The following is a 72,089-nucleotide window of genomic DNA, read 5'->3' as shown; positions in this document are numbered from 1 at the left end:
ATGTTTTCCAGAGGTAGGTGTTTTTGAAAGGCGGAAGTTTATTAATGTTTGTCATTTTCTTCCCAAAGCTCAGTAATGGGCTGTAGCTGGCTAATTTAATCCATAAGGCACTTTCATACCCTGTTGCAGGTTTTAAGCAGAAGTCAGATTGCTTTGTTACACTTAGGTATAGAACAAAGGCATTTTGTCATGCTATATGTATACATCCCACTGAGCTCCAATAGTTACCAAGAGAAAACCGCACTTCATTCCTTTCCCTCTCTGGAAAGCCATAGGTGTACGACCTCCAAAGCAAACAAACAAAATTACCATGCCTTAAAGAAAAACAAAAACCCAAAACAAAACCTAAGGCAGTATGAAAGCCTGGAACTGACCCTGTCCAAGCTCTGTGCCTTTTTAATTTTAATCGCCACAACCTGCAACTCCAGTCTCCTCTGATTTCACAGAAGTGAGTTGACTTTTAAAGATCTGTTGTCAATGTGTGGAAATATCTGCACCTCTAACTCTATAGGCAGATATTGGAAAACGACCAGGTTTGTGCTGATTTTTCATAATCCTCAGGAATTGGACTGCGCTGCCATTTGCTAGGGTCAGATGACTGAGGATGGGAGATGGGTGGGTGTCCTCAGGCAGGCCTGGCGGGATGAGCGGAACTTGTCTAGATTCAGAAACTGGATTGTTTTTACTTTCTTATGTGACGACGCTGATATGGCATAATACTGACTGAGCTGCGATGCAGGGCCGTCTGCGTCTGCTGGCTGATTTTCACTGCAGGCCCATTGACAGTCTCATTGTTTCTGCTCGGTGTTAATCTTCTTGATTTCATCACTGATGAATTGGCACAGAGTAGGTGAATTTTGTTCATATTTTAGGGGAATACACCAATTGAATAACTATTTGAGAGGATCTGGACATCTTCTGGAGCTTAACTGTTTGGGAACAGTGTGGTTTCTAAAGAGCCAAAATGTACCATCTAAAAAAAAAATCCTCTTAGGTCTCAAAATCATATTCTAGAATCACTCTTCTGAATTTTTCATTTCTGAATTGTATCACCCTGTCCACGCTTGTACCGAATATGGCATAGGTCTAAATCCTTCTTATTTAGCATCATAATTTTGAGATGTGTGATGGTGATTGGGGTACAGAATTATTCTTGAGATTCTGTTTGTTTTATAAATTAATATACTGAGTGAAGACGTTTTCTTAATTTTATGTGTTGGGACCTCAGGTCACACAATAAAATAATCTCAAGACTATAATCTACAACATAATATTTAACTTTCTCAGGATGCTCAACTTCAGATAATCTTAGTTAAAAAGTCAGGAAGTACTATCAAGAACAAGTCCAGAAAGGCATTTTTTTCACGTCAGCTTAACCAAGACTCTTATCCAAGGCAGCTAACGATCAGCCCAAATGACTAATTTGATTTTCTACTTCTCTTCCTTTCCTTAATCAGAATTCTGATAGAGGGATTAATTAGCAATAAAGCAACATGAGGAAGATGGAAAGAAAATGAGGGCATAGATAATCCACAAACTATATATAATCATCCCTGCGTAATCAGAAGTTAACTATCATTAACATGACATTTGCTTTTAAAGCCAGGAAGAAAATTATGATTTTTGGCACTAACCTAATCTTTAATTATAGCACAGTACCATTCTTTCCTTGTGTTTGTTCAGATAGCTATAAATTATATTAGTCTAGGGCTTTTGTGTCATTTCCTTTCCTTTTCCATGATTTATATAGTCAGAATACTGACCTATAATTAAGTGTACTTGAGAATGGTCTCCAGTTAATTAAATGCTCTGGAGTGTGTAGGGTGTTCTTTGCCAAAATTCCAAGGGAAGAGGCCATCCCTGGGTTAAATATCTACAGAGTCTGGGTAAATCTTCAGTGCTAGTCTTCTATGACTGTTGAAGCTGTCATGAAAAGTAAAAATAAATCTTTCTTGACTATTGTCCATAAAAGAATGTAAGGTTCATCTTTTCGCATAATTTAAGGATATCATTTCGAAAAGTAATTGTCTCATTTGAGGCATGCCTGGTTTTTAATAACTAGTAAAACAGATATATCATTTGGAAATGAAAGATAAACTCCTGTGTTCCTTCCTTTCTTTATTTTTGTCCTTTTATCTTTCTCCATAACAATTCTCCATTCTCTGCCAGAAACAACTAGTGGCCACTCAATTTGATTCAATATATGGATGTGAATTTGCTTCTGTGTGCAGTGCAGTAAGCTGAAGAGGGCCTATTAACACAAATAACTCTTACCCAAAGAACCTAGCCAGATGCCAGAACTTGCCCTCACTCCAAGGGTGAGTGGAGACCCTATCCCTCTTTATCTGGTTTTCCATCCTTACCTCACTTTGCCAGCAACCCCTCGCCACCCAAATGCATGTATGCCCTGAATGATATGGAACTTGTTTCCATTCCAAGATCCCAAGGCAAATCCTAGGACCCGTATCAGCTAAAGGGAATGAAGAAGGGAAGGTGCGGGGAGGGAGGGCAGGGGTAATGTGGAGGATGGGAAAGACTCTCATTCCTCTGTGGTTTCATGTAGAAAGGAAACTCTAAATCTGCTTGGGGGCTGCATCAAAACATTTATTCAGGCAATTGCTCACTGTAGTTGGGTCATCTGTGTACAGCAGAGGGATATATACTGGCAGCTGGGTGGAGGGAGTTGGGTCTACAGATGTTTTATTTGGCATGCACAGTGTTTTAAAAAATTGAGCCAACATTTAAAAAATTAACAGATTTCAATCCCAGTCCAGATTTCTGGCTTCTTTTGGGAAAATCAGAAGAGTGGCAACACTGCATCTGTAATCTCCAAACTAAACCTTGAGGTGACCATAGGTGACAAGGGTGAGCATACTTACTGGTGATCAGCGGGATCTGTTACATTACTGCCTGCCCCTATGTAGACAGAGCTAACCTCCTCCCTCCCACCTTTCCCCTCACACCCACACATGCACACCATTCATTATGTGCAGGTAGAGGTGCTGTTTTGGAGGGAGAGGTAGACGACTTGAGAGGTGATCAGATCAACCTTGTCTGGGCCAATATTAAGGTGAGGGTAGGAAGAGAGGCAAGGCACCCTCTGAGGTTTAATTGGGACCATATGAAATTTACCTTTTTATAGTTCAGAAGCATCACACTGTCACTTTTATGTCTGCAATCCACCTTCCCTCTCCTTTTCACAATTTCTGCTATAGCCCTAGAGTCTTCATTGCCCTATGGAATTTGTTAAAGAATGGTATATTGTCCTTTTATATCCCTAGGACTTCAGTGTTCCATGATTGGATTTTAGGGAACAGCTCGCCTTTTCATTCCTCCATAGATTTATTTTTTATTTTCAGCCCAGTAGATATTCTGTTTCTCTCCAATTAAAAAAAAAGTAATAATTTACAGGCAGAATCACTCACTGTCTTGTGATCCTAAGCTTTAATAACTCTGAACCCAGAAAGACTAATATATATATATATATATATATTATTGTGATAAAATACACTTAACATAAAATTTACTATTTTAACCATTTTTAGATGTACAACTGATAACATAAAGTGAGTTCACAATATTGTGCAACCATCACCCCTGTCCATTTCCAGAACTTTTCTATCATCCCAAACAAATTCTGTGCCAATTATATAATAATTCCCCATTCATCTTTCCCCAGCCCCAGGTAACCTACATTCTACTTTTCTTTCTCTATGAGTTTGCCTGTTCTAGGTACTGCATACAAGTGGAATCACACAATATTTTTCCTTCTATGTCTGCTTATTACACTAAGCATAATGTTTTCAAGGCTCACTCATGTTGTACTATGTATCAGAATTACATTGCTTTTTAAGGCTGCATAATATTCCATTGTGTGTATCTATCACATTTTGTTTATCCATTTATCTGTTGATGGACATTTGGCTACTGTAAATAATGCTGCAGTGACCACCATTGTACAAGTGTCTGAGTCCCTGCTTTCCATCCTTTTGGGTATATACCTCGAAATGGAATTGCTGGATCATATGTTAATTTTATGTTTAACTTGTTGAAAAACTGCCAAACCGTTCTATAGTTTTACAGGGGTGACAAATGCAAACTGCCTTAAATCGTCCTTTTAAATTACGATAAAGCCAAGCTTTTTTTTCTTTTGCCATAGGAAATATTTATCAGGTCAGAGAAAAGGTAAATTCTTCCTAAATATTCTAATCAAAAAGAGTTTCATTAGGGTCCAATTTTGATGAACACTGTTTCTGGTTTTCAAGCCTATATGCAGCACTTTTTGGTTTCAGATTAACTGTTCTGATAATGATTTTTAGAATTTAAATTCTTCCATGGAAACCATCATAGCTGATGAGCCTATTTGCACAACCAACAAAGTTAACTCTGGGTTCCCATTCTTCTAATCCTGGAAGTTAATTTGTTAGCACATTATTATCACACAAATGCCTTTATGTAATCATACATGAACACATGTGGTTTGAGTATGATACTAACATACATGCACACATGTACGGAAGAATGTTAAACACAGTGCAGTCTATACCCACCAGTAACAGTTTGTGCCATGCTTTAACTTATAAGCAAATGGCACTCGTTTTAGATAAATTTTATGATTCTCATCAAAACAGTTTTTCTCACTCATTTAAGCCCACTTTAACTTTATTATGTAAATGAACTTTAGGGATGGCAGTATAAGAGTTAAAGTGAGCTCTGAAACACTCTCTGGCTGACTTCGGGAGAAAAGAAAAGTCATCATTGGCAGTAATGTAGACAGACACGTCTCCTTTTAAATGGTGGCAGTGGTCTGTGTCTACAGTCAAAGCTGTAGTGTGTGAGTTCATGTTTTCATAGTACAAAGGAGTTTCATTTGACAATTTCATACCAAATAGTCCCTTATGTTCAGCCATGGAAATAATGGGAGCAGATCTGTGGGTGGGAATGGCTACATTGGCTCAAAAAAACTCTCAGGACTAAGATCCAGGTCTGTGATGTTGACAGTGTGGAGAGGAGATGCAGTGTGGAAAAGGAGGAGCTGTGTCTTTTGTTTAAAGATCTCAATTAATCCCATTTTCTGTTATATTTTACAATGGGATAAGAGGATCAGAAGGATTTTATATCATTTTAGTTTTCAAAATAATCATTCAAGTGAACTGCCTGGCTAAGTAACAACTCAGATTTCTTTTCCATCCAATTCCTTTCCTATGTTTTTTTTTCCTTGTCTTGCTTCTCTACGGCAGTATCCTGCAGGGCACCCTCCTCTAGCTGGACCCAACTGAGTTCCTGCCTATGTGCGTTCCCAGTTTAAGCAGCCAATCTAACTTACCACATACTGGGGGAAAGGCACGGACCCAGGATTTCATTCTGCCACTCGACAGTGATGGGACCCAGGGACAGCATGGGCTTTGCAGTTACGAGGCTCTGGCTTTGGGGTCTGATTCTGTCCCTTACTGACTTTGTCAACTCTAGCAAGTTAGTCAACCTCTTGGAGCATTTAAGTTTCCTCATCTGATATGTTCTTTGTGAGAAATGTAGGAATTTAGAGAGAAAATGTGGACTGGGAACCAGGTAGAGAAGGGCAGTGAAGAATTATCTGAGATGGAGTTGCCCAAAGGACTTTTAAGAACAAAGCCAGGCAACATTAAATTTTAAGTTGCTTATCATCCCATGCTATAATGGAATCCCCTTCTTTTACTAACACCTTGTTTAAAAAAAAAAAAAAATATATATATATATATATAAAGGGCTTCCCTGGTGGCGCAGCGGTTGAGAGTCTGCCTGCTGATGCAGGGGACATGGGTTCGTGCCCCGGTCTGGGAAGATCCCACATGCCGCGGAGCGGCTGGGCCCGTGGGCCATGGCCCCTGAGCCTGTGCGTCTGGAGCCTGTGCTCCGCAACAGGAGAGGCCACAACAGTGAGAGGCCTGCGTACCGCAAAAAAAAAAAATATATATATATATATATATATATATATATATATATAATTTATTTATTGCTGATACTTTAGAATGGAGATGAATTTAAAGGGGTTTCACTTCTGAACTAGTAGACCCTGAAAGAGAGAAAAGAATAGTCATAGGTGAAGCATACAGTATCCTATATGGTACCCTATATGGGGAAGTCATCATAAACTAGAGTAAGTGATTATTAGGGGAAATGGAGCCTTCCTGGGCATTCCTGGAGATATTGGACTAACTTTGGATTGCCAAATTGTTTATTATGTCAAAGGATATTTTCAAAAATCCTCTATTTCTTCAATGATTTTAATGCAAAAATGAAGAATCATAGAACAAAAGAAGTTCCTTTACACTCAATAAATATGGCCTGATGGAAATTTTACTATATTGTTTTTATCTTTGCCTCATTTTCCTGTGGACCGTCAAATACTTCATTCCTAGACCAGCATGTGAAAATCTTGAATCTAGCTTCCAACTCCTTTCAAAGCTAAGACTGACATTTACCTAAAGTAACTGCCCAGTTTACAGGGTTGGGAGGCCCAAACCTTTGGGGTAATTCCAGGTTTTGCATTTGTGGTTCTTTGTGTATCATCAGACATTCCCATGGGAAGAAAGTGTGGCTAATCAGGATCCCAGGCTGAAGGTTATAAACTTTTTTCCCAAAGGGAAGACAGAGATTCTGTACTACAGGAATGATGCAGTCATATTGATGTGGAAGATTTCTTAGATTTTTTTGGTCCTATAGCCTCATTTTACAGATGTTTTCATTTAAGTTTGGAAGCGTTAAGTGATTTATTCAAGCTCACACAGCTGTTTTGTGGTAAGAATGAGATTGAACCCAGGTTTCATAATTCCTGGTTCATCTAGATATTCATCCATTTTAACACCTCCTGGGGGCCACTATTGCATGAGGTACCGAGAAATAATAATAAACCACACAGTTCTGTAGCTCTGTTTATCAAGTGTTGGGAAGATACCATCTAGAAAGCAACAAATAGATGCATCAAACCTTAAATTTGAAATGGATCTTAGTGTTTATTTACTCTAATTTGTATTTAAGATAATGAGGCCCTAATCTAATGAGGTAACTTGGGATGAACAGACAGATCTGAGTAATTATGGTGTTAAGAGTCAACAAGACTTGATGGCTAGTTAACCATAGAGGCTGAAAGATAGAGAATTCAAAGGTATACAAGGAATTAAGAACTTGGTAGCAGAATAGCATAGTCATTAAAAACACAAGCTGTGTATTTCTCTGCCATTAAGATTTGAGGGACCTGAGATCAGGCGACCTCGGTTTACCCATCTGTGAAATCAAGATCATTTCAACTTGAGGGGTTTTGTGAGGATCAAGTGGTATTACATTTGTTGCACTATATTGCCTGGCGTGTGTAGGTGAGTATTATTATCAAGAGCATAGTGATATTGATTTATGAGAAAAAATGAGGTGTGTTGGTTTAGGGAAATACTTTCTCCGTTAACTTATGGATTCAATTTTTGATTTATGAAGCCTCTAGAGCCTGGCTACATCAATTAGCCATACTTTTTCTTGTATCCACCATCATCTCAGAGCTTTTTAACTACTAAAAAAATTAAAGGAATAAGAGTAGACTTGGGCTACCAAGTTTTGGAACAAGAATTCAGTGAAACGTGAATAGGAAGACGATTGAGCGCAATCCAGGGAAAGAGTGATCGCTGTAGATCATACAGTGTTGGCTATGAACTCTTAGTGAATGATGCCAAGAGGATGTCTTGATTCAGATACTGTAAGCTGACTCTGCACGGGAGAATTCTGTTGCGGTGATCTTAGTTGGTAGCACTGGTTTGTAAAATACTTCTGAGTTTAGGGGGAGCAATAGTAACCAAAAGCATCCCATAAAACAAACTTCTATTTCCTTTTATTGCACTTGGTGAAGGTTATTAAGAATGTAATTCTTTCTGCTTGCTATGTGATTAGCAGCCGTACCTTTTGGGGGTACATTTCCATTGCTACGCTCTTGTTATCGCAAATGGAATTTGCATGCCTAATTCCCTTCCCTCCATATTGAATCCATACCCCTTCAGGTCTAATGGCATGCTAAAAATGATTCCAGATCTCCGATGTTGATTGTGGGCCATATGTTAGCACTAATTATATAAATGAGGCTTGGTGGAAATGTGACATGCTAAGCGTTTTGAGCTTAAGGAATTATCTAAATGAATTCTAGCTTGAGTTAATGCTAGGAGAGACAAGGAAATGCGGGTGCAGGTTTTGAGCAGATGTCAACAGGTCTGCTTGGCTCTTCATGGTCTTTCTTTGTCTAACGATAAGGACTGCTGAGGGAACATTGTGTCCGAATATTTTGAGGTGCCATTTTCCTGAAAACTGCATTTTGTACCTACAGATGGATCCATTTTCTGAATAAGCAGAGTGGAATGACAGAATATCAAAGATCAGAATCTGCAGTCTTGCTGTGAGTTTGAAAACTTAGCATTCACTGGGGCCCGTTGCTGAGATTATTATGGCACCGAAGCTGGAGACTTTCTAGAAGGATATTTCATTTCAGTATCCAACATTCCTGAGTTTTAATTTTCAAAATAAAAGTGAAAGAGGAAAAGAATGGTTCTGGTTCAAAGCAAAAGTGAACTACAAAATCGAGACACATTTTCTCCTTGTGTGTAACAATTGAGGAAGCTCGTGCCATGGCATGTGTTGCTTGCAGAGGTTTGGGGAGCTTTGGGACCCTAAATCGTGTCAGGGTGGGACTCCAGCTCACTCTCTTTTCCTGGAAATAATAAAGTTCCAAACGTGTCAATGATTACCTTCTTCAGGACCCGTGGTAAACCTCACTTATATCCTTGTCTCATTCCCTCACAGACTTCTCGAGATTGGACTGTATTGCCGTTTAAAATTGGCAAGAAAGCAGCTGATTGGCAACCAATCCCCAGTCAATAAGTATATTTAGAGCATTTCTTTAGCGTGTGGCACTTACGTGCCACTGTCCTGTCTTCTCATGTGCTTTACACAGACTTTGATCTCCTTGAGGATGTAAACTCTGCCTTTTCTTTCTGAGCCCCCAGCATAAAGTCCAGTGCTTGATACGCAACAAATATTTGCTGAATGAGTGTTGCTGAAATTGTAGAAATAGCTAACATTATTGAGGACTTAACTGTATTAAATATTAGACCAGCATCATCTCATTTTATCCATAGTGTTGTGTTCTTAGAAGGGCTGCTCTTGTGGCTTTGCAGATGAGGAAACTGAGGCTAAGAAAGAATAAACAGCTTGCCTAAAAATCACAAAAATAAAAGTGATAGAGGTGGAATTTGAATCTAGAAATGTCTGACCCTGTGTCTGTCTGTAGGGTATGGATTCTGTCTTTTAGACATCTCTGAGCTAAGTTCATTGTTCTCAAATCTGCATCTCTGAGTATATTCTTGAGGGCTGGTGAATTTCCTTGAGTGAGATGTTCTGTGTTCTGTGTGTTTTTATTGCAGTGGTAATCTAAGTAGAATGGATCTGAGTGTATTCTTGATCATCTGGATGACCATATTGTGATGGTATTTAGTATCAAGTTAGTGCTTTTTCAACTAGTATTACTTTAATTGTAGGACATTATTCAGGGAGCAACAGAGACAGACTAAATATGGAGATAGTAATGTGTTTGTGCCAATGAAGTGTCTGTAACATTAAGGGTTACAGTGGAGTGGTTTAAATAGAGAACTAGAGTGAAAAAAAAATAAATTTCTACAGAGCACAAAGCAGTGGTGATGTGACAACACCATAGAAGCTGTGCCCTTCCAGTCAGACCACATTCACATGGGGAACAGTAATATGGTTTCAATAAACTAATATTAGCCATTATATTGAAGAGAAGTGATTTATTAATTTCTTTTATAATCTTACATACTTGTTTTTCTTTATAACCTTATTTTGTTTATGGCTATAGAGCACTTCAGACATAAGGAGTTATAATTTCATGTTTATGCATATTTATGTAATAATAACTGAATCTGTCAGGACTGGGGAGGGAGCCATAATATTTTTTGTTGTTTTTTTATTTTGTTTTTTTCCCTTTCAAAGGAATCTGTATACTCTTTGAGGGGTGAGTGCCTACATCAGCCTTTGGGCATCATATGATTCTCAGGGATAAAACTGAAACTAGATCAGGATAGTGTGTGTGTGTGCACGCGCGTGCGCGCGCATGCTTATATCTGTGAAACGTAAGTGGTGGTAGTGGAAGTTTGTGGGGGATGGTTGACTAGCATCTCCTGGAGCCCAACTGTTTAGTCTTGACATAAGCAACAGTTCCTGAAGAAGATTTCCTACCCCATGTGGTTTTCTATGGGTGTCTTATGTACTCAATTCCTATTGCACCGAAGAAATGTGGCTTCTTTGAACCTGTGTATTTCCAGAATCTCATTCTTGGTGATCCTCTTTTGCCAAGAAGTGAAAAGACATTCCCTTGGCACATTGGGCCACTGCAATATCTTTATATGCTGGTCTCCAGCCACCGGACTGCAAACCTACTCCATGTAGAATGACGAGTACCCCCTTGTAGATGCATTTACCGTAGTCCAAATCAGACCCTGTGCTTCTTTTAGATCATGACTCAATGCTCATCTCTAGGGCCAGCTGGCCTGAGGAATTGTGCGCAGATTATTAGAGATGATTGAAAAGGTCTTTGAGAAGGAAGCGTTGGCATCCTCAGGACTTAATCTCCATGTACCCACTGGAGTAGCACCAGTTATAGAAGCAGACATCTCTGTCTACCGTGATGGAAAGTCCGGGCAGAAGGGGAATCAGAGGGAGATGGAGAAATAAATGCAGATAACACCAGAATTCTGGGTTCAAATCCTAGCTCCTCTGTCTTTAGCTGGGAGCATTGCATTCTTTGTCAGCAGGATGTGGAAAGTCAACCACAGGGAGTGTAGATGAGAAGCAGCTGAAAAGATGTTTGTTTATTCCCATCCTTTCCATTGAGTCCCTTTGTCCTAGGCTAGGAAACCTCTAGGGCTTCTTTTCTATTTGCTTAATGAAGGCTGAAAGAAATTTAAGAGGAAAAAGTACTCTCGTGCTGTGACTCAGTGCTATTTCATGTTCCATCCATATAACCCCTATGATCACCTCCTTTACCTGTTCCCAGTTGGAAAATACTCTTAGTTGTCCTCAGTTTGTAGAACAGGGTCAAGAGATACACCCTGATCCTGCTAAAGGATTGGGACCTTCCCAGCCTCGGGTACCACTTGGCCCATGTCATCAGCCACCTACAAACTTTGGGAAGCTTCCCTGCATTTTCTCCACCTGGTCTCAGATCCATAGCTCTCAATGTCACAGCAATGGAGCAACTCCCACTGGAGCTGCTATTGACCTCATTCTCCCAAAGTCAGGCTGCAGAAGGCACCACTGAAGGAGGTGTCATAGAACACACCCAAAGAACTCCCTCTAGGATATGGGGAAAATATAATTCTCTTTCTCCCCCAGAACAGATTGTGCAAATAGGTGGACCTCCAGCTCACATACTCAGAAGAAGGTGCACAGTACAACTGAGGATCAAATTGGATGAAAGGCAAATTGTCAAAATAACTAATATAATAGCAATTTAAAGTTTGTAAAACAATTTCACATACGTTTATGCTTATGTAAGGAGACGTGTTATGTGAAAAAATTAAAAACAAAATATTACTATTAAATTTTAAAATGAGAATATATGCTTTTTGAGTCTTTCCATTTGATCTAAAATTTATTTAGATCTTTGTAAGCATTGCTGGAAATAACCTTTGTGTAGGACATTACACTAGAGTCTCTGGGATGGAATAAAGTACTCTGCAATTCCAAAAGCTGGATTTTAAATTGCATGCTTTCTGCAACCTAAGTGTCCATCATCGGATGAATGGGTAAAGAAGATGTGGCACATATATACAATGGAATATTACTCAGCCATAAAAAGAAACGAAATTGAGCTATTTGTAATGAGGTGGATGGACCTAGAGTCTGTCATACAGAGTGAAGTAAGTCAGAAAGAGAAAGACAAATACTGTATGCTGACACATATATATGGAATTTAAGAAAAAAAAATGTCATGAACATAGGGGTAAGACAGGAATAAAGACACAGACCTACTAGAGAATGGACTTGAGGATATGGGGAGGGGGAAGGGTAAGCTGTGACAAAGTGAAAGAGCGGCATGGACATATATACACTACCAAACGTAAGGTAGATATCTAGTGGGAAGCAGCCGCATAGCACAGGGAGATCAGCTTGGTGCTTTGTGACCGCCTGGAGGGGTGGGATAGGGAGGGTGGGAGGGAGACGCAAAAGGGAGGGGATATGGGAACATACGTATATGTATAACTGATTAAATTTGTTATAAAGCAAAAAAAAATAAAAATAAAAAATAAATTGCATGCTTTCTGAATGGAATGGATACAAGATGAATTTGATTTGTACCTTTAATTTTTCCACCAATATCCAGTAACTGGTTAGAAAATACCAGGCTTGGTTGGCACAGGTGTAGGGACAAGATTCACCAGCCAGCCATAGCCTCCTCCCTTTGGGAGCCTCTGGAGATTAGAGAGCAGAGGGAAGGGACAGATTACTGCAGTTGCAACAGTGTGTAACGAAAGTATTGTGCCCTTGAAATGCTAACATGGGTGAGCGTCACATTGTAAAATTCACAGGGTTAGGAGGCAGCCTAGCCACTTGAATCACATAGACTGATCTTTATGGGAGACCTCTTATTTTATTCTTTGCATATTTCATTTTCATCCTGTGTTTTCTTTGGAATTGATAGAGCCTCTTAAAAACTGCTGTCTATAAATTTTCTCTCCTGCATATGTCTCGAAACAGTTTCATTTCTTCATTTAAAACATTACAGCCATTTCAAAATGCTCTATTTTGTATTTAATTTCAACATCTCATATAAAATACATGTTCTTCACATAATTATGTAAAAATGGGTTTGCAAATGTGCTAGAGATCCATATGATGGGCACATTATAGGATTCTAAGTAATAATAACCTCCTGTTTACATGAGACCTGATTTTCATGCCAGTTTTTATACTTTAATAGAGCCAGAACACGGCTTTGCTCAAATATGCCAGTTTATTCTGATCCATGAAATACACTTGAAATATCACAGATAAGTTTGCCTGGGAGAATGTGCAACTACATCTGATACTTCAGAGGTGAACATAATGGAGCCAGAGATGGGAACCATTGTTGTCCTGTTTGCTGTGAGCAGAGCTAAACCAAGCCCAGCAGGGTTACTGGAAGACCCAAGGCATAGGCAGGAGAGGAGGAAACAGAAAAGGGAAAATACAAATTGAAAAGAGTAGGCAATTAGGCAAAAGGAAAAAAGAAAAGATATCACGTTATATAAAGGAGAGCTCGAGCACACCAAGCTCAATTGATACAAGGAAAGCACAGTGGTTTTCAAGTGTGGTCCCGGGAACGGCAGCATCAGCATCAGCATCACCTGGAAACTTGTTAGAAATGCAAATGCTCGTGCCCTACCCTGTCCCCATCCTGAATCAATCCATGGGGAAGAGACCCAGGAAGCTGAACAGATCTTCCAGGTGATTTTGATGTGCACTCAAGTTTGAGAACTCCCAGCCTCCTGGAAGGTTCCAACAGCCTCAGCACAGTGTGCTGAGTGTTTGAGAGGCTGTGCACCTGTGTGGAGTGCCACCAAGCCCAGCTGCAGGAGGGGGAAAGTCAGGGACCCAAAGGACATGGGGATGGAGAGCAGAGCCTAGCTAGTAGAGATGTACCAGGTAGTTACTCTCTCCAGAGCAAATGTTTTGAAAGCAGCACCTTTTCAGTGACTTCTAAGGTGATAGTGTCATGACAGAGTTTAGACAGTTGGAGGAACCATGTGAAAGGCACGGAGAGAATCTTGTCCAAGGGTGGGGTTATGTGTTTGCTCTACCACTCAGCGGTCTCCTGATGTGTCACTGCCCAGCCTCAAGTGTATGGTGTTGGCCAAACCTTTAGGAGGGGCAGCAGAAAGCAGGATCCAGGCAGAGGGGGGAAAACATTGTGCCCTGGGGGGCTGGGCAGGAGTTAGGGCATCCCTAGCACAAAAGGCTGAGGGGGCGATGGCCAGAGATGTGGCCGTCAGTGCAAGGCTTAGGAGTCATTAGACACCCAAGATAGAAAATGAACCCTACACTAAATGGGATCAATACTTTCTTTTTTTTTAAAATAAATTTAGTTATTTGTTTTTATTTTTGGCTGCGTTGGGTCTTCGTTGCTGTGCACGGGCTTTCTCTAGTTGCGGCGAGTGGAGGCTACTCTTTGTTGTGGTGCGTGGACTTCTCCTTGTGGTGGCTTCTCTTGTGGTGGAGCATGGACTCTAGGTGCGTGGGCTCAGTAGTTGTGGCACACAGGCTCAGTAGTTGCGGCTCGCAGGCTCTAGGCGTGCAGGCTCAGTAGCTGTGGCACATGGGCTTAGCTGCTCCGCGGCATGTGGGATCTTCCCAGACCAGGGCTCGAACCCATGTCCCCTGCATTGGCAGGCGGATTCTTAACTACTATGCCACCAGGGAAGCCCAGGATCAATACTGTCTCACAATCGCCTACTAGAGGCCCATCTCTGGTACACTCACTCTGGGACATCTGACTTCAACCTGACCCAAAGCACTTGTCTGTGGATATTTGAGAGAACGAAAATCATCTGGTCAATAGGAAACAAATGCCAGTGATCCCCCAAAGAAGCAGAAGATGCAAGAGGAGAGATGCTCTTCCTTAGGGCATTCCCTCCTCTCATTCACATTCATGAAAATATTCAGGGCAAACAATTTCTTTTTTTTTTTTTTGTGGTACGTGGGCCTCTGACTGTTGTGGCCTCTCCCGTTGTGTAGCACAGGCTCCAGACGCGCAGGCTCAGTGGCCATGGCTCACGGGGCCCAGCCGCTCTGCGGCATGTGGGATCCTCCCGGACCGGGGCACGAACCCATGTCCCCTGCATCGGCAGGCGGACTTTCACCCACTGCACCACCAGGGAAGCCCCAACAATTTCTCATTTAACCTTAGAGATAAAGCCAAGTGGGATTTGACTCATGTTCGGTTTCCTATAGAGAATAAATTTGAAATATGGGAAACATGGTGATACACTTTTGCTGTAGGCAGTGCATTGCAGTTGACCTTGTATTTAGGGGTGATTATCAAAATATTTTATCATCTGTTTACCTAGACAGAAACAGCTAATTCGGCCTTGTCCATAACCTTCCTTTTTAAAAAGCATTTGCTTCTTTCAGTGGTTTAAACAGTGATTAGGGAAATGTACTGTAAATAATATTTTCATTATATGTTAACTGGATGAGTTTTCCCCCAAGTTTACAGAGTTAAATGCACACCCATTTCCTGAGATTTTTAAACTTGTCTTTGAACCTCTTTCGAATGCTTTTCTAGGCTTTCTTTTTCCAAAATGCATCTCTCCTCCACTACCACCCAGTCCTAACTTGACTCTTTGAGTTCAAATGGCTTCCTCTCTAAGTCCCATAAGGGCAAGATGGTGCGGGCTTGGCTCTCCCTTGGCCTCTAGCCCAGTGCCTGGCACAGTACGTGCTCAATAAACATTAATTAAACCAATGAATGGCTATGGAAGACTGCTCCTGCTTTTGAAGCCAGTCTCTCTCCCATTGTCTCCCTTTTGCCCTCTTGCTTCCCTCTCTTCCTGATGGGTTCATTACAAAGACATTAAACCCAGTCCTCAATTTCTCTAAATTGTTTATGCAACTCATTAGGTTATGTTAAAAGGTAACAAAGGCACGTAGTAAAACTATTTTTTTTTTGCATCAGAAGCTGTGTAATTTAGAGACATAGCTTACAATGCACATTAATTATGAAAGAATATATAATATTGAAACTATGAATTGTGGCCAGAAAAAAAATCTTTTTGATTGTTTAGTGTCCAGTGGACTCCGTTTTAGGTGTAGTCCCTTCCAGGGAGAGGCTTATAGAAAGGGTGAGCTGGGGTTTGAGAGCGTATGGATGCATGTAGATAAAAGAGGTCATGGGCAGGGTTTCTTGAAATTTGAATGTGAAGTGGTATTATGCATCTCTTTCATTTAAATAACCTAAAATGAGTAATTCACTCCCCAGAACATTTGATAAAAATCCTTGGAAGTTTGCCAGCAGGCACGGTGAAGGAAGGAATGCGTATTCAAAAGAGAAAAAAGAGAGAGAGAAAATGAGGAAGCCAAACCTGCAGAAGCAATCTATTCCTGATTTATTTTCTAAAATAAATGGAAACATCTTAGTAACAATTGCTTTGAAGAGCCAGGACCTCACTTTACAACGCTAAGCAATACATTCTTCGGAAACGCTACCTTGGAAACGCCAGTGCACTTAAGAAAGGACCCCAGAACACTTCCTTTGCAGTGTGTTCACCTCAGGTGACAGATCCCTGCTCTGGAAGCTAGGTTCTGGGGTGTCAAAACACCTCCGTGCAGTGGTGATCGTTGCCATAGAGATAACTAGATGATGGATAGCTAGATGATAGATAGGCACTGAAGAGATAGTAGATAAATGATCTCATATGTCAGAAGAGGGCTTTGTGCCTAGGAAATTACAGATTTTTTTTTCAGAAACAATTCTTCTGTCAAAATCAAACATAGAACTCACTTTGCTTTACTCCCACTCTGTGCATTCCACTCCTCTTCCAAAGCTTTTTTCCTATTATCACATCTGTGATGTGTTCCGCCCATTCGATTCCTGCTTGGCTTCTTGTCGAGGGGATTAACTTTCTTCAGAGGTTAAAGGCACTACCAGTGCTGGGGGAAGGACGTAGACAGCTGACCACTCAGGTTTCTTTATTTTACACTAAATTAGGGCTTCATTGGTTGTTTTTTCCTTTTTTATACTCAGACCAGATTTTTCCCCTTTTTCTTCTTCTTCTTTTTTTTTTTTTTTTTTTTTTGTGCCATGTGGCATGCAGCATCTTAGTTCCCGGACTAGGGATCAAACCCACATCACCTACATTGGGAGCGACGTCTTAACCACGGAAGCACAGGGACATCCCTCTTCTTCCTTACTTCATACTTCTTTGTTTCTCCCTTTCCTTCTTTCTTCTTATCACCCCCCCATCTCTTGTTCCCATCTCCATGTACCCCTGACTGTCCTGCCTCACTGCTTTCTGTCCCTGCTCTTTTTATGGGCACCTCTGTGTATTTTTCTAATTCCAGATATTCTAACACATTGAGTCCACTTGATTCTTAAAATGACAATGGGCAATTTCAGCAGATATATCTACACATTTTATAAAATGATAATGAGATGGGACCTTGAAAACTCATCTTAAAATGTGGCACGTGCCCACTGGTCTGGATTCCAGAAAGGACTCTGAAGAATAAATAGGTTCGAACGTGGGCTCAGAGCTATTATTTCCTCTGCAGTGTAACCTCTGACAGCCTGAAAAATCAGACCCCATTTTCTGGGCCATTAAACAGCAACGGTGTCCTAAATTGTGCTCGAAGCCACAGGGAAATCACGAAGAAATCAGAAGTCAAGATGTGCTCCTTGGGGCAGCTTTAGAAAATCAGGGAACAAATTCAATTCCTTCATTTCACAGTGTGCAGAGAGGCTGTGATTTGCTCAAAGTTTTATAAGTATGACAACTCCAAGAATCTAGAACCTGGGGATGCTGACATGTTATCAAGTGACTTTTCCAGTCCACCCCATTACAGAAAGGCCACGTGAGAAAGAAAGGAGAGAGAACTGTTACTGCTAATGGAGCAGAATTTGGGGCCCTTCTCCGAGTCTGGGGGAAGTGGCAAAAGGAAATATTTTTAGGATAAAAGAGAGAGACATACTTCTTCTGAAGAGGATGAGGGAAGAGGGAGGACGATGAAGATAATAATTAGAAACATCTTTGGATCTCAACTTTATCATTTGTCAAATGGAGATAATATTTTTATTGTAAGTCTGTTTTCCTGATTAAGTGGAAAAAAATGTAAAGGGCTTGATATACAGAAGGCACTCAAATAGTAACTGCTGGTGTTTTGGATTTGTGACTGAACCTTCTTTTTAACCACCTTCTTATGAAGAAGAGTAAGAAGAGTTAGCACTCACGTCTTAATGGTCTGGAGTTCCTGAGGCTGGTTTTCAACAAGGTGAAAACCAACTGCAAACGAATTCCACCTAGCTCTGAAACCAGAATCTGAAAACCTGGCCCCAAGCTGTTTGCTTCCCATTTTGTAATCCCAGCTATAATTCTTGGATTGCAACTGTACCCAGGGAAGAACACACAGACAGGACAACTGTTTGTCAAAAATTATTAACTGATGCCACATGCGTGAAAATATCTGTAACTTGGTCTCAATTCTGATGAAGGCTGATCTGCTGACTCTTCTTAACATTACAGTGACTGATCATGGTTACAGGTCATACAACAATTTAGGAAGCGGACTTAGTCTTCTTCCCCAGGAAACAGACTATCAGCTGGATATTTACACACTGGAAGTTTATTGCAAAGTGCCCTTGGGATCTGTACCTGTGACAGAATGAGGAAAGTTGGATCAGATAGGAGAAGGAATTCAGTACAGTTGCAACAGCAGATGTGGTTCTCAGCCAAACCCTCGAGGAGCTCTGCCATTGGGGTGGTTCTCTTGGCTTACCCAGAACTGAGGCCAAGGGGCTGGATCTTCATCCTCCACACCAATAGGCCGTTAGATGCTGGCTGCCCCTGTGGAGGAGGACTGACACGTGAACAGGTGTCTCTCTTCTGCTGAGAGAGATCTCCAGAGATGCCTCAGCCAAGCCAATAGCAGACAGCACTTCAGGCAGCAGGGGTGGTGAGTGCCCCTCCTAAAGTGGGGTCTGGCCAGAGCACTACAGAAACCAGCACGGAAGCCCACACTACCTCCTATGTAGAGCACAGCACCTTTGGGAAGTGTTGGCTTGTGTTCTAGGGGACCCTGAATCATAGTGTTACTGAACACAAGTTTGTGTGTCCGACACACAGTGAGACCAAACAAACTGAAATGTCGGAGTTTGGAACAGAAAAAGGTTAATTGCAGGACAAAGCAAGGAAACAGGTGGCTCATGCCCCCCAAAATCCTGAACTCCCCGAAGGGTTTCAGGAAAGCATTTTAAAGGCCAGGTGAGGGAGGGGTGTGGTTGGTTGTTACCAACTTCTTCCTGCAGGAATCCTTTGTTCTTCAGCTGTCCACGTAGGTCAGGTCACGACCTTCCTGTAAACCTCCAACAAGACAAGTTATTCTCTGTTCTGCAACTTTTTATCTCTATATGAATGGAAAAGTGTTATCGCCTTAAAGGTCAGAGCCTTGAGAAGGGGCTTTCCTGTATATTTCAGGTTCTACGCAACATTCTTAATGGGAAGCAAAAGCAGTAGACTACAGATGCTGAGATAAAAGAAACAAATCCAATATGGAGTCAGATTTAGTCTTCCCTATGACAATGGGAAAGGGACTCAACACCCTGGAAACCCAAAGAAACATGTTATTTGCTCCTCCTTAAGAGGTCTAAAACCAGAGCTTCTTCCAGTTTTAACAAAACTGATTGTTTTATTAATATTACTGAGGAATCTTTGGCTGAAAACAGGCCCATCAAAATTGTCAGCCTGTGGAACCAGAGAGAACACCTCAAATGTTCTTCCAGTTGGCGCCAGCATTCTACTGGAGAGTCAACAAATGGCCAAGAGGAAGGTCCAGTGTGTACACACCATAACTGTGAAGAAGAGAAAAGGTTGGTTCTGAGGAAAGCTATGATCACTCACAGGATAAGAGAAAACAGAATTGTTACCCAGATATTATGAGGCTACAGGCACACCTCACACCTTGATTATTTGGAGCTTTCAAGCAAAACTGTTTGCTAATTGTTAGAATTTTCCAGATAATTTATTCAAATTTGGCCTCATTTCGTACATGGAGATGTAAGACCATTGCTCTAGTTTTCTGGCTCTAAACTAAGCTGTATTCTTCTCACATGCTCACCAAAAGTTTATATCCCCTTAGGAGTTCTTTGTGTTTAGTCTCCATTGCTTTGCGTTAGCAATTTGCCCATCAGTTTTATTGGACTTAGCCCAGCTCATTCACCCATCACATGGGCAAAGTGAAATCAAGGTAAAGCCTTTGGTATGGACAAGTTAAAGCATGCATAAACTAATGTGCTGATCTCCAAAGACAATTTGGATACTTCAACCTTAACCCTGCTCTTGAGACTCAGTGTTTTTTTTACCAGAAACGTTATTAATAATCAACATTTCTTTGCAATGTGACTGGTTTGCCCAAAAACCACTCTCTTAGGAAGCGAAACTGAACAGGGCTGAACCAGAGCTAAGCTCTTCCTTCCTCTCCTCCCTGTGTGCGCATCTGCTCCTGTGGCTGCTTGTGTCTGGCAGAAAGAAAATAGTACCATCTTTCACTCCGTTGCCAAAGACAGAAATGTGGGAATCATATTAAATGTAATCTTCTCGTGCACCTGTATATTTAATGTCACCAAATACTGCCTGTTCTGTCTTCTAAATGCCTCATCTGTGTCGTCTTCATAATTTCTGCTTCCACTGCCTTACTCTGGGTTCAGTTATTTCTTACCTGGTTACAATTATAGGGAAATCCCTAAACCTGGCTTGGCTCCTTCCAACCACCTTCCATACCACCAGCATAAGAATGATCTCAAACAAATCCTTCATCCTTTCCGTTTTCACACCCCAGGATAAATTTGAGATCCCTGTAAATGTCAGAGCAGACTCTTCATCTTCATTAGATTTTTTCCACTCTCGTGGAATCCTGCTCCACCTACGCCAAACTATTTCCCCTATTTTCCCGTGACACTTTCCATGGCTGGACATGCCCTTCATTCCCAGGCCAACAATATTTATCACCTCCTCCATGAAGTGTTCCTCTAAGGACCCCCAGCCCACGCCCCTTCTGTGCCAGATTGCTTGCCCCCTCTGTGCTTCCATACATCTGTCAAGACATTCAAATTTTTTCAGAAATATGATAGTCTGTATGCATGTCTTTATCTCACATTAAAAGGGAAATAACTGGAAGGGCAGAATTATCCTTTCCTCTCTACTTACAGTGTCTAGGACAGGGTTTGACACTTAATACGGGTCCAGAAAGTGTTGTACGTTTAGCCTTTCAGAGGATGAGAATGTTATACATAATGCTTTTAGCTCTTAACAACAGAGAAGTTTGGCTTTTAATAATAAAGTGATTCTTGAGTCAAATGAAACATAAGATAAAAATTATTTTTTGATCAGGTTAATTAAGTGCTTGGAGTTCACAGAGTTATAGTTTTTCCTTCTATGTCCTGCAGAAAGAATAATCTATCAAAATAATTCCATATTTGGTTCATTCTAGAATTTAATATAATTTAAAAATTTACTCTCTGGATGATTCTGTTAGGTCTGTTTTCCCCCAAAATCTTTTTTTAAATTAAATTTTATTTTTTAAAATTTTGTTATAGTTGATTTACAATGTCATGTTAGTTTCAGGTGTACAACAAAGTGATTGTTATACATATATATGTATTCATTCTTTTTGAGATTCTTTTCCCATATAGGTTATTACAGAATATTGAGTAGAGTTCCCTGTGCTTTACAGTAGGTCCTTCTTGCTTATCTATTTTATATACAGTAATATGTGTATGTTAATCCCAACTCCTAGTTTATCCCTCTTCCCCCCCCCACCAGATTTCCCCTTTGGTAACCATAAATTTGATGTAAATATGTTCATTTATATCATTTTTTTAAAAAATTAGATTCTGCATATGAGTAATATCATATCATATTTTCCTTTCTCTGACTTACTTCAATTAGTATGGTAATCTCTAGGTCCATCCCTGTTACTGCAAATGGCATTATTTCATTTTTTTAATGGCTAATATTCCATTGTATATATGTACCACATCGTCTTTGTCCAGTCATCTGTCGATGGACATTTAGGTTGCTTCCATGTCTTGGCTATCGTAAACAATGCTGCAGTGAACATCAGGGTGCATGTATCCTATGAAACCATGGTTTTCTCCAGATATATGCCCAGGACTGGGATGCTGGATCGTATGGTAGCTCTATTTTTAATTTTGTAAGGAACCTCCATACTGTTCTCCATAGTGGCTGTACCGATTTACATTCCTACCAGCAGTGAAGGAGGGTTCCCTTTTCTCCACACCCTCTCCAGCATTTATTGTTTGTAGACCTTTTGAGGATGGCCATTCTGACTGGTGTGAGGTGATACCTCATTGTAGTTTTGATTTGCATGTCTCTGATAATTAGTGATGTTGAGCATCTTTTCATGTGCTTTTTGGCTATCTGTATATCTTCTTTGGAGAAATGTCTATTTAGATCTTCTGCCCATTTTTTGATTGGGTCGTTTGTGTTTTTGACATAGAGCTGCATGAGCTGTTTGTATATTTTGGAGACTAATCCCTTGTCAGTTGCTTCATTTGCAAATATTTTCTCACATTCTGTGGGTTGTCTTTTTGTTCTGTTTATGGTTTCCTTTGCTGTGCAAAAATTTTTAAGTTTAATTAGGTCCCATTTGTTTATTCTTGTTTTTATTTTCATTACTTTTAGGAGGTGGATCCAAAAAAGATATTGGTTTGATTTATGTCATGGAGTGTTCTGCCTGTGTTTTCTTTTAAGAGTTTTATAGTGTCTGGCCTTACATTTAGCTCTTTGATCCATTTTGAGTTTATTTTTGTGTGTGATATTAGAGAATGTTCTAATTTCATTCTTTTACATGTAGCTGTCCAGTTTTCCCAGCACCATTTATTGAAGAGACTATCTATTCTTCATTGTATATTCTTGCCTTCTTTGTCATAGATTAATTGACCATAGGTTCATGGGTTTATTTCTGGGCTTTCTATCCTGTTCCATTGATCTATATTTCTGTTTTTGTGCCAGTACCATACTGTTTTGATTACTGTAGGTTTGTAGTATAGTCTGGAGCCAGGGAGTCCAATTCCTCCAGCTCCACTTATCTTTCTCTGGATTGCTTTGGCTGTTCATCCTCCGAAATCTTTACAGTCACTGCTTCAATTTGTATCTGGTTGTATGAAAAGGAAAGCCACTCAAGGTATCTCAGATAAAGGGTAGTTAATCACAGGAGTATGTGTGGGGAAGTTAGGGAGACAGGGACTCCAGAATAAGAGCCACTGTGCATTGCAGACTCAGGGAGTATGAAGCAGAGGACAGTTCTTGACCCAAGGCAGTGCCAGGAAGCTGTCATGCTCTTCCGCTAGCATAGCTCAGGGCCGTGGCCCTCAATGGGTTGGCACTCTTGCGTCAGGTGCCCATCTGAAGTTCAATCAGCAATCTGGGGGAGGGTCCAGTTACAAGTGGACAAAAGTTAGAAGGTTTCCTCAGCCATCAGGAAGCACTCAGTCAACTTGAGAATTAATAATTTACTCACAACTCATTCTCCTTATATACGCTCTAGTAAAGGCAAAGAGAAAACTGCTCTTTCTGTTCTTAATTAGTTATTTGGTTCCCAGATGTCTACCAAAGTGACCATAAAGGCAATTTAATTAAACAAAAAACAGTCATTAAAATTCTCTACACCCTGATTTTTAAAAATGCATGCTGCTCCCTTTAGGTTTTCTTTTTTTTCTTTTTTCCATTGGTTGGAAGTTTTCCTGGTGTTTCTTCTAGAATGTCCATACTCAGGGTTATTTGCATGACACAATGAGTGGTAAACCTCATGGAGACTGCCAGTCTGCAAAGACACCAAGCATGTGTTTAAGTTAAGAGAATTTACAGAGTCCTGAGTTCATAAAATTGAGATTTGTTAGTAACATGTTTCTTAAGGCCCAGTGGGATAAGGTCTTTCGGCCATGAACCTCATATAGTCACTTCCTTGGACTTACACTGCAGTTTGCAATGAAGATTTTTCATGTCTTTTCTAGGAGTATTTTAAGTCAAAAATGTGGCTGGGATTAAAAAGAAAAACAGAGAATAATTTGACAGTGAGCTCTTTGGTTTATGTTTATCAGAAAAAGGGAGGTGAGAAGCAAGGAACAAGGGACCAAGGCAGAGAGGAGAATGCACCATTATGTTCCAAGCCCTTTATTTGTATTTGTCTATTTCATCCCCACAAAACCCTATAAAATCAACTATTATCTTTACTTTTACAGTTAAAAAATGGATGTTCAGAGAAGTTAGGACACTTATCCAAGATCAGGCAGTTGATAATTGGATTTGGTGTTTGGGTAATAGTCTGCCCGTAGGTCCCTAGATAGTGGCAGAACCTCAAAAGCAGTGGTTCCCACACTGAGTGATCCATGGCTCACAGCAAGAGAAAGGAGGTACTGAGCACATAGAGACTGTTTTCTCTAATTCATTATCCACCGTTTTTCCCTTTAAGGTTGTTCTGCACCTAAATACCTCCTGGTAGTTATAATGGCATTAGGGCTTCCTATTTTGAGGGGAAAAACTCATCTAATACTTAAACTGGAATTTTTAGCACACCAATCTGTGAGCACCTGAAGGTTGCCTTCGAATTGTTATTGAGATGCCTCTTATGAAATTGATCTGTTCTAGGAATCTATCAGTGTTAGTACAATCTGCTAGGGTAAGTTATGCATCACAGTGGCTTTCGTAAATGTTGAGAGGTGTTCCTGGGAAAAACAGTTTGACTTCCACACACAAAATATTCCACTGAGAAGGTTTTCTCCCAATCTTTGAAGAGCTCCATTCTTTCTTTTCAATTGACTAGACATCCCGTCAGAGAGAGGGAGAGAGAGAGAGTGTGTGTGTGTGTGTGTGTGTGTGTGTGCACGTGATGTGACCCCACACACTTTTTATACGCATACTGGGCTCAGGTGCAGAGCAAGTCAGAGGGGGTGAGACAGAAAATTGTGGCTGCCTTTTGGGGACACTAAATTTGAATATGCAACCTCTTGTTCCTTATTGAAACAGACCCAAAATAAAATGCTGTGGATGAAATGATTTTTGACACTGTAGCTATAACCATAGACTGTAGAAAAGAATAGAAAATTGCAACTTCCTGTTGAGCATTAGAGCTTTGAATTTTTTTTTTCACTTTTGTGTGTCACATAACACTTCTTGTTTCTACATATTTGGAGGCTAATGGTATAAAATTCTTATCAATCTGACTCTATTTTTTATTTTTTATTAAACCATGGAATAAAATATGATTATAGGAGGAGTCTTCTTGACATCAACATAAAATATGTTGGTGGGATTGGAACGCTGAGCAGAAAAGGCAAAATGGGAAAGAAAGTGGGTTCTGGAATCTTGACAGTAGCAAGCAGTGGACCCTGGAGGGGGCAGGAAGGGGGGTAGGACTTAGCTTCTCTCGTGTTTTCAATGAAATATGTCTTGTTAAAACTATTAAATGGGGAGGGAACTGAGGAAGCATTTTTGAAGACTGTGAAGCAGTATTCCAAGTTTAAAAGCTGCTTTGCTGTTATAAATTTTAATGGTAAGTAGGAGCCGAGGTTTGCTGTTAAATAAATATTTATTGAGCATCTACTGTGCGAGCCACCCTGCTAGGATAGTTATACAACAGCTCTAATTTTCCCCTCTTTTTCCGGACCAAAAACAAACATTGTGCAAATATTGTGGCATGAATAACTTGGAAGTAACATATTCACCTTCTCGCTGAAATCATCCTAACAGGACTCATGGCTTCATCGCTCAGCTTTGTGGGTATTAACTGATGATGAAACTGATAAATCACATTACAATTGGACATTTTCTGTATCTGAGAGTTTGTAAAAGTGGAATTAATTTTTTTAGGTCAAGCAGCCCTCTACTAATAAAGGTAATAACTCATCATTTCTGTGGGACAAATCATCTGAGATTTTCAGGTCATTTGGAGGGAAGGATTCCGTGCAGCTTGCCACACTAGGAGAAGAGGGGTGGGGGCACAGAGTCCCGATGATGCTCCCCAGGTGTCTCAGAGAGTGGGAAAGGAGGGACCGCCACAGAGCACGGATGAGGGGGGTGGTCAGGAAACTGGCGCTCCCAGAGGCCGTTTGGCCACCAGCAAAACACACAACCGTCTCTATCAAGTTAAGAGTTACCTGATGTAGGCTTCAGAACACCATGCACTTAACAATGTCTACAAAAACAAAGTGTTTGGTTTTCTAAAAGTTAAGTGTATGTGTTTGGGAGAGAGAGACCTATAATGGGTTTGTGTTCCACGTAGAGTCTTTTTTTAAAATTTTTATTTTTTTATTGATGTATAGTTGATTTACAACATTTCAGGTATACAGCAAAGTGATTCAGTTATACATATATGTATATATCTATTCTTTTTCAGATTCTTTTCCATTATAGGTTATTACAAGATATTGAATATAGTTCCCTAGGCTATACAGTAGGTCCTTGTTCATCTGTTTTATATATAGTAGTGTGTACATGTTAATCCCCAATTCCAACTTTATCCCTCCCCCTCCCTTCCCTTTTGGTAACCATAGTTTGTTTTCTATATCTGTGAGTATTTCTGTTTTGTTAATAAGTTCATTTACATTATTTTTTAGAGTCCACATATAAGTGACATTATACGGTTATCTGTCTTTCTCTGCCTGACTTACTTCACTTAGTATGATAATCTCTAGGTCCATCCATGTTGCTGCAAATGGCATTATTTCATCTGTAGTCTTTTAAAATATATCCCTAGGTCAGGGTTTCCTGACCTTGGCACCACTGACATTTGGGGCCAGATAACTGTTTATTGTTGGGGGGCTGTCCTGTGCGTTGTAGGATATTTAACAACATTCCTGGCCTCTGCCCTCTAGACTCCAGTGGCACCCCCAGTCACGACAATCAAAAATGCCTCTAGATGTTGCCCAGTATCTGCTGGGGACAAAATCACCCCTGGTTAAAAACCACTGCCTTTGATGGTACTACCTGATATAAATGATTACTATTGTGTATCAGGTACTCTTCTGAGCCCTTTACTTGTGTTAACTCATTAATTCTCACAGCTGCTTTGTAAAGTGCATTCTGTTGTCATCCCCATTTCCGGATGAGAAACTGATTCACAGAAGGTTAAATAACGTGCAGTTATAATTTCACCCCCTCAGCCTGGCTGCGAGCTCTACAACCTTCGCCATCTATTCTTTTTTGTTCTGCATCAGTAGTTTGTGCCTACTAATGAACCATGCATTTTAACACCCTGTGAGTTTCTCTTCTAAGTACCTTAAATTTTGTTTTTTCCATTGTTCTTGTTTTTTTTTTTCTTTAATAGAGGGAAGTTGTGTATTGCTCCACAGGGCCTGGTGGCTCTCTCCGTGACCCCTTGGCTGTTTGAAATGGAGTGAGCTCTAGGCAAGTTCCTTTGCAACATCAAGCAAAGAAGCACGTTAATATAAACGCCAGTGAATTAATTAAGGAGGCTCTCACAGGGGCAAAGCACTGGGAACTCATCTATTTTTGTCCTTGGTCAGCTGTGCTGTATCCAAAGCATTAGGGCCTAATGGCTCCCCCTCCGTGTTGTCACGCTCATGGCTTCTTGATCTCATTTGCCTTCTCGTGCCTGCTTTAGCCTGACTTTAGCCTCCTCTCAGAATGAGATTATTTTCCATTACACTGTGACTATTATTTGCTTAATGAACCAAATTCAGGAAGCAGAATAACTTTTAGAACGAAACCCTCCAAATCCTGGAAAACGTAGTTGCCTTGGAGAATCAAGAAACCTGGCCAAAGCTAGAGTCCCAAGGATGAGAAACACTTCCTAACACCAAAGGAGAGGAGCTAGTCCGTGTGCGGGTGTGCTCCCCACCAGGGTGTGGTTCACAGTCTGTTACAGAAATGCCCCTGGCAAGAGTAGGAGCCTGGAATAAACGACTCTCTTCTTTTCACAAAGCAACTTATTGAGGCTCAGTCAATATTTAATTAATCTTTAAAAGAGATTTCACAGACAAGTGCAACTGCAGTTTTGGAGAAAAAAAAAAAAAATCTTTACTTTCTCTTTAAAAAGTCTTTTCCAGAGTTCTGGTAAAGGGCCTTGTATACAGTCTTGACCAGCAGAGGGCTTCCATACCTGACAAATGATGCCTGAACAGAGCAAAAGGGACCAGGAAAATTTCTTTAATAACATCTTCCTTTTTCCTTTTTGCTTTTTCTCCCACTTTTATCACCAAAGTCCTTTCAAATTGAGTTTCTACGCAACTACAAAACGTTGATTTTTTTCCCCCTGCATATATTGTATAGGGTACAATCAGGCCTCCTTCGTTTGTAAAAAAAGTAAGGTTAGAATTGTGGGAATGTTTTCTGCTTATTTGGTTAGATAAAGGCTGTGCCTAGAGTGATTGATATTTTAAAGAAATTTACAAATCAAAGAGAATCAAGAGACTGTTCATTGCTAAATGTCATTAAGAGAAATAGCCTTTTTTTTCTGCATATGTCACATGAAACATTAGCTTTGGAATAACGTTATTATTTATTTCTTGCAACTGTTCTTGAATCTTCCTTTTGGTACCTGGCTGCCAGAGAAACTCTTTTATCAGACCACTGCTCTCGATCCTCATTTTACATTCTAGTCCTTTTTAACATTTAGAAAACTTTAGATTCTGAAAGCACACCCAAGACTGGTAAGGGCTGGCTCAGAGTACTCTGAACACGTGAAAGAGAGGAGCTGTAGATGGTGTGTGGATTCGTCGGTGCATGTGGATATGTTGGTGCTTGGGTATGCCCTCCCCACGAGATGGTGCCCACAAGCTGTTGAAGTTGAGAGTGATCACTGGCTAATCTGGTGAATTCTTCAGTGCAAATGTGGGGATGTGTAGAGGGGCACCCTAACAATCTTCTCTCTGCCACGTAGCCTGCACATTGTCACTGTAAGTCCTCAAAGGTAATGCCCTCCCTTGGTGTTCAAGAGAGTTCTGTAACAGCAGTACTTCAGGCACCCTTGGTCTAGTGGGGAAGTGGTGAGCAGTTTCCTTGCTAACAGCACATAGGTAGGTGCTCATTTGTACTGGTCTCACTTCTGAGCTGTTTGTAGTGATAGGAAATATTACCAAGGAAAGGTATTTGTGAAGGCGCAGCCCTTTGATTCTAAGGACAGAACTGGACTTAAGTTCTGATTTATAGAAACTGTGTCTCGTATAATGAATTATTCTCCTTTCCATGTTGGCTGCTTGACCTCTCATGGCCATAATGACTAGACTCAGCTCCAGTGAGGGTTCAGGTCTCATAATACCAATAAGTGTACTCCCCTCGTTTTTCCACTTTTGTTTATTGAATGTATTTTTGTCAGGTATTTGCATTCTTTGGGATGCCCAGGAGAATATAAAAATAAATATAGAAATCCCCAATCCTGGAGTAGGGTGGTCATGCCAAAGCATAACACAATTTCATAATGTTTGGAGCCAGAAATATTTTCACTGGAGTCATTTTGAGGAAGGCTAATGACCTATCCTCTCTTAATCTATGGGAAAAGTAGTAGGTTTTGTCTTTCAGGTTTGTGAGTGAAACAGTTGGGGCAGAATTAAAAGGGTAGTAGATCTGGAATCAGGAAACTAGAGTTTGCCTTGTGGAGAGGCAATATTTTATGGCCATGGGGTGGGTGGGCTTTGGGCCAAATGGTTCACTTGAATTCCACCACCACCCCAAAGGTCACTGGATGACCTTGATTAGTTACTTTACTTCTCTGTACCTCAGTTGTGTCAACTGTGAAAAAGAGGACCATTTAGTCCCTGCCTCACTGGGTCATAAGGATTAATTGAAATAATACATGTCAAATGCTGAGAAGGTGCCTGCTACATAGTAAAACCTCAGCACATCCTTTTGTTACTGTGACAGTTATCTGGTTCTGTCACTTTTATTGGAGTTGTCATGCCAGCTGAGTTGAGGCTTCCTCACTCTCCCCCCCACCAATAATAATATCACCTTATAATCCTCTTGTGAAGATTAAGGAAGATAACTGTGAACGAATCTGTAGTTGCAGAGCCCTGAGGAAAAGTAACGTGGTATTAGTGTTGCCTCCTTAGTGCATGTTTTAGTTTTGTGTTACAAAAAACCACGCGGCTTAGCATCGAAAGACACTTAGGGCTGCTTGGCTTTATTACGGTGGGTGAGTTGGGAAACTTACTCAGAGAGGTGAAAAATACAGCTAAAGTGATACCTCTGCCTTTCAATGCTTTCTTTGTTATTTTGTAATGTCATTCAAGTATTGTTCTTTGGCATTGACCTATGACATTTTTAATAATTCATTGCAGAGAACGGACATACGTCTTTAATCAAATTGGGGGACATCAGAAGGAGGAGAGACTGTGTTAGGTCACCCAGGAGTGAGATTGAAGGTGACTGAGGTGGTGAGGTAGAGGGGGGACACCTAACACTTAGGAGAAACAGTTTTGGAAAATGACAAAAAAGGAGGTGGGCGTCAGTTTAAGACTCAGGGATTTCTATTCATGTGTCTCTTACTATCGAGGGTACAGTATCAGCAGGTGGCTTGCATTTCTAACCAACCCTGCTCTCTCATTTCCCTGGTGATATGTTATGGTTTCCACACCTCAGTGTGTGTTTTTCTTAGCGCACTCCTTGGTCTGATTAAGAACAGGAATGTCAGGGGTCACTTTACCATCCTCTGTGTCTGACCTTGGTTTACGTTCGTCGCCTCTCCTCTCTCTGAAGTCTAACAAAAAGCAGAGCAGGAAAGATATTGGGCAGATGCTTAACAGACCAGGGATGCTTAAAGTCAGAGCTACACTTTAAAGAACAATAACAACAAAATTCAAACTCATCTTTTACTGTTTTGGTTATTAATGTTGAAAATATTTCTCAGATGACCTTAATGTGTTAATATAGCTCAGATGCTTGTTCCATTAATTAATCACACCCTGCACCCTTCAACTGTTTTGACCCACACTCTTCCCTGAACTCACTGTACTTTTTCATTCTTCCACACTTTGCTCATGAATGCTTTTTGTCATGAAAGTGACAAACCAACTGCCTATCTTCAAGAGTAAATCCACTCATGTGGTTTATTTGCTTTGTGTAGTTTAAAAAAATTGAGTTAGTTGCAAATACTTCAGAAGCAAATGATTTTGCGTATAGTTATGGATTTGCACATTATCTTGAAAAGTCAGAAGATCTGGTGATTCAGCTCGTGATCCTCCGTAGCAGTGGACAAAACTACGTGGTGGCTGCCACAATTGACAGGATATAAACCCTGTAGTTGGTCACGGTTGCCACCACGCCCATCTACTTTTCTTTCCCTTGGCTGGATTCATTCCCTTAAAGTATCTGTCTCTATCCTGTAAGGTCTGATCGTAAGACCTTGGATTAGAGGTTGGATCATCCCTCAGTGCTTCCTGGGTCTGCTCAAGCCCCTGTGTTTCCTATAGTGAGTTGCTAGAACAGTATTTGATTTCCTTCTTGCTCTGAATTGTAAGGAGTTGCTTTGTAAATTTGTCTCCTCAACTCACACTGTCATCTTTTAAGGGCAAAATCTGGTCCCTTCCCATTTATCTCTGATTGCACCAAGTATACGGTTTCCTCCACTTACGCGTGTCTTTCAGCGTATTTTCCTGGGTACAGAATGAACCGGCTGAATGATAGTAGGAGCCTCGGAATGAGTTATTGCCCTATCACTGGCCTTTATGTTCTCCTCTGCAGTCATGTAATTAAGAAGGCATTCACAGTATGCTTTATAGCGCTATCAAAGTTTCCAAAATGAATAAAATAGCATCATCATTAATAATTTGAGTTCATCATCTTTGACCCAAAGGCATCCCACACTAGAGACTGCAAATATTATTTTAAGCAGTTTAATGGATTACCGGGAGAGTAACTAATGGATTAACAGGTCAAATAAATTAATGGGTAAATTGATGTGAACATGTGGTTGAACGACTTTCCAGTTGTAATTGTAACTGTAAAAGGCAGACACCCTGAGGGGGAATTAAGCAGTAGCAACAAACACTATTATCATTAGAATTTCCGGAAGCAAGCATAACAGACAGGATGTTTTCTAATGAAACTGTAAAACAATTAGAATAGCTCTTTGGAGCTTTGGTGGCTTTTTTTGTTTGGTTTGTTTTTTTTTCTTAGTGCATCCAAAGGAAGAAGCTGGGTTTAGAGTGTCAGCCAGTTAAAGTATCACAATTATTATAAGTAATCATCTATTTGAGAGACAAAAAGATGGACAGCAAAGTAGACAGTTAAACATGTGCTCCATAAATATGCATAAATCCGATACCATCTGCCACATTATCCAATTTGACTAGTTGTCTTTATATACTAACCACATAAATCAGATTAAAAGGGTTCCCTGAAGCAATGTTCCTGGTAATGACTGGGTAAAAGATCTTAATTCTTTCTCTAAGACTTCAGCTCTCATGTTTCTTGTGACAAAAATAACATACGTTCCTTTTGGGGGTAAAGAATCTGTTAATTTTGCCATATAATAAACCACCTTAGAACGTAGTAACTTCGACTGACAACTGTTCATTTAGCTCATGATTCTGCTGGACAAGTTTTTCTGGGCTGGGTTGAATTTGGCTGATTTTAGATAGGCTGCCTCCTTCTATGGTTAACTGACTGGTGGGGTGTGGTTTACAGGGCTGGCTAGGGCCTCACTCATGTATCCGGAGATTGGCTGGCTGTTGGCTTGGGCATGGGTGACGTATTTTCCATCGTTCCACAGGCTAAGCCTGGGCTTATTCACATGGGCTTCTAAGAACAGCAAGAGAGGGCAGGCGCCAGCGTGCAAGCACATTTTAAGTTCTGCCTCACAATTAATATTGAACAACTGGCCAAAGCAGGTTTGCAGTCACTTTAAATATATTTGGCCACTTTTTTAAAAAAAATAAGGCTTCCTATAATCAATAAATTACCTGTTTAGGCACAAGGAGAGAAAAAGTGGTTTGTAATTTCAATACAATATTCATTTTGAATAATAGAGAAAATAATAAATGATAAATAAGTCTTTTGAAGTTGTGTCAATCTGTGTATTTTCTTTTTAATTAATTAATTTATTGATTTTTGGCTGCATTGGGTCTTTGTTGCTGCACGCGGGCTTTCTTTAGTTGCGGCGAGCGAGGGCCACTCTTCGTTGCGGTGCGCGAGCTTCTCATTGCGGTGGCTTCTCGTTGTGGAGCACAGGCTCTAGGTGTGCGCGGGCTTCAGTAGTTGCAGCATGTGGGCTCAGTAGTTGTTGCTCGCGGGCTCTAGCGTGCAGGCTCAGTAGTTGTGGTGCACGGTCTTAGTTGCTCCGCGGCATGTGGGATCTTCCCAGACCAGGGATGGAACCCGTGTCCCCTGCATTGGTAGGCAGATTCTTAACCACTGCGCCACCAGGGAAGTCCTGTATTTTTATACATACAAATATTATACAGATATAAAAATGGGTGTCACATTTTTGCATGTTTATTTCCCTTGTATCATCAATTTCTCGTCTATAAAAAGAGCATGCTGAAAAGTACCTACCCCATAGAGCTGTTTCTCATGTTTTCTGTGAGGGGTGATATGGAACAGCCAACGTGCTTCTGCTGCTGTCATTTTGATTACACAGTAGTGATGACATCGATCACAGTATCTCCCTGAGAAGTCAGATTTTCATCGTACAAAACTGGTCTTTTGAATTTCACAGACCAGTAAATTTAAATAAAAGCGTTGAGGCAACACAGTTTCTGATTAAAATAAATTCTAGTAAAATCTTTTAAAAACACATGCACAGCTTCTTTGTCACCATCTACTTTAACACCTGTAAGAAAGGCATTTCATTTTAGTACTAGAGTAGAGAGGACTTAAAGGATAGTCCTTTGTGGTAGAAAAACAGACTGTTGTGTGAAACGTAGTCTGTATTTTCCTCATTGCTTATAAATACTTTGTCATGGAGCAGTTCTGGTTCACAAGCCTGTATTTCAGATGGTTCCATCAAGACTGCCATTTCACCTACTCTATTTCCAAGTCAGTATAGGAACACTTTTCAGGAGCTTTGTGAGTTTAGTGTAAGCTGAATTACTTTCCACTGGATGCCTGAACCATTTTCTCTAGCGAGCACCTCCCTTTTCATAGACATGTATGAGAACTGCCCTTCTTTCACCTAACTGATGGCTACTTTCTTAAAGATGGTGATCCAATCTTATTAAAAATCCTGTGAGCTGAGCACTCATTAAACTAAGTGATACAGGAGGAAACTGAGGCTCAGAGCATCTGAGGAATTTGCTTGAATTTTGCTTTATGTAACTCATCAGTCTAAGCTGGGATTTGAACCCACGCCTCTGACACCAAGTGTGTTTCTTTGGCTTCTGATGCTCTTGTTCTGGCAGCCCACAGCTGTGACGTCCCCATCAATGTGAGATTCAGTTCAGTGGGATACCTTCTGTTGTTCACCAGTTCTCCACCTGGGCGCTCTCTGTACCCTTGGCTCTAGTGCCCCCTGGACTCTAGTATCTGGTGGTACCCAGTGAAAAGGGTGTCATTTCCAAGATGACAGCAGAACCTAACAGATGAGATCATATAAGTGACACCACTTCTGACATCTGCTGAGAACTTGTGAACTAGGTACCACGCCAGTCATCTTCATGCATGATGTCATTTATTTTTCACAACAAATCTGTGAGGGGAATACAATTATTACTCTACTTCAACAGATGAGGAAACTGAAGTTAGGAGTTTAGTCACTTAACCTTTATTTTTTTGCTTATTGTTTGAACGCTAGCCTGCCTTTATTTGAAAACAAAAAGGTGAGAAGCTAAATCTTGTTTGGGATGATAGTGATCCTTAGCTTTTGACACATATATAACTCTAATAATAGATTTAGAATAACATTTGTGTTTTAAATCAGAAATATACTGATTTAATAATTCTTATGCATCTGATACAGTGGAGTTTTTCTTGTAAGTGATATTCATACATAATTAAGCTTACTCTTTAAGTGCCAAAACCTAAATTAAAAAAAAATTTTTTTAAGTGCAGTTTTAGAAAGCTGTCTTTGTAAAATTGGTAACACATACCTATCTAGGGAGGTTGCATTGTACATCAGATCTGGGCAGTGGCCTCCACAAGTGGGGAAATAAGGATATTAATCTTCTGACTTTTAATGAACTTTTAAAAACAGCATAAATTGGGCTTGGGTCCAGTTTGGTTTTGGGGGGTACAGAATACATTACTTTATCCCATAAATTCTATATGCAGAGGATCAAAAAATTTCGTGATTTCATGTCAAGCATTGACGTATTTTTCAATACTGTGAAAAAATATTAACTTTGAGAACTCCTGCCTTTGAAGAGAAGCCCACATGTGGAGTAGGAGTTTAGCACAGTGGCTGTTCCATGCATTTGTTTTTCATATCCCATCCTGTGCCCAGTTCTGTGACCTGACCTGACTCAGCACAGGCTCTGAAGGAAAGATGAAGAAATCTCCTTATTTTAGTCACTGTCACTTTCATCATCCCATTAAATAATGATGTTCCCTCCCAATATGACTGTCTATGGTGTCATTAGGCTCCTGATTTCTGCAAGTTCATATACACATAAACAACTATACAATATCCCTAAGTCTTCCTATAGAGAGAAACACATAAGAAATTGCAAGTAAGTATCTATCAGCCAGCTTTTCTCAGGCACTGAAAGATGTAAGAGGAACACTTTCTCTCAACCATCCATATTTTGAAGAGGAGGAAGCTTTGGAGGGGTCCTTAGAGGCGGCTAGAAGTGACTACACTCTAGTCAGCACTGTCTCATAGAGCTTTTTGTGGTGATGGAAATGGTCTATAATGTTTGTCTATCTTCTGGAGCTCACTGCCCACCATGGGAGCCACCAGTCACATATGGCATTGGATGGCCACTTCACATGGGGCTAGTGTGACTGAGGAAGTAAATCTTAAATTTTATTTAATTTTAATTAATCATTTGAATTGAAGTAAACTTCTTAAATGAATTAAGGATGCGTTTGTACTTCATTCACAGGGAATAGCTTAAGGATTTGGGGTTAGAATCTGATGAATATCAGTTGAACTACTGAGGTTAAAATGTGGCTTTCATGGTGAGAGGTGGCATGGGTTGATTATTCCAATTCTATACACTTCATGTTAATTGCTTAATAAATATGCATTGCTATTATTATAATTATTAGTATTGTTATTATTAAAATTAATATTTATTCAATAATTTTTGGAGCACCTTCTACATGCCAGGCTTTGTTCTTGGTGTTGGGGACCCAACAGAGAAAATATCAGGTAAAATCCGTGCCTTCATGGAGCTTACCTTCTAGTGATTAATTATTGAATTAAATTATTTTTTTAAATAAATTTATTTATTTATTTATTTAAGAAAAATTTTGGCTGCATTAGGTCTTTGTTGCTGCACGCGGGCTTCCCCTAGTTGCGGCGAGCGGGGGCCTACTCTTCGTTGCGGTGCAGGGGCTTCTCATCGCGGTGGCTTCTCTAGTTGCAGAGCACGGGCTCTAAGCGCGCAGGTTCAGTAGTTGTGGCTCGTGGGCTCTAGAGCGCAGACTCAGTCGTTGTGGCACATGGGCTTAGTTGCTCCTCAGCATGTGGGATCTTCCGGGACCAGGGCTCGAACCTGTGTCCCCAGCATTGGCAGGTGGATTCTTAACCACTGCCCACAGGGGAAGCCCTGAATTAAATTCTAACTAGATGATTTAATGAGATGGAAGTTTGCTCATGTTACACTGAGATGTACAAAGAGAATGTGTATGTTTAATTTTTCTATGATTTGATCTTATGTCCCCCTGTCCTACAGGTTTTAATACTTAGTTAAATCCTGGGGGATTTAAATACTTAGTTTGGTTCTGTTCAGCAATTTTGTCTTAGTCCAGTGCAATAATTTAAATTTTGAGGGTTTTTGTGAAGGAGGGGTAACACACTGAAGCTCTTTAGGTACGAATGTTCAGAGATCTTGTATTTTTATCCTTTTGCTCCTGAATTCTCTGAGATGGTATCCGACTGTCTGGAGAGCAGTTTGGCCAATGTGACCTTAAGACACTGGGGAGCAGTAGGGAATCTTGGCTGTACCTTCTTCATCCCCATGCTGTTCTCTGGCCCAAGCCAGCCTCTCTTGCAGGGGTGTCTCATGTCTGCCTACTCACTGCATGCCCTGCTGGCATGTGAGGCCAGATGACATCTATAGCTGGTGGGCCTGGTGGCCTGGGTGCTCTCTCAGCTAGGTCAGAGCCCAGCTGCTCTTTCTGCGGACTTGGTTCAACCTCTGCTTTCCCCAGTTTTATAACCTCCCTGAGATGAGCCGGGACTCTGTACACTCAGGTACACAGGGCCACTTTGTCCTCCTGATGATCCCTTCTTCCAGCCTAATTCTTCTCTTGCCCCATCTGTACATCCCCTCTCAGGCTCTCTTCCAAGCTACAGAGGAACCCAGGCTGCTTAGGAAAGCTCAACTCAGGTTGTCTTTCTGCCCACCCACCTGAGCTGCTCATTAGCTTCGGGGCTGTCTTTGTCCAGGTGGGATTGGGATGGGGTGGTCTGGGAGCACACCTCCTTTCATGGTCCTGGGTCCACTGGTTCCCTCTGTCTTCGTTTTCCTTTCTGTTTATGTAATACTTTCTCCTCTGGGCAAAAAAGAATAGAAGAGAGCTCAGAACACAAAATGTCTTAACCCTTTTCTCCTCTTCCCGTAATTCCCTGGAGTTGTAGTAGTAGTTGTTCTTTTTAAAACTCCCTCCCTCTGTCCAGCCCCAGCTTCTCTGTCAGTGGCTCTTAATAGTAGTTATACCATCCCAGGGGTGGGAGTGGTTAGAAATGTGTTGGGGTATCTTGTGGTTTGGGCATCATAATGTTTGGGGGACTCCAGAGCATTTAGTCCAGGGATGCTGAACATCCTTCAAAGCATGAGAGCCTCATCTAGCCACATATACATCCTGTGTCTGCATGGCCTTCAAATGTTCTTCCAGAAATTATCATAAGAAGCCTGTTTAAAATTATCTGAGCCTACATTATAACTCTTTCTTACACTTATACACACACATACGTTAAGAATCGCTACTGAATTGTCCAAGAATGTAACAAGCAAACAAATTGAAAGAATTTTTCTTTGTTTGTAAATTTGCACACATCACCAATAGTAATGCCCCTGCTGGCATTTCAGTTGCCAGTAAACACGCAGGTGCTCATCACAATTTGTAGCTGTCACCTTCCAGATGATATTGCATATCGATGTACACATCTGCCAACCTTGTTATGCCTTCTAGTGGAATTGTATCTGACACTTCCGTATGAAAATGCATATTACATCCTTATCATTTGCTTTCCTTTTGTTTATCCTTTGTCTTACTGTTAGAGAACTATTATTGATTTTTAAACTTATGTTTGTAGATAGGTTATATTTTGTACGAATCTCACTTCAGGATATTTTATAAATGTTTAAAAGAAAGTGTACCTTCAGTCTGTCCTGCTTCTCCTCCATGACCTCAGCCTCATGGCTAAAGCCTAATGTGTGGAAGAGTGTGATTATCTTATAAAATATGGGGAGGGAGGTGGTCTTCACCTAAGTCTTCACATAAGATACTAAGGAACATGAAATATAACTCAAAACAGGATAAATGCAATTACAGAAAAAAAAAGACATGTAGAAATAGCCAGTGCAATAAAATAAACCAAATGAAAAGCACAAGTAATTTCCAATTAATTTTTACTTGGTTTTCATTTTTCATGATTCTCACTAACTCCAATTTAGGTTGTGATGGAACCATTCCGCTACTACTCTGTTAGTATCGTTATAGATTAATAAAATTATTTGGGAAAGTAATTTAGCTGTATAATCCAGAGTCATTACAATGTGCATTCCTATTGATCTGGTAATTCTTTCCTGAAAATTTAAGCTAAGCCAAGCAAAAGGGAAGAAATAAACCAGACAAATGAAGGTGTTCGTTGCAGTGTAAAAGTAACCAAAGTAGCAAAGAACAGGTGGAAATGTTAGTAAATATGAAGCAATAACCACCTGGAAACAAGCATAAAACAATTATATATAGTATAGAAGTGTGATCATTCACTCATTTGTTCATTTATTCATTCAGCCAATATTTATTTAGTACATAGTAGTGAGACGCATTGTATTAGGTCCTGGGAATATTACAAGGAAAATATAGGAGAAGGGAAAGAAAATAATATATGTCGGGGGGAGTGGGTTTTAAAAAATTCACCTAACATCTTCAGCTCAGTCAAATGTGAGTTCACAAAGAATAACCTATAACCTGTTCTAATCTGAACTTTTCTGCCAACCACCTGGGCACGTGTTCTCATATGCGAAGTGGAGAGTTTGACTTTCTGAACTCAGGGAGTCATCTTGTTCACTGATTCCGTAAATGCCTTAAATACATACTTGATTCTTTCTTCTCCATTACATTGTAGATGGTCCTATCCAGTTAATCACCAACACTGCTAGTGTGGAAATGGTGAGGATTTTTGTTTGTTTGTTTTCTGTTTTTGTTTTTTTCCCCCAAAATATTAGCAGTTAATATGTCTTCCACTTGCTCACATTCTAATTTAGTAGTTGATGTTGATTATTACAGATTATTGCCTGTTGTAACAGATCCTAAGAATTGGCCTTCCTCACCATGGAATTTAATGGGGCATTGAGATTGCAACAAAACACAACTGGGCTACACTGTTTCCATCACTGCCATCGCATTTTGCTCATGGTTATTTCTGATGAGAATATTTCCCAACTGAACAATATTGTGTTTGTGTTATGCTAAGGAGACAGTTGATGTGACTTCTCTATTAAATCTAAAGGGATAAACAAAGAGCAGACAAACCTTTGCTTAGTTTGGGTAATTTTGCGCAGAGCAATTTTACCTTATGCATTTTACGCATGGGAAAAAAACTAAACAAGGATCATGATTCAAAAAATACACGATACATGGCAAGGACCCTTTGGTTTGAACCTCTAGATTGGCAAAACATAAAGAGTTAATGTTTGCCTTTGGGAGAAGGCGGAAGTGTGGGCCTTTTGTTTCCAGAAATTTTGTTCATTTTTCTTCCATTTTACAAGCCATGCCTTTTTCAGGGCAGTTCTACCCTTTTGTACTTCACACAGTAGCTACAGAAGCTATGTTCATTAAATAGCTACGTCACAGCGCTGAGGCCGGTGCCTGCTGCCACACTGGCAGCCAGGAGCCTCCACGCATGGCAGTTGCTGCAGACGCAGCCACACACTAGCGGAAGGGACAGGGCAGATGCAAAGAGGAAAATAATAGGCTAACAACAGAGACTTAGTGCTCATCTGTGTCCATGTTAAATATACCATACAATATTCATGGGATTAAATACGAGCACACTTTTCTCCCCAGCCTTGGAATATTGGAATATAATTCTAAGAACCCTGGGTAAGATCACCTATAGTGGTGACAAGCTGATTTTAAGTGCTAGCCTATAAATTGTTTGATTCTGAACACTGTGCAGAGTTCATTGACGCAGGAAATATTTATTGAATGTCTGGGTGTTCCTGCCCCGTGTTGGGTAGAACTTTAAAATTATACAGAGCATGTTCAATTCTAATAAATACTTCCAGTGTAGTAAAAATGCCAAATATATTGTGTGTATGTGAAATTATTCAGTATAACTAACCATATGGGCAACTTCTACCTCCTCAACTTCAAGAGAAAATATTTACCATGCAGATAAAATCAAAGATCTAGAATATAAAAATTATTTTTGAAATATTGAAAAAATTCCAGTTCTGCAGTTCATTCTTGTCAGAGTTTTACTTTTTTCCAAAATGAGTCTTGGCTGTTTGTTGATTACTTTGGGATTAATGTCCAAATGGTTTTTGTGGTTTTAGTTAAAGAAATATTAATAGTAGTTCATGTTGTGTCGCTGAAATTTAATTTGTCTTCTCTGGATTCTGCTTGCATAATGCTATTTTTCGTTCTAATTGATTCATAAAGATCATTAAACAAGAGAGTAAAAACAATGTGTAGTTAATTTCTGGAAGATTGCAGTGTGTGTGTTTTATGGTTCAAATAACAGATGTTATTTCAGAGAAGCTAAGCAGTGCTGAAACTTCACTGGAAATCAACATGGCGAGTCACATGGCAGGCCTCTCCTGGTACCTCCTGAGAGCTGTGCTGTGAACTTCTGCCCCTTTGCCCAAAGAGTGGAAATGCACACCTCAACAGTTTCACCTCTCTGTGGGGCTTTATGCTTTAGTCTGGCTGAAGAAACCAAAAGTAGCCTATCAAAATCTCATGACTCTAGAACATTCAGAATTCAGTGGGGGTCATCTTTCCATTTTCAGAAATCGGATACTCATTCAGAAAAATGCAGGTTTGAAAACAAAATGTCTCTCTCCCAAGAAAATTCTAATACAACCCCCCAGCTTCTAGTGCTATAATTCTTATTAGCCTTCAGGGAGTTGCTTGACTAAATCTTGGGCAATGAGTGGAATATATATTCATAGCACAAAATTCAGAAGTACTTACTCAAAAAATAACCCTTAGCAACCTGCTCTTTCTGTTGTGCTGCCACCTGTATCTCAAAATCAATCTCTGTTCCTTTAGTCTCCCTCCCTCGTTTTTTATTAAAACATTTCAAGGTAAAGACTCACCCCAACTAAAGCATTTCAGAAGGTGAAGAGGATGGAAGTGTAACAGAAAAGTGATTTAGTGGCTGTGAAAAGGAGACCAGCAAGGAAGACAGGGTTTCAGAAGGAGAAATAATGCAGTGTGAAAAATGATGATCTTGGAGGGGCACATGGAATCCTTGTCTTAAATACACACTGCAGGGGGATCAGAGAAATGAGGAGAGGGTTTCTCTGATGCAAAACCTTCATAGTAGTCACTTGCCTTGGAGCCACATAAGAAATATATTCCATTTTTAAGACAAGAGACTTATAGCCCTCCTGAGGAAATGTTCTGCAGAGCTAAAGACCAGGTTTTGAGAGAAAAATACAGAGAGAGATTATTTAGGTCTGGTGGAAAATGAGAAAGAATTTTCAAATTTGACTTCACATACTTTTAAATGGGTAAGTTGAAAGTAAGGTAATAGATTTGAATTTTAGCCACACGGCTCTCTTCCGGCCCCCAATCTGGGCTCCCCTGCCCCCCAAACACATCCAGACCCAAAGGTCACACACACACACACGGGCACACATAAACACACACATAAAACCAAAACAAAATACAAATAACACCAACAAAAAAACATAGCCCTGACTTCTCTCCTTTTAATAACTTTTGCTCCATTCCCCCCTAATTATCACTCTTAGTTGTAATTGGAACATTTTACAGTAAATATTAGAGAACTTGTCTCTGTTTTGGAATGAACTTGGTTGAGCTGCTGGTTGTAATTGTTCCGTAGAAAACCTTTAACCAAGGTATTTCAAATGTGATACTGATTTCTGGATCACTCATGTCATGGTATTGTCCATGGTTACCATGTAAATATTATCTGTTGCTATATTTTCAGACTGTGATTAATATGATTCTACTGGTTTACCATTTGGGATGATTGAATTTAAAATCAGTCATCCTTATTAGCAGATGCAAACTATTATATACAGAATGGATAAACAAGGTCCCACCGTGTAGCACAGGGAACTTTATTCAATATCCTGTGATAAACCATCATGGGAAAGAATCTAAAAAGAATGTGTGTGTGTGTCTCTCTCTCTCTCTCTACATATATATATATATATATATATATATGTATATATGTGTGTATATTGAATATATATATAACTGAATCACTTTGCTGTACAGCAGAAATTAACACAACATTGTAAAACAACTCGACTTGAGTAAAATAAATTTAAAAAATAAAATAAGGGCTTCCCTGGTGGCACAGTGGTTGAGAGTCCGCCTGCCGATGCAGGGGACACGGGTTCGTGCCCCGGTCCGGGAGGATCCCACATGCCGCGGAGCGGATGGGCCTGTGAGCCATGGCCACTGAGCCTGCGCGTCCGGAGCCTGTGCTCCGCAACAGGAGAGGCCACAGCAGTGAGAGGCCCGCGTACCGCAAAAAAAAAAAAAAAAAATTGAAAAAAAAATTGAAAAAAAAATAAATAAATAAAATAAAATAAAATCAGCTATCGTTTGAGCTCAGGAGTGTGACTAGTTATAGACATTGAGGCCCTGAAGTAGATCTCTCTCTTTCAGTGAAGGTAAAAAATGCAAGGTTGCTCAGGCCTCATCTTTTTTTTTTTATAGTTACCATATTTTTTTAATTATAAAATCTTTCAAATATACTAGAAAATATAAAGAAAAATTTAATACCATGTTCCTTTCTATAAGTCTTAATAAATGTTCATTGAAAACGTTAAACATTCCATGTGCACTTGAAGATTTGTTCGATCCCATCTCCTTCCTTTGCTCCACAAGCAGGTAGTCACATTCCTGAAGTGTGCGAGTATACTTCTAGCTCATCTGTTAATGCATTTGTACTGTGGTCATATATGGCTCGTTTCCTTAAACAATATGTAGTTTTGGTCTTTCTCTTTGGACGTTTTACCTTGATACTATCACAATATATTTGCCTTTTACAACTTGGTTTTTTAAAGTTTTGTTATATACTTAATAATATCAAATTATTGTTAGATGTAGATCTTGTCAATCAGTTTAACTGCTATATAATAGTGATAGTCAAAATATTTAACAATCTGTGCAGCATGAGTGCTGCCAGCCCATCAGAATGGGATACTGAACAACAAGAGTAGATGCTGTGTCAGATTTGCCAGCTAAACAATAGCCCTGGATCTAGAGTTCCTCCCAGGTAAATACTTGTAAGCATGAATGGTTGTGTCATAGGGAGACCCTCAGCTACTCAATTAGAATTTGCTCTCCAACACTGTAGTATCACTATTCTCCTACCACTATTAGAGTTTCCAGTTCCCTACATCCTCACCAATTCTTGATACTGCAAGATATTTTAATGGTTACCTGATGATGGGTTTGAAATATCATCTCTCCTTGATGTTTAATAGATATTTTTCTGATTATCAGTGTGGTTGAACATCATTTCATATATTTATTAACCATTCGGGTTATCCAATCTATGACTTACTTTTATTATTTGTTCTTTTTCTATTTAAGCATTATTTTACTATTGTGTTCAATATTAACTCTTTATGAATTATATGCAAAGCAAATATAGCTGCCCAGTCCACAGTTTGATTTCCAACTTTTATTATGTTGCTTATTGTCATATACAAGTTTTGTATTTCAATATAGTTGAATTTTTAATATCTTGTTTTTAAAAATCTTACTTAATCCAACATAGTAAATATACTTAGTTATACTCTAAAATTTTGAACTTTTGTTTTCATTGTTATTTTTAATCTATTGGAAATTTCACGTATGATATCAGAGAGGAATCTGATTTGCTCTCTTTATGCAAACATAAGCCAAGTTTAAATACATACAATAGGACTTTTCTGCCCCCTATGTTTTGCTCCATTTCATCTATTTGTCTAGCTTTATACTAGTACCACTTTGTCTTAAGTATTATTGATCTTACATTGCATCTTAGTCTTTGTTCAGTTTAGTGCCACTTCACTATTAACTCTTTTTTTTTTAATGAAATATAGTTGATTTACAATATTGTGTTAGCCATATCTCTGTTAACTCTAATTCAAAGTTTTCTTACTTTTTCTTGATACTTAACTCTTCTATATGAGTTTCAAATTAATTTGACAAGCATCCAAGAAATCGCTGATAGAATTTTGGTTTGGAACCACGTTGAATTCTGACCAAAACTTGTATATAACCCCAGAGCCCTAACTATTCCAGCAGGAATGGAATCTTTGTCAGACAAACTCAAGTGTACCATATGCTTTCCTACCTGACAAGTTTCTTTATTTCCTCTTTTTCTGTTGTATTGATAAACAGCCTCTAATTTGATTTAGAATGCTATACTATATTAGAGATATAAGTCCTCTTACGTATTTGGTGAATGTTCATCACATGATGTGCAATTAAAGATATCTTGTGTGATTGTATAACCTCTGGTATACAGCCAGCCATGCTATACAAATTTACCATATGTAGCATGCATAAATGTCTTCCAAAGCCTGTTCTGCCCTATACTTCTGTGTAAGTCATCTATTCCCAGGAGCCATCAGCTTCTGCTGGTGTGCGTTGTCAAGTTGGAGAATTCTTCAAGTGACTTTTAGGACTGCAGTGAAGGAAGCTTCTAATTGCCTGTAACCCCCATCCCATGAGCATGGTGCTGTGAGGCAGGTCCAGCTAAGGCATCAAAATCTACAGGTGTGTACTTTTGTACATGTCTGCTTAAACTTGTTTAAAGTCAGTAGTTGATTACATCAAATGCTCAGATATAGGCAGAGGAGAAAGAAACACGGGTGTTTCTTGGATTGCAGTATTCAAATTAAGGACCAACGAGAAAATGGCAAGACAAGGTTGCTAGTACTCAAGACTCTTTCGGTTGTATGAACTCATGATACAGTTTAGACTTACTGAAGCACAAAGGACTTTCTTAGCTCCTAGGTTAAGCTCTAGAAGAGGTAGATGGGCTTCAGTCATGGCAGTATGCCTCTCTGTCACTCCATCTCTTGGGTCTGTTGTGTGAATTTTAATTTCAGGGAGATTCTCCTCACCAGTAGCAAAGGTGGCCCCAGAGAGCACCAGGATTACTTCTTCTTTAGAGCCTTGAAAGCAAGAAAAAGAGAGGGAGACGGACCCTTTTTCCCCAACAGGCACATTGATCCAAGAAGATATTTTGACTAGCTCTGTTAGGCTTGAATCTTGAACTCACTCCTGAGGTCTTTGACTAGGGGAAACGGCCACATGGCTAGTCAGGGTCATGCACCCAGTTCAGTGGCAATGGAGATCAGGCTTCAAACACTAGAGTGACAGATGGGCAATTTATACAAGGAAAAAGGTCTTTCTTATATTTCCAGAAGAGAGAGACAGGATGCTGAGAAGTCAAAACAACAGATGTCAACTACAAAATTTCTACTTTCACATGGGTGCAATGACTTAGGGAGTCTGATAGTTTCATGAATTTAAGGTACTGGTGCTTTACTTATTTCTGGGATATAAATTTTAGACCAGCCCCATGTAACCTAAATAAAAGTAACACAATTATTTTATAGACTTTGCAAATACAGGGGAAAGTAAGAAAAAGTCAGGTCCATCAATACCATGGGAACTACCCAGATATGTTTATGTATTCACTTAATTATTGGCCATGATGATTTTGGCTCATTTCTTAATTATTTAAAGAGAGAAATCCTCCTTTTTTGCAGTTTCTTTTACCTGGCTTAGCGTTTTTTCTCTTACAGAAACCTTAAGTTCTCTCTTGACCTGCAAGACTGATTTTTAAAATCAAATTTCCCCTGGCTTTTAAAAAAATCTTTTTGTTTTTCAACTGGCGGATGTAATTTATTTTGTACCCCTGGATTTTATTAAAAACTTATGCTCTGGGTGAAATAAACAAATGAAAAGCCACAGACTGGGAGAAAATATTTTCAAAAGAGACATCTGATAAAGGATTGTTACTCAAAATATAAAAAGAACACTTGAAACTCAACAATAAGAAAACAAACAACTCAGTTAAAAATTGGCTAAAGACCTTAACAGACAATTCACCAAAGAATATACACAGATGGCAAATAAGCATATGAAAAAATGCTGCACATTCCATGTCATCAGGAAATGCAAATTATAACAATGATGCGATACTACTGCACACCTATTAGAATGTTGAAAATTCAAAACACTAATAATACTAGATGCTGATGAGGATGAGGGATAACAGGAACTCTTTCATTGCTGGTGGGAATGCAAAATTGTATTCTCATAAATGCTAGAGTTTGCACCACTATATAAAAGTGTACACCAAGGCTATAGATTTTATATACAGTTGACCCCTGGACAACATGGGTTTGAACTGCACAGGTCCACTTATATGCAGATTTTTTTAATAGTAAATGCTACAGTGCTGCATCATTCCTGGTTGGTTAAACTCATGGATTCCTAACCACGGATACCTCAGATATGGGGGAACCTCAGATATGGGGGAAACGTGGATACAGAGCGCTGACTATAAAGTGTACACAGATTTTCCACTGAGGGGAGGGTCAGCAGCCCTATCCCCTGCATTGTTCAAAGGTCAACTGTATATGTATTTGTTTATTGAAAGTATTTAGAAAAATTAAATCTGTTTTAAAGAGAAGAGCAGTTGTTTCAATTATATTAGTTTTCACATAGAAGCTGGGAGACTTGATTTTGAAATGAGCTCCCCCAAACAAAGTGTGTTTGCAAACAATTTCTAAATTTTCAGTAACAGTGCTTTAAAACTTTGTGAGAATGGGGAGAGAAGGAGGTGAATAAGGGTCACATTCATCATCGTAAGTAGATGACAGTTTTTCTACTAACACTGCTGAAAATAAACAAAGGCAAGTTATAAAATGTTTCTAATCGAAGCACATAATACAAAACCAACTGTGGCTTTTATTTCTAAAGAAAAGCAGTTGCCAACCACTAGAACTTTTTAGCAGTGGCCATGTTTCATGGATGTGAAGACATTCCACGTAGCTTCTCATTTGTTCAAAGGAACCAATGTCTTTCATAAGAAATTTTGATACGCCCTCAAACCACTCAGCAGAAGAGTAATGTGGATATTTTGGCCTTTATTCTCAACTGTCCCCTCTCCTTCAGGTGGAAAAGAAATAAGAGTGGTGGGAGAGGGCTCCTTCACACACGGATGATGGCAAACACCTCCGTGATGGAGAGAAGGCCCAAATCCCCAGAATTAAGTAGAAAGATCAGCTCTTAGGCTCATGTCTCCACTTATGTAGATCCCAACTCGCTTGGCAACTGGTAAGAAGAGAAATCAATTCAGAATGTGTGGCCTGAGGAACGTTGATAAGTATTGCTCCGTCTCATTTGTGGTAGACGCAACTAATCTGAACAATTTCTTTCCTATCTCAAATCCCCTTCTTACTCGTAGCTCTTTTGATCATGAAAGTGTGTTCCCTGGACCCTGTGACTACCATCCATACATGAGATTCGTGGGCGGTGGATTTAGGGAGGGAATTTTGGTTTAACTTCTGGCTTGTAAGCATAGAAGTGCTTACAAGTCTATGGCTTACAAGTCTCTGGCTTCTGGCAGTAAACCATAGACTTACTGGCTTCTCAAGTTGAAATGTAGACTCTGCTTCATGCATCTGAGCCTTCAACCCAACGTTTATCAGATGCCTTCTCCTGACAGTAATTGTGGCCAGGCGGGATAATTTGCATCTCACTGTGAAACTGAACCTTCCCATCATGAAATGTTTACAAATGTCCCTGTGTGCTTAGAACGGTACCTGATACAAAGGAGGTGCTCGTGAAGGAAGGAAGGAAGGAATCAACTAATGAGCATCATGCAGCCGCACACTGGGTGTTGTTCAGACCGGGCTGCTGTGTAGAGTGGAATTCACTAGGTCTAGTGTGCATCCATCTTTTTATTGTTAGGTTAAAAATTAATATTATTTATTATTTATTTATTTATTTTTAACTTTATTTTTTAGATTATAAAGCTTACTACAGAAAGTAGAATCTTTTTGTTTTCTTAAAAAACATGGAAGAGGGGCTTCCCTGGTGGCGCAGTGGTTGAGAGTCCGCCTGCCGATGCAGGGGACACGGGTTCGTACCCTGGTCTGGGAAGATCCCACATGCCGCGGAGCGGCTGGGCCCGTGAGCCATGGCCGTTGAGCTTGTGCGTCCGGAGCCTGTGCTCCGCAAGGGGAGAGGCCACAACAGTGAGAGGCCTGCGTAACAAAAAAATAAGTAAATAAATAAATAAAATAAAAAACATGGAAGAGGAGAAATATTCTCTCTCTATTTTAAACCAGTGTCACTCTGTTTTTTTAATGAACAAAAACTCTTTTAAAATAATTAATTAAATTTTGGCTGTGTTGGGTCTTAGTTGCTGCACATGGGCTTTCTCTAGCTGTCTCAAGTGGGGGCTACTCTTCATTGTGGTACACGGGCTTCTCATCGTGATGGCTTCTCTTGTTGTGGAGCACAGTTTCTAGGTGTGCGGGCTTCAGTAGTCGTGGCACGCCGGCTCAGTAGTTGTGGTTCGCGGGCTTTAGAGTGCAGGTTCAGTAGTTGTGGCGCATGGGCTTAGTTGCTCTGCAGCATGTGGGATCTTCCTGGCCCAGGGCTCAAACCCGTGTCCCCTGCATTGGCACGTGGATTCTTAACCACTGCACCACCAGGGAAGTCCCATATATTTTTTAAAATATAAAAAAGGTGAAAGTTTAATATTTTGGCATGTTTCCCATCAGCTTTTTCTATGCTACATATATATTTGCAAATATTTGTAAATGTAAATATGTACATATGTGCATACATAAAATATCTGTACATATACATATGTATGCATATATCATATATACACATTAGAGACAAAATTAGACTGTGTGTATAATACATAGATAAACAGAGAGATTGAGAGCATGTATTCTGCGTTTTTGTTTTGCACACTGGTTCCACAGTGTGTCACCTCACCGTTGGACAAGTAACTAACCTCTTAATGCCTCAGTTTCATCTATAATATGGGAATAATGAGAATGTCTATCCCACAGCTGTTGGGAAAATCAGTTGAACATATATTCAGATATACATGTGTGTGTGTATATATATATATATACACACACAGACACACACACACAAATACGTATTGCATGTATATATATATAAAATGCTTAGGAAAGTATCTGGTAACTGTTAATGTTATAGAAGTATTCCTTATGATTATACTGTGATCACTTTAAAGCAGTAAAAGATCCTTGTCCATAGACTTACTGGCTTTGCAATATTCTCTGAATTGGTGTAAAGTTGACTTTTCAGCTGTTGGATATTCAGCCATTCTGACCTCTCTGTAACGGTCTGATGGCCATCCTCCATCTCACCCCTCACAGCCTTTGCTTAGCATCATTCCTTCTTGTTTTCTAGCTCTGCTTGAATTGTTCTTCTAGTACATGAACAATAAAAACATGCTATTGAAATGAAGTTCATTAGGAATAATTACAGGAAGGAAAAGCAGAACAGACATGAGATATAGTCAGACCAGCTTGGCAGGGAAGGCTCAGCGTATCAGGGCATACGTGAGATCAAAGGCAGGTTATTGTTGTGGCACTAAAGTTACAAAATGAAGTCTATTGTGAAATCAAAAATAACACTGATAATGATGAGATGGTCTTCCCTCTTGTCTCTACTTTTGTCAGGTATACATTAGCACTGGTATACATTTTTGTCAGTTCCATAGATATTTCATATATTATGACAGAAATAGTACAGCTAAATGGTTTAATGGATAGAAATACAAATACTCATTAAAATGTCCACCAATTTATTTGGTACTCTCTGTGTATTAGGCACTCACAGAAGCAGAAATGAAGACAAAATCCTACCTTTAAGGGACTCATAATTAGTTATACGAAAATATGATCTATGCTAGAATAAGGCTATTTTTTAAACAAAGTTTATGGGTTGAAGGAGTAAGGATCCTCTCCTTGTCTGGGGAGAGATAAGGAAGGATAGATGGATAAAAGCCAAAGAAAAGGCTCATGAAAGCTACCTTCCATTTTCACTCATGGGATCTGTACTCTTGTAACCGTACAGTTTATAGAGCATATGGCAGCAGCTTCAGGCTACCTTTGGGCCACAAAATTAATCTGAGAAATCAGATGGGCCTCATCAGAGCCTGACAGTCATGCCTGGTAGCACAGGATATGTTTTGCTGTGATGACAGATAAACCCCAACTCTCAGTAGCTGAGCCTATAAAAAGTCCTCTCTCTCACACCGTCTAATGCACATTCCTCCACATGGAGCTTCAGGGATCTCAGCTTCCTCTGTCTTAAGATGCTACCATTTCAACACATCACAGCAGTAAGGGAAGAGAGAGCATGAAGCTGGCACATGATGGTTCTAAGTTCAGGGCCATGTATGACTACATCCTTCACAGCCATATCTTATTGGCCAGAATGCAGTCACATACCCCAACCTAATACCGTGAGACCCTGGAAATACATTCTTTCTGTATTCCCCAAAACAGAAAAGTATAATGGAATTTAGTGAAAACATAGCATTGTCATTAGATCCCCATGCCATGGTCCAGCCTCCACTCACTCCCAGTAGTGAGCCTTTCTCAAATTTGATGTGTAAGGACTGAGACAACTGAAAAGTTGAAATAGTTTAAGTTGCAGTTTTATGATATTTATTAGATGTGAAAATCAACTATTCAAGTCATATTTTGTAGAGTTTTATAAAATACAACTCTGTCACTAGGACTCTTCGAACAGTGATGGAGCAATTCTGTATGCTTGATTATTTTGAATTCTCATTCTCCACTCCTGTTCTTTTTGGCAGTTTTCCCTATTCAGCCAATGGAAATTCCACTCTGCTAATCAATCAGGTAAAAATCCTGGAGTCATCCATGATTCCTTTCCTTTTTTCTCATACCCCATATCAAATCTCTAAGCAAATTCTGTTGGCCCTACTTTCCTAACATGTTCAGCATCAAACCACTTCTCCGCGCCTCTACTGCTACCAGTTCGTTCAGAACAGTGGGTCACTTGCATCACTGAAATAGTCTGCGATCTCCCTGCTTGCATCCTTGCCCTCCCTGTTTCCACCATTGCCTGTATCGGTTATCTGTTACTGTATAACAACCCCCAGACTTAGTGCTTTGAAACAAAAATTTGTCATCTCACTCTCTCTGTGGGTCAGGAATTTGGGAGCAGCTAAGCTGGTGGCTCTGCCCCAGGGACTGTCATGAGGTCACAGTCAAGTTGTGGACCAGGACTGTAAGGCTTATCTGGAGCTGGAGGATTGGCTTCCAAGGCGACTTACTCAAGTTAGTGCTGGCTGAGAAAGTTCCTGGCTACATGAGCCTCTCTGAAAGGCTAAGTATCCTTGCAAGATGGTAGCTGGTTTTCCCAGAGCAAGTGATCCAGGAGAGAAGAAGATGGAAAACCACCGTGTCTTTTATGACCTAACCTTGGAAGTCACACGCCATCACCTCTGCAATATCCTGTTGTTTACATGGGTCAGCCCACTTCATCGTGGGAGGGGATTATACAGTTGTCCCTGAGTATCCACTGGGGGAATGGGTTCCAGCACCTGCTCCCCATACCAAAGTCCACAGATGTTCAAGTCTCGCATAAAAAATGGCATAGTACCCTTGGTGTTCCATCTCCCTGGACCAATTTCATCCATGGTTGGTTGAATCCACAGATGTGGTACCCGTGGATATGGAGGGGCTGGCTGTGTGTACTTGAGGAGAGGAACACTGGGGCCACTTTGGGGGCTGGCCACTATGCTCCCTGTGGTCTATTCTCTACCTAGCAGTCAGAGCAGCCTTCTGAAAAATGTAGATCTGATTGTATCATTTCTCTGTTGAAAACTTTTCAATGGTTTCCCATTTCTTTCAGCATAAAAGTCAAGGTTTGGAAGGCCCATTACCACCTCCCTGACTTCACCTCCCACTCTTTTCCCCTTTCTCATATGCTGTAGCCACGCTGGCTTCCTTATTCCTAAAACAGGAAAGTGGCAGTCCCTCTGAAACCACACTCCTTCTGACCCACCCACACGTGAGATTTGGGACTTGAACCCACGATCCTGACTAGGAGGGGACTCAAACCCACTGTCTTTTTCTTTTTTTAAAAAATTTATTTATTTAATTTATTTATTTTTGACTGTGTTGGGTCTTTGTTGCTGCACCTGGGCTTTCTCTAGTTGCAGAGAGCAGGGGCTACTCTTCATTGCGGTGCGCGGACTTCTCATTGCGGTGGCTTCTCTTGTGCAGCACGGGCTCTAGGTGCGCGGGCTTCAGTAGCTGCGGCACGCAGCCTCAATAGTTATGGCTCATGGGCTCTAGAGTACAGGCTCAGTAGTTGTGGCACACGGGCTTATTTGCTCCACTCCATGTGGGATCTTCCCGGACCAGGGCTCGAACCTGTGTCCCCTGCATTAGCAGGCGCATTCTTAACCACTGCGCCACCAGGGAAGTCCCTTCTTCAGTTTCTTGCCCATGGCCACTTAGCAAGTACGAGTCAGAGGTAGAATTAGAGCCCATTTCTGTTATGAAGAGTGTTCTAGGCAAGTGCAAGGTAAATTTAATAAGTAGCTTCAAGAGAGCACAATTACTAGAAAAATTTAAACCATGCTTTTTTAGTAACATCACTGCACACATCCCTGATTGAGTTAAACCTTTCTCTTAAATGATAGAATTGTTAGTTTGATGTTTCATCCCTTGTCGGCAGTGAATTATTTTCCCAACATTTTTATTATGAAAAATTTCAAACACAGAAAAAGTCAAGAGAATTGCACAGCAAACCCTCATCTGTCTGGTTTTTACTTCCTTGGAGAATCCTTTATACTCTGCCTTCCATCCCCCAAATTTGCACACCACCCAAAGCCACCCCAGATGTGAGTAATTCACTGCTGGGCCTTTTGACATATAAAATGCCCTGTCATCTCATTTTAGTTGAATCTTGAAACATCATACATAGAAACTTTTATTTGTAGCTCTTGTAAGAGGTCATCTAAACACAGATACCCTGGCCTACAGGCTGAAATATGGCTCATTAAATTTTGTTCGGCTAGTACAGAATTTTTAGGAAGTGTAAATTTGAATGCCTTTGGGCAGACTGTACAAATCTCAGGGCTTGTAATGAACCGTATCATGACCTATAACTTTGTTACTTTGCGGTAGAAGGCCACCTTAAGCCTCCCTGACCCTCCCCGGTTCCTCCTCCACAGATCACCACCACCCTGAGATGTATCACCGCAGGTTCCTTTTGCCTGCCTTGCTGCAGGAGCTTGGTCTCTCAGGTCCTAGCTGTCTTGGCAGCTCTGAACTCTGGTTCAGCCTTGTGAGATAGGGAAAGTACTCCTCAGGTTGTATCTGTGGGTAGCTGCCTTCTTCTTATCTTTGCAGCTCCTCAAGGGTACTGCTTTAAGAGTCTTCAGATACCTTGAGGGGGAAATTGGTGCAGAATATTGGGCTGGCCTCGGTGCGGGTCCTTCTTCGTTCCTCAGGTCCTGGCTGCTGTGGTACTTCTCTAATGCCTTGTAAGTCTACCACTTCCAAAAGCAGTCCACTCTATCTCTTTAACCCTGTCTGATTCACACAGGCACCAGCAGCCCGACCCTCAAGGCATTTGGTACAGACACTCCCAGTTGAGTGTAGCCAGTGGTAAATAGTTTGGTCATGTGAACAATGACATTCCTGCTTTACATGCTTTTCAAATTTTATTTATCAAGTTCAGGTTTTCATTATATTGAAGTTTTACTAGTAAAAGATAATATTACTGTTGAATCCTAATTGTAACAAGTACTATCCTCTTAATTGTGTTTTTTAATTTCTGAAGATCTAATACTTCTAGTAATCTTGAATTTGTTTCAGAGTTAAAAGCAATGAAATGAAATCTACTTGCCCAGAGAAGCAATGTGACTGTTAAGAAGTCCCTGATGCTAGGATCAGGAGATGAAATGTAGGCTTTGCCACAATCGGGCAGTGACCTTGAGCAAATCACTTAAGTCTGGGTGTATTTGTCTAACTACAGAATTATAGCTCTAAAGTTCTGTGACTCTAAGAAAAAGACCATGGCTATGGGGGTACAGAGTGGAAAGACTGACAGAAGATACTTACCTATAAGCATAGATACCTGGGTCTATGCTTTTGTGACTGAGTTCATGGAGCATTTTTCTCTTTTAAAATAATGATATATTTCATCTTTTCACATTGAAAATATTCCATTCATGCAACATCCACAATCCTACTCAAAACTATTGTGACCTTAAGTCTCTCTCCTCTTACGCTGCAATCCTCCTCACAAACAAAAGTAAGTAATTATCAGCGTAAAAATGCAAACACTGTGGCTCTAGGAAGCAGCTCTAACTTCAGAGAGTTATTTTCAGATCCCTAGCTTCAAGCATCCCCTTAGGAATAGGAGTCTCCTGATTGGCAGGAGAAATGTCTCCACTCACACTTTTCATGGGTTCATTAGAACTGTTAGGCACTCCACTGCTCGAGTCCCCAAGGGGTCCCAGCTCCGGCCCCACTGCAGCTGACCTTTCCTCACTCCCCCTTGCCAGCTCTGGCACTGTTGAGTTGGGATAAGCCTTGTTCCAGAAGTCTTAGAAGGGTGGTGATAAATATGCTCATTGGCTGTGCTCTGTCTGGGAAGGTCAGAGTGGCGTGACCATGCTGTCAGGGTTAGGGGAAGCAGTGGAAGGGGGACAAGCAGGAAGGAAGGGATAATTTAACTGAACCCAATCTGAACCTTTAAGCAGTTCAGTTCAGGGACAGCGCTGACGTCAAAGCTGTTTCTTATTTTAAAAAAGCCAGGCTGTCTGATTCAAGTAGCCCCTCTTACCTTCTGCCAGTCCAAAGGGCCAGGCCATGACCCCTTGGCAGATTGTGCTTTATAACCTCAACTCAGGTAGAGGTTTTCCTAGGTTACTCACCCCTTTCTTCCTCTTGGAAGATATGGTTCCAATGCTGAGGGCCAAAGGACAGAGGAACCAAAGAAAACCTTAAGACTCACATCTGATGAGTTTTACAATCTTACTCCATCAGATTCCCGGTCTTAAATCACAGCCTCTCCCACAGTGGTTCCAAGCCTTCCACAAATTTAAACTTTCCTTTTTCTGCCCTGTTTAAACTAACACAAATAATAAGAATTTTTTAAATTACTTAAATCTGATGTTAAAGAACTGCTGTGACAGTCAGTTTTATAGATGTGTTTGCACAAGATTTTTTTTTTAAAAACCTCGATCTGTATAATTATAATATCCAGTGAACCTGATATATAAGTATCTCAGCTTTGGGAAGTGTGATGTTTTGCTTTGCATGCAGACTTTTTTTTATGTAACATAATATCACCACCGTTTTAAATCTTTGTCCACCACTTTGTTTGGCACCTTTGTTTTCAGAGCAACAAATTATTATAGGGATTCAGGTTCAGCTCACACTGGAGCATCTTCCATCTGGTTGCCCTGAGGTGGGCATGTTCATTGAACCCTCACAGTATCCCTGTGAGAAAGTTTGTCATGTTTTGTTCTTCTGGAAGAGCAAAAGGATGCTCAGGAGGTTTTGTGGTTTGCCCAGAGTCACAGTTCTTCACGAACGTTCCTTGATCCTTCTCTGGTCAGGATTAAATCACTCCTTCCTTTAAACTCACACAAAGTACTGCATGTGGTTCTGCTTGATATATTTGCAATCCGGCCTCATGTTATTTATGGTCTTCCTAACCATCTCACTTTCCAGACTTCTCTTTTGCTTAGCGTGTGACATCAAGAGCAAGGCTTTGTACTGTTTCCACGTCCCCCTCAATGCCCAGTGTACATGACACCTGTTTAGAATTGTGACTCTTTTTGTTTCTTGCATTGAATCAAGTTAATTTATGTCTGTTCTGTTACTTTTTGTTGAGTCTTTCATTCAACAAGTATCTATTGAACACCTGTAATGTGCCTGCCCAGGTGCTAGGGGTACAGAAGTAAGTCAGACAGAAATCCCTGCCTGTATGTCCGTACATCCTAGTGAAGGGAAAGAAGCAATAAGCACAAGAAACAAATTATAAAGAATCAGATGGGATATTGCTATGGAGCAAATGAGGAAGGAAAGGGGAAAGTTGCTGAGAGGCTACAGTTCTAAACGCGGTAGTCAGAGAAGATCCCACTGAGAAGGTGATGCTTGACCAAAAGCTGAAGGAGGTTAGGGACTGGTCCGTCTATATGTACCACTGACATTTTAAAAAATTGACATGGACTTAAAACATTTTTAACTGTGAAGCGAAATGTTGGGGTATTTCTCCTTCTGGTTTTAGATCCATTTTGTCAATATTAGACTAGAAAGGGCCTTAGAAATTATCTTGTCCTTCATCTTTTTTTTCCATTTTGTGATGAGGAAACAGGCTCAAAGAGGTCAAGTGTACAACTTTCTTGACTTGGCCTTAGACTGACCAATGAAATTGTAGCAGCTTACTGAAAATCCAGTTGTGTTTTACGATCCAGGTCATTCTTTCATTCATCCATCCACTACCTATTCTGCAGTAGTGCTTCAAGCCTGAAAACAATGTCAAAGAAACAGGTGTGGGGACTTCACTGGTGGTCCAGTGGTTAGGACTCTGCACTCCCAATGCAGGGGACCCTGGTTCAATCCCTGGTCGGGAAACTAGATCCTGCATGCTGCAACTAAAGATCCCACACACGCAACGAAGATCCCACATGCCGTAACTAAGACCTGGTGCAGCCAAGTAAATAATAAATAAATAAATATTTTTTAAAAAGAAAAGAAATGGATGTGTCCTTTGTGGACTTTATAATCCACCTTGAAGACCAGCCCCACAGCTAGGAATCAAATTCTATCTAAGGCAAAATATAAGTAAGTGTATGAATTCAAATTAATAACATAATCACTAAGGCATGGAGTTGGTCAGAGAGTGGAGTCTTGATCCAGTACCTAGAGAATGGTGAACCTCCTCATCATTTTGGGGTGAGAGAAAGTCATTCGTTCCAAGCAAAGGACACAGGAAGCTACAACGCTAATAGAGCAGGGAGCACAGACCTCACCCAAGCTGCCTTGGAATTCTTGCACTGAGAAATAGTGACAGACAATTCCAATATACCATATAAATTTAATATCAGTGGAGAAAGTAGTAATTAAGCTTCATTTAGTTTTCAGCTCAGGCAGAGTAAACGTCTGCATGTCTCATGGCTCTGGATTATATCAGCCCAGCTAAACACTGACAGGAAATCGAAGGCACTTCAAAAATGTCCTGACACATATGTTAAATATTCCAAGCTGATATTAGCATCCTAAAAGATTATTAATATGTAGGAAATCTACTTTGATTTTTAAAGCAGTTTCTTATGGATAAGAAAGCAGTTCACAAATCTAGCTGACAAGCTGAGTCACCTGGGAAGTGTTTAAAAAGCTATTCCTTGGTCCCACACCCAGATGTTTTGATTCAGAAGGTCTGGAGAAGGGCAGCAGAATGAATATTTTTAACAAGCTCCACATGAATTTAGATAGCCAGCTTCAGACATGCCCTGTATGGAGGGCTCAGCATTGCATAGGACTGTTAGCTGCTCTCACCCACATGTTAGAAACTTGCATGATATATGGATTTCAATTTTAACTGTCTTATCACACATAAAAGGCCTGAAGAGGAAAACGTCCTGTATCATTGCTTCCACAGGTTGGCATATTTTGACTTTCTAATGAATGAGCTTCTAAATGTTGTTTGAGGTGATTTAGATTTCTTTTTCCTTAGGTTTAGGAAAAATGAGATGCTTTATCTTATTTCTAGGGGAGAAGTAATCTATACAAATAAAGAGATGTATGAAGACCATGCTCTTAAATGGAATAATTGATTAATTTCTTCTTTGATTTCATTGTTGACCCATTGGGTTTTTTTTTTTTTTTTGGCTATACACGGGCCTCTCACTGTTGTGGCCTCTCCCGTTGCAGAGCACAGGCTCCGGAAGCACAGGCCCAGCAGCCACGGCCCACGGGCCCAGCCGCTCCGCGGCATGTGGGATCCTCCCGGACCGGGGCACGAACCCGTGTCCCCTGCATCGGCAGGCGGACCCTCAACCACTGCGCCACCAGGGAAGCCTGACCCATTGGTTTTTTAATAGCATTTTTTTTTTTTTTTTTTTTTTTTTTTTTTTTTTTTTTTTTTTTTTGCAGTACGCGGGCCTCTCACTGTTGTGGCCTCTCCCGTTGCGAAGCACAGGCTCCGGACGCGCAGGCTCAGCGGCCATGGCTCACAGGCCCGGCCGCTCCGCGGCATGTGGGATCTTCCCGGACCAGGGCCCGAACCCGTGTCCCCTGCATTGGCAGGCAGACTCTCAACCACTGCGCCACCAGGGAAGCCCAATAGCATATTTTTTAGTCTCCATGTAATTTTTTTCTTGTTTCTTTTTCTGTGGTTGATTTCTAGTTTCATGCCATTGTGGTCAGAAAAGATGCTTGAAATAATTTCTATCATCTTAAATTTGTTGAGGCTTGTTTTGTGCCCTAGTATATGGTCAATCCTAGAGAATGTTCCATGGGCACTTGAAAAGAATGTGTTTTCTGCTTCTTTTTGGATGTAATATCCTAAAGGTATCAATTAAGTCTAACTGTTCTTTTGTATCATTTAGGATCTCTGTTGCCTTATTGGTTTTCTGTCTTGAAAAAGACATCCCTTGATGTCAGTGGGGTGTTAAAATGTTCCATTATTGTATTCCTGTCAATTTCTCTGTTTATGTCTGTTAGTATTTGTTTTATGTATTTGGGTGCTCCCATTTTGGGTGCATATATGTTGACAAGTGAAAAATCGTTTTCTTGTATTGATCCTTTTATCATTATATAGTGTCCTTCTTTATCTTTCTTTATAGCTTTTGTTCTGAAGTCTATTTTGTCTGATACGAGTATTGCGACCCTTGCTTTCTTGTCAAAATAATTTGATTATTCCAATTTTGGAATGAACAAAAATGTACATGAACGATATGATGGGCACTCCTGAAAAATGGTGATAATGAGAAGGTCATTTCCATAGATCAAACTGGTTGGTATAGCTTCTGGTACATAGTTAGTATTCCAAAGTAATAATAATAGTAGCTATTATTATTTGTTTTATGAATCTCCTTTATGTCTTCCTTAGGTCATACCCTAAGTGGACTAAATACATAAAATAATTGGTGTGTATGGAGGAAGCACAAGTGGGTGTGTAAGGGGTCTCAGTAAACCGTGTCATCTGCTCAGACCCTTCTATTATTGCAAACCTGATTAGTTCTGCTCAAGTCCTAGTCCACTTGAGTCAACATAGACTCAGGCAGCATGTTGCAAACAGAGTTTCCTTGAGGAAATGACCAAGTGGTTACATTAGATCAAGAATCAAGTCAGGGTTTAAGAAAAGCTTTGACATGAAGAGCAGAGTTTAATTCTGCTTAAGAATCTCAGAACTATCTCAGATCCTTAGGTCAATGTGAGAACCACTTTTGTCTCCCTGAAATGGCCCAGATGAAATAGTCATTCTGTCCTATGCAGTTCCTTTCACCTAGTTGGCACACCCCTGGGCAATGTCTGCTGCCATTACATAGGTCTCTAGAACCTGCTTTGGTTTCACTGAATTCATTCTGAGCCATTGTCCTAATGTGTTTTCTTTTCCTCACTATCCCTGACCATCTCATCTTTTGACTTTTGTGATTAGTTTTCCTGTGTCTGTCCTTGCCCTGCCATGAAGACCATCGTGCTTGGGGCTGCTTCGTGAGCCCTGATCTCTGACTTGGGCCCTTAATCACATTCACCCTCATCTCATGACAAGATCAGAGTCAGCCACTGGGTCAGCAAACACTCATCCAGTTCTAGTAGGAGAATCAAGCACTGTACAACGTAGAGCCTGAAGATGGCCTTGCTGAACGGTGCTGATGGAGAAGTAAGGGCTGCAAAAAAGAGGGACCAAGTGCTGGTCAGACAGCTTTCTCTCTTAGCCAGAGCCCCAGGGTTCAGGTGGGGGAGCTGAGCTGATTCCTCCTCTCTGCACAGACAGCCATTTGTGTCATTCAGGATTGTTTCCATTTGTAGTGTGACAACACAACTAAAACTGACAGAAAAGAATTTTTTGACTCTAAAAACTAGAAGGTCCAGGACAGTGTTATATTCAGGAATGGTCTTGTTCAGGTATGTAAATAATATTGTCAGGACTTTGTCGAACTTTCTGCCTCTCTCAGCTATGGGTTCTCTCCATTCTCAGGCAGGTCCCTACTCATGTGATAGGTGGAATAGACATATATTTTCTGCCATTATCACTTTGAGCAGAAACAGAACACTTTTTTCCTGGTTGCTGTGTAGCTTAGCTCTTCATAGGCCATATTCCACAACCCCCCAAAGATGTCTTCCGATTCTAATGCTCTTTGGCAATGTAACATTCTATAACAATATGACAAAATGTCTCTTCCCTCATCAAGAGATGGGATCTCTTTCCCCACTCCTGGAGACAGGGCGAGTTGTTTTATTTTTTGGACCAACAGAATGTGCCAGAGTTTTGCTGTGCCAGTTTTGGGCCCAGTTCTCAAGAGTCGTGGAAGCTTCTGCTTTTATTCATTTTCTTTTGTTTTCCTTTTAACATCTTTATTAGAGTATAATTGCTTTACAATGGTGTGTTAGTTTCTGCTTTTTAACAAAGTGAATCAGTTATACATATACATATGACCCCGTATCTCTTCCCTCTTGAATCTCTCTCCCTCCCACCCTCCCTATCCCACCCCTCTAGGTGGTCACAAAGCACCGAGCTGATCTCCCTGTGCTATGTTATTTTCTTCTTTGGATCTTCATGTCAGGAAATTAAGGCTATCCTTGTGGAAAGAGCGGCCACCTAGAAGGAGAGGCCCTGGAGGAAGTGGGAATGCTAACCGAACAGTTTCAGGGAAGAGAACTGAGTTCCTCCAGCTGACAGCTGGCACCAGGTGCCCAGTTATCAGAGTGTCCAGTTAAGCCCAGATGCTAGCATGCAGCTGAATGAGTAAGTCCAGCCAATGCCACATGGAGTGGAGATGGTCCAACCCCAATGAGCCCTGCCCACATTCCTCATCCACAGACTTGCAAGTAATAAAATAGTTATCATTTTAAGCCACTAAGTTGCAGGGTAGTTTGTTATTCAGTAATAGAAGTTGGAAGAGTCTTTTTACTTTTTATTAAAAATTTTTATTGAGGTATAATTGACATAACATGTTAGTTTCAGGTGTACAGTATAATGATTCCGTATTTGTGTACACTGTGAAACGATCTCCACAGTAAGTCTAGTTACCATCATCACCAAACACAGTTTCAAACTTTATTTTTGTTTTTGTATAGGGAGAACTTTCAAGATTGACATTCTTAGCAACTTTCAGATATTCACTGCAATATTATTAACTATGATCACCATGCTATATGTCTCATCTGCATGATTGATTTATGTTATAACTGGAAGTTTGTACCTTTAGGCTCCCACAGCCCCCACCTCTGGCAACCACCAACCTGTTCTCTGTATCTATGAGCTTGGCATTTTTGTTTGTTTTTGTTTTTTAAGATTCCACGTATAGGTGAAATACGTCACTTATGTTGCTTTCATATCTTGACTATTGTAAATAATGTTGCAATGAACATAGGGTGCATGCATCTTTTCGAATTAATGTTTTCATTTTCTTCAGATAAATACCCAGAAGTGGATTGCTGGGTCATATGGTAGTTCTATTTTTAATTTTTTGAGGAACCTCCATACTGTTCTCCATAGTGGCTGCAGCAATTTACATCCCCACCAACACTGCACAAGGATCCCTTTTCTCCACATCCTTGCCAACACTTATTTCTTATCTTTTGATAATAGCCATTGTAACAGGTATGATGTAATATCTCACTGTGGTTTTGATTTGCATTTCCCTGATGATTAGTGATATTGAGCATCTTTTCATGTGTCTGTTGGCCATCTCTATGTCTTCTTTGGAAAAACTGCCTGTTCAAGTCCTCTGCCCATTTTTAATTTGATCATTTCCTTGCTGTTGAGTTGTATGAGTTCTTTATATAGTTTTATATCAACCCCTTATTGGATGTTTGATTTGCAAATATTTTCTCACATTCAGTAGGTTGCCTTTTCACTTTGTTGATGAATTCTATTGTTATGCAGAAACTTTTTAGTTTAATATAGTCTCGTTTGTTTATTTTTGCTTTTGCTGCCTTTGCTTTTGGAGTCAGATCCAAAAATTCATTGCCAAGACCAATATCAAGAAATTGACTGCCTATATTTTCCTTTTTTAAAAATTTATTTATTATTTATGGCTGCATTGGGTCTTTGTTGCTGCACGTGGGCTTTCTCTAGTTGCGATGAGCGGAGGCTACTCTTCATTGCAGTACATGGGCTTCTCATTGCAGTGTCTCCTCTTGTGGAGCATGGGCTCTAGGCGTGCGGGCTTCAGTAGTCATGGCTCATGGACTCTAGAGTGCTGGCTCAGTAGTTGTGGCACATGGGCCACAGTAGTTGTTGCTCCACGGCATGTGGGATCTTCCCAGACCAGGGCTTGAACCCATGTCCCCCGCATTGGCAGGTGGATTCTTAACCCCTGCACCAACAGGGAAGCCCTGCCTATATTTTCTTATAGGACTTCTATGGTTTCAAATCTTACATTCAAATCTTTAATCCATTTTGAGTTAATTTTTGTGTATGGTGTAAGATTCGTTCTAGTTTCATTCTTTTGCATGTGGCTGTCCAGTTTTCCCAGCAGCGTTCATTGAAGAGACTGTCCTTTCCCCGTCATATATTCTTGCCCCCTTTGTTGTAGATTAATTGACTATAAATGTGTTCTGTTCCATTGATCTGTGTGTCTGTTTTATGCCAATACCATAATGTTTTGATTACTATAGCTTTGTAACATAGTTTGAAATCAGAGAGTGATGCCTCCAGCTCTGTTCTTTCTCAAGATTGCTTTGGCTCTTCAGGGTCTTCTGTGATTCCATGCAAATTTTAATATTGTTAGTTCTATTTATGTGAAAACTGCCATTGTAATTTTGTTAAGGATTGCACTGAATCTGCAGATTGCTTTGGGCAGCATAGACATTTTAACAATTCTTCTAATCTATAAACACAGAATATCTTTCCATTTATTTGTGTCTTCAATTTCTTTCATCAATATTTTATAGTTTTCAGTGTAGTGGTCTTTCACCTCTTTGGAAAAACTTATTCCTAGGCATTTTATTCTTTTTGATGCAATTATAAATGAGAGTGTTTTCTTAATTTCTCTTTCTTATAGTTGTTTATTGAATGCAACAGATTTTTGTGTATTGGTTTTTGTATCCTGCAACCTTACTGAATTTGTTTATTAGCTTTATTATTTTGGGGTGGAGTCTTTAGGGTTTTCTATATATAAAATCATGTCATCCTCAAACAAGGATAGTTTTACTTTTTCCTTTCTGATTTGGATTGCTTCTATTTCTTTTTCTTGCCTTACTGCTGTGACTAGGACTTCCAATGCTATATTGAACAAAAGTGGGAAGAGGGATATCCTTGTCTTCTTCCGATCTTAATGGTGAAAAGCTGAAAGCTTTTCCTCTGAGTATGATGTTAGCTGTGGGCTTGCCATATATGGCCTTTATTATATTGAGGTATGTTCCCTGTATATTTACTTTTCTGAGAGCTTTTGTCATAAATGGATGCTGAATTTTATCAAATGCTTTTTTTGCATCTGTTGAGATCCTACAATTTATATTCTGAATTTTGTTAATGTGGTGTATTGTGTTGATTGATTTGCAGATGTTAAATCATCCTTGCATCCCTGGAATAAATTCCACTTGGTCATGGTATATGATCATTTTAATGCATCGCTGAATTCCATTTGCTAACATTTTGTTGAGCAGTTTTGCATCTACGTTCATCAGGGATATGATGTAATTGGCTTGTAGTTTTCTTGTAGCTCCCTTGTCTGCTTTTGGCATGGGGGTAATGCTGGCCTTATAAAATGAGTTTGGAAGCATTCTCTTCACTTCATTTTTTGGGAGGAGTTTGAGAAGGATTGTCAGTAATTCTTCTTTGAATGTTTGGTAGAATTCATCGGTGAAACCATTTGTTCCTGGATTTTCCTTTTGTTAGGAGGTTTTTGATTACTGATTGAATCTTCTTACTAGTAATTGATCTATTCAGGTTTTCTTTTCTTCATGATTCAGTCTTTGAAGTTTGTATGTTTCTTGGCATTTATCCATTTCTTCTAGGTTGTCTAATTTGTCAGTGTATAATTGTTCATAGTAGTCTCTTAGGATCCTTTGTATTCCTGTGGTAGCAGTTGTGACTGCTCCTTTTTCATTTGTGGTTTTAGTTATTTGAGCCCTCTCTTGTTTTCTTGATGACTCTAGTTAAAGTTTTGTCAATTTCATTTATCTTGTCAAAGAATCAGATCTTAGTTCCCTTGATCTTCTCTAGTCTCTTTAGTCTCTATTTCATTTATTTCTGTTTTGATCTCTCTTATTTCCTTCCTTATACTAACTTTGGGTTTCATTTGGTTTTCTCTTTCTAGTTCCTTTAGGTGTAAAGTTAGATTGTTTGCTTGAGATTTTTCTTGTTTCTTGAGATAGGTCTGTGTTGCTCTTAACTTCCCTCTTAGAACTGCTTTTGCTGCATCCCATACATTTTAGTATGTTGTGTTTCGGTTTTTGTCTCAAGATATTTTTTGATTTCTTCATTGACCCATTGGTTGTTCTTAGCATGTTGTTTAATCTCCACATGTTTGTGTTTTTCCTAGTTTCCTTCTTGTAATTATTTCTAGTTTCAGGCCATTTCTGTAGGAAAAGATTGATATGATTTCAGTCTCTTTAAATTTATTAAGACTTGAATTATGGCCTAACATATGATCTATCCTGGAGAATGCTGCATGTGCACTTAAGAAGAATGTGTCTTCTGATCCTTTTGGATAGAATGTTTTATATATATATATATATATATATATATATATATATATATATATATTTATATATATATATATATATATTTTTTTTAAACCAGTTTATATATATATATAAAACCAGTTCATCTGGTATAATATGTCCTTTATGGCAGAGGCTTCCCTGTTAATTTTCTTCTGAATGATTTATCCATTGAGGTAAGTGAGGTATTAAATTCCCTACTATTATTGTATTGCTCTCTGTCTCTCCCTTTAGGTCTGTTAGTATTTGCTTTATATATTTAGGTGCTCCTATGTTGGATTGATCCCTTTATCATTATGTAATACCCTACTTTGTCTTTTAATACAATCTTTGTTTTAAAGTCTATTTTGTCTGATATGAGTATTGCTAACTCAGCTTTCTTTCAGTTTTCATTTGCATAGAACATCTTTTTTCATCCCCTCACTTTCAGTCTGTGTGTATCCTTACATCTGAAGAGAATCTCATGTAGTCAGTGTATAGATGGGTCTTGCTTTTTAATCCATTCAGTCACTGAGTCTTTCCATTGGAGAAATTAGCTTGTTTGCATGTAAAGTAATTATTGATAGTTATACTTATTGCTATTTTAATTGTTTTTGGGTTGTTTTGTACTTCCTCTCTGTTCCTTTTTTCTCTTTGTGTCTTCGTTTGTGGTTTGATGACTTTATTATGTTTAGATTACATTTCTCTTTTTCTTTTGTGTATCTACTATATGTTTTTGCTTTGTGGTTGCCATGAAACTTACATATAACAATGTATATTTATAACAGTGTATTTTATGTTGATAACATTTTAAGTTTGAACACATTCTAAAACTCTATATTTAACACCCCCCCACGACCACCAGCACATTTTATGTTTTTGACTAGGCTAGAATATTCTTCTACACATTCATAGAATAGGGGGATGAGATTAACCCTACCTGAAACATACTGAATGGGAGTAGGGTCTATGTGGGAAATCAGGATATTATTATAGGAATAATTATGCAGACAAAACCCTTATATGTTCACCCCCCCCATCTACTTTGGTTATATTTGCCTAACTTTGTCTATACAACTGTTTCCACATGTATTTATGTAGTACCTAAAGAAGAAGACCATTTCTACTTCTGTTTTACATTTCCTTATGAGTGTGACACATTCAGGGAAAGAGTTTTGTTTATATACAAACAGATTTGAAGTGCTTATAATCAGGACCTTTCCACATTTTGTGTTCTGTTGTCTCGAAAAATCTGGCTTTCCGTGTGTATATATAAGCAGATGGCTTCCTATACATAGCATGCTGAAGAATTGCAGTTCTGCAAAAAAGGAAAAAAAGCATACATATGAAGATGGGACTTTATCTCAAAAATACCCATTAATACTGATCAAAATAACTTACATTAAATCAAAAAGCACAGGAGGGAATGAAAAATGCTTATAGGTTGGAATCTGTTAAACACAAGGAATTTAATATTCATATATTTTTAAGTTCATTCTAAATTTCTTATCATTACAGTGTGTTTCAAGGAGAGGTGTGAGAAATACTTTGTACTTTCCAAAAACTGAATCTTTCATGGGGAGAGAATACTTTCTTTACAACTTGTTAGAGCAACTGTGAAATAAACTGAATCTTTTTGTCTTCAGAGCGGAAGGGCTGGTTGACACCATCCCTCATTTGTCTAAGAGTTTTTTCTTTTCTCCCTGAACCAGGCATATGGAAAATTTCTTAATAAGATCTGTCGATAATCCCACTAATATGAAGAATTCATCTACTCTCATCTTTAGACATTGCCAACAAAATGAGCCTGGTTCCCTCTTGATGCAGTCTAAAATTTTTAGAAGCCATTTATTCCTCTGTACACTGTTGGTTATTCCAAGGAGGGAGGTGTTTTCTCTTTCTGGTCATAGATGAAATAGACTTCATGCTTGTAGACTAAATGCACATGAATATGAACTGTGAGGCATTTCAGGAAGTCAGTGGACCGGCACGTAGAGAGAGTGATAACAAATAGCAGATTGTAAATATTGTAAATGTTGACAAGCCTAAGGCTCTCTGACTCCCCATAAGTAAACCCAGCCATACCATGTTGGCTCTCCCACCACAGCTCAAGTGGCCCCAATGGATTATTCTTTCAGATATTGCCTTAACTCTGTTTATAGAAAGGCATTCTACCAAAATTCAGAATGTATTCATTTCTTCAATGATCTCATAAAATCTTCAGATCTTTGCTAGAAAAATAGAAGTTTGCTATGTGTTGGCTGAACGAATAAGTGGAGAAGTGTTTGGAGCTGAACAAGGGCAAATTCAGTCTAGATGAGATGGGAGTCACCTACTTGTAGTTTGTAACAATTTTTGGCAATGCTAATATTGTTGAATAATATGTAGAGCACAGTGTACTTACAAATTTGAATATGAAAGAAATGAAGCAGGAGTCTGGGATGAAGCTATTGCTTGGCTGTTTTTACTTGTGCACGTAAGTCTCTCTTGCATTTTCATGTCCAAGGGTTGCTATTGGGGCATTAGGGTTAGTGCAGGGTTTCTCAACCTCAGTGGTATTGACACTTTAGGCTGGATGATTCTTTGTTGTAGGAGGCTGCCCTGAGGATTGTAGCAGGTTTAGCAACATCTCTGACCCTTGACCCACTAGGTGCCAGTAGCACCCTCCCCCCTCCCATTATAACAGCCAATAATATCTTTGGACATTAACCAATTTCTGCTGGGGCAAGGAGGGAGAGAGGAATCATCACAGGTCAAGAACCGTTGGTTTAGAACATTCACAGATAGCAGGCTTGAAGTTTTCAATCACCTGTCATGAAATACTCTAATTAGAACATCAATAAAACCCATCATTTATTCTACAAGGTTGGGCTCAGAAAAAAGTTAGTGTACTGAGCACAATCATTTGACCATAGACTTAGGTGTGCTGAAAATACAAGTTTATTTCGGGGGACTTTTACTTAATTGCTACTGGGATGCTCCCTCCAATCCCATTCCACTGGACTGGCAGAAATTTAATATGGTCTGTATAACGTTTCTTTTCTTCAGAGCATGCCAAGCCTCAGGGACATAGTGCCCAGGAATCAAGGATGGGTTCCAGCATCGTTTGCCTACACTTACATCCTCTGAGATGTTCATCATTCATTCCATCTGGACCTCAGCCACTGATGCACATTGCTCGGTGCTAAATCATTCCCCTCCCCATCCTCAGTGTGCTCAGGATCCAGTAGCTCTCTCTGCTACCTCTGTGCTATTCTTAGATACAAGGAAGTCTTTCTGCTGCTCCTGCACCATCCTGAGAGATGGGAAGTTCCACAGGCTGCCTAAACAATTGGGAAGGCTGGAATAAAGGTGAATGTTATCTTAGATCATGATCAGGGGCTGTTTTTGTCCTAGTACAACTCTTTGGTTCAAATAGATTAACCTCATACTCCGTATGATTTATTTTTTCCACATTGGGTTGTGTGTTGTTTTCACTTTGTGATCAGTTTCCATAGCAAGTGTCTTCAGTAAGTTACTCTCTCTACTCTCTCTTGAGTGGGGCCTAGTTTAGTAATCCTTAAGTCTCATCTATAGTGTTAATATTTGTGCCCCAGACTTTCCCTCCCCCTTTTCCTTTCCTCTCCCGTCTCTTCCCTCTCCCTCCTCCTCCTTCTCCGCCTCCCTTTCTTGAACTCTGTCTCCCTTTTGACATCTTGTCTATATCCTAAATTTCCTCATTAGAACTATTCTTGCCACCTCCACTCTTCTTGGTGGCATTTACATGTAATAAATACTGATAATGGCTAGCCAGACACTAGTGTTTTACTATATTATCTCATTATATCCTCTAACATCTCTGGGTTCTGAGAAAGGGTTTCCATTTCAAAAGACCAAGGCAGAGGTTGCAAGGCTTTCCTGACCTAGCCTTAGGAGCCACATAGCATCACTTTCACTGCATTATTTTGTTTACAGGTGAGTCACTAATGCTAGCCAGGTTCAGGGAGAGGAGAGTTAGACTCCATGGCTTGCTGGAGAGTGACAGGGTCACACTGCAGAAGAGCACATAGGATGATGGTTATTGTTGCCACCTTCATTGGAAAATACAGTTTACCATGTCCATGTTTAGATGCTGGCCCTGTTGTTTACCAGTTGACTGGGTTTTTTTTTTCCCCTTTCAGGGTCTAAGCTCCCAAATCTCTAAGATGAGAGTTAACTTCAGTTGTGATTAATTTCTCTTCTGACTGTTAATAAAACGATCTTCTTTCCACATAGACCCCACATAACCCAGGCTATGTCTTCCCAAAGTTTAAACAAGTCATTCATTAGGGGGAAAAAAAGGAAAGAAAAATTCTGCCATTTTGATAAATCTACCATCAACATTAATTCAAATATAAAATTTTAAAGGAATCTGAAGGTCAGGGTTCCCCTAGAGCATTGACTTATCTGGAGCACTTTTCATATAATATTCTAAGAAAGCAGTGTACCTAATAACTAGCTTGAGTTCAGCTCTTTGATTGATCAAATACCTTTCTGTTGAAAGATGACTATCTATGTGACAGGAGGTTAAATAGAAACAGGAAGACAGCTTGTTAATACTGTGTGAACTGTAATTCTTTTTCTGTTAAGGTAGAATAAGAGGCACTTTTGATAAGTACTACTAAACTTACTGCCTCCAAATCAGGGCCAGTCATTTCCTTTTTAAATGAAAGATCACACAGAATAGTCTCAACCCTTAGTATGTAGGTAGATTTGAAGTTTTAGAAGATCTGTTCTCCAGTGCCTAACTGGATGGATGACTTAGTTATTGCAAGCACAGATGTATTTTAGTAGAACAAATATATTGTGCACAGAGCAAAGCAAGTACAGTCAAATCATATTTCCTGAACCTGCAGGCCATCAGAGGTAGGTAAGTGCATTGTTATACAAAATTGAGTATAGTAATTCTTCCCATTCTGGTTTCTGCCATCCTGGAATTCCAGTTGTTGAACTGGTTATCATAGGCTGGAATCAAATATGGAGTTGCTGGGAAGAAAGACAAGTCAGTTTAGAAAGATTATTTTAGAAAATCGTCAAGAATTTTAATATCCTGACAATATACCTCAAAGTCCTAATAATTGAAGGGTACCCCCTTTATCACACTGGTTCTGTCTTTGAAGCCCATCACTAATGATAGGCAATTGTGAAGACATTCACTCCTTTATCTTGAAAGCTAGGACATATGAGCAAATCACATTCATTGAAAAAGTTAAGATGATGTTATTCCATGTAGTTAGAAAAGCCATTGTAAGTGAAGTCAGAAATTTTGGAAAGTCTGGCTTTGAGTCATGACTCTCTCACCTTGGGTAAGCACCTGTCCTGCCCAGGCAGAAGTTTGCTAATAGGTAAAACCCTGTGATTCCTTCCAGCTCTTGAGTTCTACCCCCATTAAATTGTCCAAATATAGCAAGTTTTCTTGGTGATTGATGTTGTAAGAGACTTTCACCAGTGCTAGAAGTGAGAGCACATATTTTTAAACTCTTGCATTTCAGCCATTTTCCCCTTACCATCATAGCTCAGGGGTTGATGCACAAACCCATTAAAAAACCTAAAGACTTCAAAGTTAAACATGTTCGCATTGATTACTGGCATAAAAGTACAGCCTGTTGAAACCATGAAAAGAAGGAAAAACAGAACTTGTTCAAATACCGAGCTACTCTGAAAATTAAATGCCTTGAACTAAGAGATGACTCTTGGGAAATCACCTTTTCATTACAGCGGTGGAGTTCCCATGTCACACCTCATTTGAACATTTCACCGTAGCATCCACTGCCCTGTACCGAGCAGAGAGAATTTTATGCCTAGTATTGTTGAGTAATTGTTATTTTTTAAAATGCCCTAAAAATGTTGAATCAGATTTAGAACTGTATTTGAGGTGTAATAGAAATTCAAGAAATAAAAATAAGGCAAAAAAGTCAGCATGACTGTTAGAGAAGCCCAAAAGAAAGAAGGAAAACAGAATGTGCTGTAGTACACAAAGGGCAGTGCAGAGGGAAGGAAGCCATGCAGTTGTGGATGTGCTGGCTAGTGACTGGCATACAAAATCCAGTTTGGATATAGGAGGATGCCAGTGATGCCAAATCCCCATCACTTTTTTCTTCATAGGTTTATAAGCTTCTAAAAATAATTCTTTGCAGCTCTAGGTTCAGAAAGCCTAATTTGCATTAATACTTAATGTGTGGTGAATGTGAATATCAGAGCTTTTTATCTGTGTCTCTGAGAGGGAAGCAGAGACAATAACCAAGGCTTGTAACTAGCTCAAAAGATAGACAGGTAGGGTGTTCATTTCCATTCCCTTTTGCTGCAGGGGAGGGGGCGGGGTGGAGGAGGCTGAGACACAGCATGATTATTCCCTTGCTTTTTAGGAAGATACCCAGCAAGGTACTCAAGGAGAATGACTCAAGGAGAGTTTGGAAGGCAGCCCTATCCAGCCCAGGCCCGCCCCATGACAAATGGTTTGGGCTGCAGTTTGGCTCTGACTTGTGAAGTCTTCCGTGCTTCACAGGCAGCAGGGCAGAACTCAGAATTAGGACTTGGAGATTAAAGAGACTCCAGGTGGGGCTTCCCTGGTGGCGCAGTGGTTGAGAGTCCGCCTGCCGATGCAGGGGACGCGGGTTCGTGCCCCGGTCTGGGAGGATCCCACATGCCGCGGAGCGGCTGGACCCGTGAGCCATGGCCGTTGAGCCTGCGCGTCCGGAGCCTGTGCTCCGCGGCGGGAAGGGCCACAACGGTGGGAGGCCCATGTAACGCAAAAAAAAAAAAAAAAGAGAGACTCCAGGTCACTGTAGATTCTGAGCAAGCTGCCCCAAAGGAGCTGTCTTCCCATCTCTCAGCC

The sequence above is a fragment of the Hyperoodon ampullatus genome (assembly GCF_949752795.1).
Source record: "Hyperoodon ampullatus genome assembly, chromosome: 5".
NCBI lineage: Eukaryota > Metazoa > Chordata > Mammalia > Artiodactyla > Ziphiidae > Hyperoodon > Hyperoodon ampullatus.
The sequence above is the reverse complement of the archived record's forward strand: the minus strand, read 5'-3'. Positions refer to the sequence as shown.